Here is a 72,089-nt window from a genome sequence, read left to right on the forward strand (position 1 = left end):
TTTTAAACTATAGTCCGGCCCTCCAACGGTCTGAGGGACAGTGCACTGACCCCCTGTTTAAAAAGTTTGAGGGCCCCTGTCTATGGGTTGGCTACACTCTCATATTTTACTGAGATTACAATATTGTAAAAAGATAATATGCTATGGGGTGAGAGAGACAAGCCAAACACGAAGGATCTCAAGGTGTGGATAAGCCCCGCTCAGAGCGGTCATGACCTTTGTAAATGGGAACAGATAAAGAGCAGAGATCAACGGGAAAGGAAGGAAAAGGTACCCTTGCTAATTATATCCATTTCCACTTGTTGCTTTTATTTTGTCCTAATGATTAAACGTGTTCTGTGAAGGAAACTGAAAATATCTCTTCCTAATGGTAAAGGGCAAGCAAAATGTCAGGTTTGGGAGTTGTCATCATTGCTTTCTCTGTAACACTGGAATAATAACTTCTCCTCAGGTATCTCTTCCTAAATCCCCATTTCTGAAAACCATGTTCACTGGCACAACTATCCAACATGAAATATTCTTTCCATAGTAAGTGACAAACAAAATGCAGTGAACTGGTTATGGAAATCCAACCATCTGCATATCCCACAGATATGTATTCAGCACCAATCGTGTGCCAGGCAATGCGTTTGGCATTAGGAATGAGAAGCAGTGACCATCTTGTTAGGAATTCACCCGATAATCATTTAGAACCTAGTTCAGTTCCAGTGGGAGAACAAGGAATGGGACTCTTGACCACCTGCTCATTTTGCCTGGAAAAGAGCATCTCCTGAGCATGGAGAGAGTGATTGCATGACTCTTGTTTTCTGGAGGACCCTCCCCTCCAAGCAACACTCAATGGAAAAGCAGAATTTTGTTCAGTCGACCCACAAGTTGCATTCTGGTTGGTATTGGGCTCCAGGAAGATGGAAAGAAGGAAACATTGATTTGCCATGCACTGTGCTTGATGCTTTTACATACATAAACATATATATTGCTGTGGAGAGAATATACTCCCAATCCCATGGGGACTGCCCATTGTGGATGGTTATGTCAGCTCCTGAGTGTCTTTGATCTTCATATTATCCAGCTGGTTCAATGTTTTCATCTGGTCCAACCCTACATTCCGTCTAGAATATGGGGTATGATAAAAGGTCCCTTTTCATTGAGTCACTTGCCTCAGGGTATCACTTGTGGCTCTGGCCCCCAAGCCTGGCCTCCCCATCTTACCATCATTTATAGCCATCACACATACTCTACAAATCGCCATGTGTCTTATGAGTCATGTTAATGATTTGATCCTCTGGCCTGAGATTACTGGAACCTATTGGATTATTTGGGGAAGATGATGGAGGAGCAGTGACGTGAATAGACATATTTTTGGAAGATCACTCTGGCTACTTTGTAGAGATTAGGGTAGTCTGAGCAGAGAGTGGAGACAGAAGACTTGTTTTTCTACTTGTAGGTTGTTTTTGTTTTTCAAGCACATGATGGTGGCCTAGAATAGGGCAATAGGAGTGAGACTAGAGACATGCTCCGAATTCAAGATATATTTAGAAGAGAAAGTAATATGATCATTAAATTTCTTATTGATTACAGGAATGAATGAGTGGTAAATACTTTTCATGTCTAAAGACACTTCATGCATTCTACTTCTATGTCTCAGAGAGTGACAATTGAGCTAAGTTATCAGGGTATTTGTCATTGTCAATGCATTTTTAGAAAATGTGTGCTAAAATTCATACCAATATTAAGATTTCAATTAAAAAAGCATTTCGTGTTCACTGTAGATATTGTCCACAATGAACTGATTCTAACAAACACCTTTTTGCTTCAGTGAGGGAGTCTTGGAATTGAAGAGAAAGAAAACACCTATAATGTTTTGATGACACCATAGTGGCTTTAGGTCTAGGGAAGGACCTGCTCACCTGTCCTTCTGACATATTTGCCCTTAACTTTGAGTGTTTTCTTATCAGAGACTCTTGTGACTTACAAAATGCTATACATTAGCAGTAGTAAGTCAGGGTTTAAAACCTGGATATTTATCTCTTTTCAAAAATCTTTTGCAGACAATAGTGTTTGAGGCAGTTCATGATATAAAGCAAGCTATAAAAAGAAAGATCAATTGGAGTGAACAAGTAAATAGCTCTGTACATTTTATTGTGTGGTTCCATCATCCTATATAATAAAAGCTTAATATGCTAAGTGTCTGGTTGTCTGGTTGTCCATTCAGTCAATCAAAGTGTAATATGCTAATGATATGCTAAGGCCGCTCAACCTCTCACTATGACATGCACTGACCACCAGGTGGCAGATGCTCCATGTGGAAGGTTAGCTTGCTGATGGGGTCCAGCCCATCAGGACTGAGGGAGCCAGGCCAAACACACCCTGGAGCCCTCCTTCGTTCCTCCCCAGCCCTGATCGTGCACCAGTGGGTTCCCTCAGCCTGGCCTGTGCCCTCTCACCAACCAGGGCCCCTTGGGGGATGTTGGAGATCCAGTCTTGGCCCGATCCCACAGGCCAGGCTGAGGGACCCCACTGGTGCACGAATTCGTGCACTGGGCCTCTAGTTAGAAAATAATCCTACCTAATAAAATAGTAATATGCAAATGGACCGCACTTTTGCTACGCCCAAACCACGCCCACCAGCCAAAGCCATGCCCACCAGCCAATCAGGGCGAGTATGCAAATCACCCAACAAAGATGGCGGTTAATTTGCATACGCTGAGGGAGGGAGGAGTGAAGACTGAAGACAACTTAGAAGGAAGAGGGAGGAAAAGCGGAAAGCAAGGAGGCTGCCAGAAGGAAAGCTCAGGAGGGGCAGAGCGGGGTGGAGCAGGGGCGGGGCGGGCGGCAGCGGCGCGTGGGTGCAGGCGCAGCGGGCCGCAAAGGCAGCGGCAGCGGCAGTGCACACGGCCGTAGCGGCCGCTTGCAGGATTCTTCCTGCAAATGGGCTACTAGTAAATAATAAAGGAGCAGAGGTTATTTTGTTCCTCTGATGTCTTAGGGATTAAAGATGGTTGGTACATGGAAGTATTTTGAGTAGAGAGATAAGGCCCATGCTGACAGTTTTATTTTATCTCCTCTTAATCATTAATTTAGGGATTAATACACAGATAGTAGATAATAGACATTTTGCAAATGAATAAAATGTCACCTCTTTGTACTTGTTTTATAATTGCTTCTTCACATTTTATGGCATTCTGCTCTTTATTGAACCTATTATGTCATATAAGCTGAAGCTATAGCTACTGTTGTTTGTTTGTCTTTTGTTCTTGATAATGACCATTTTTAGTTAAGAAATTTTCCCCCAAACTAAAACATTTTAATCTTTCTATTATTAGGTGCCTACCTTTGTCCTGATTATATTTTTTTATGTGATATGTAGCATCTTACTTGTAGATGGATAAATGATGGCTATGAGTAGGGGGATGGGTTAATAATTTCTGTTCTGTTTCTGCCTCTCCACCTGAAGATATGCAGGGTGCTAGATTGAGCTACTGTCCCCAATTATTCTCTGTCCTCCCTATAACTTGCCATGTGATGTCCATTACCTCCTAGTGGGAGGAGAATTCTTCCTCACCTCATTGCCATCAAGTGCATGTGAGCAGACATGACATAAGTCATGTCTAAACCGACCCTCTAAAAGCCATTTCATTGTTTTTCTATCAATGCTTTATCCCTTTCCATAAGACAAGGATGCAGGCTACTTCTGTAGTGTAAATAATTTATTCTCAATAGGGTTCTATCCCCCTTATTGGTGTAAAACTGATTCTTGTGGGGCAAAAAAAACCCTTTATATATAGAGCACAGATATATGTACAGTACATAAACAGCTATATATAAAACAGCTGAGAAACACTGGACTTGGTCCTCAGGATGGGGAATGCATGCAGCAGAGCCACCAAGGGGCAGTCACCCCACAGCTGCTGTGTAACCTGAGTGGGAAATAAACTCAGGATTTGGGGTTGTTACCAAGGCGTAGCCCCATGAAAGCTGACCGCCACAGTCAGCAGTCCCTTGGCTATTATGGCTCTAACAGGACGCTGGGCAATTTTCACGGGCTCTCATTCCTGGAAGTTTGGTTCAGAAGGGCTTGAGGTAGCATCTGGTAGTACCTATTTTTGGAAAGCTCTCCTGGTAATTCTGAGGAACATTTTTAGGTATGGGGCCTGTGATGTTGGAAAGGTCAAAGGTCTACGATTCACTGGCAGAATCTAGGCATCTCGTAAATTTGTCTCAGATGTAACATTTGCTGTTCTGAGCTATTTTAAAATTAGCTGAGGGCTATAGCAAACACTCAGTGATGAAAAGTATTACTAGCCAATTTGCAAAGCTCCCTTGAGGCTGTTGTACCATTTCTCTAGTCAGAATTTCTGCAAGTCTATAGTTGTTTGTTGTTGTTTTGTTTTGATTTTCTGGGGCTGGGGGACTGGTTTGGGAACTGACAGCCAAGTCTTTGGTGCTTTATTTCTACTCCAGCCTTAGTTCTCCACATCTGGTTTGTATTCTGCCTGTGGAGACCTGATCTGGGAATGAGAGCCTTGCCTCAGTTCTTGGTTCCCTACTCAACTCCTGCTCCATTTCTATTTTTATTTCTATTACTAATTGGTATCCTGATTGGGTTCTGTTGCCTACGGACCCAGAATCTTCTAGGTGCAACTCAATAGCCCACGGCTGGTCTAAGCCTTTAATGGCAATCATGATTTCTATTCCCTGTCACCAGTGGCTGCTTCAAGGGCTGAGCATAGGAGCAGTTCTGGCCAATGAGATGTGAGGGGAAATATGCTGGGGATTTGTGGAGATTTTTTTCTCCTCCTTTCTCAGAAAGGCTTAGAAGAAGTTTCTGTTTTGTCCCCCTTGCTAACTTTCTGCTAGGGATGCCTGTGGGTGAGGATGTGATGGTCAGAGACAGAGCAGCCACATCGTGGTCATAGACAGGGTGGGCAAAAGTAGGTTTACAATGACTCATATGGAAAAACATATAATACAAGAATAAATAATAATATCAGAAGAAAGTCTGTGTTTTGCGTACTTACAACCATAAACCTGCTTTTGTCTGCCACTGCATATTACTTACATTTTGAAGAAGGGTAGAAAGTATTTTGAGTCTTTGATGATACCATTAAGCTGCTGTTTCAATACTTTATATGTGAGAGCTTTAAACGTCTTCACTGTGAAAGCCACTGTTAATTAATTAGGCATTCTATAATTGCTGGCAAAAACATCACTAACTTCCTCTCCATGCACTCTTTTCCAACCACTCCTGCTCACAGGTACTTTTCTTTCAAGTTCCATATTGTTGCTACCGCACATTTGGTCCTTGTGTCTTGTTAAGTATTTCACACATATACATCTTGCCTCTCTAAAGGTTTTGTCAGCTTCCTGTAGACAGGAGCCAGATTGTCTACTTGTTATTTTAAGTGTTCCATACAATGACTTCTTAGGATGGAACAATGCATTTCTTGTTAACTTCCTGAATGAGGTTTATCCTACAAAGTTAAGCATCTGAAGCCCAAAGTATTAAAGTCTACTACTTGCCCATGTTGATAGTGTCTACAGTCAGCTGAAATCAGCCTTCTTTTCTTGTCATTTTGATGAACTATGAATTAACAGAACCAGGCACTGAGATACACCACAAAGATTCTACGAAGGAAAGACTAAAACATTTTGGGTAAATGTAGCATCCGCCTCTGCCTCGTGTGTTTGTTCCTTTTAACCTCTTAGGCCTATGTTTTTAATGACTTCCTTGGTCTGTGGATATTCGAAACATTAACATAATTATCTATCTTAGCGTATTATAACTACCTCATGCTGGGGACCAAATATTGAAACTATCACTAGTAGCTCATTAACAGGAACACTAGTCACTCATTAATAGTGTTGACCCAATTACATGTTGTGTATACCAGAGACAAATAACTATAATTGCAACTAAAAGTGATTTCATAAACATGACAATTCCCTTTTTTGAAATGCAAAGTGAATGCATTATTTGGATTCGCCATATAAATACAGGTTTAAATGAAAGAGAATCACTCAACCAAATAAAATAAAAATCCAATCTAAAGAGACGCCATTTGGAATCAATTGGTCCAGCACACACTCTGCTTTGAAGGATCAGAACATTCCGCACTGGGGGCAGAAATTAAACAAGTTAGCGACAATGGAAGCCAGACATCTGGTAAGTGACATCCACCCTGGCCATCAGCAGGTAGCGATTTTCTTTTGGAGCCATTCAGAGGATTGTCAGTTGCCTGGACAATGGAAGTCTGATGAAGCATTCATATGATCAGCCTGGAGGTTTTCAAGCTCCACTGGAGAGATGGAAAGTCAGGGAGATTTGTGTGAAAAAAGATTCATTATATACACATATGCATGTAGATATAAATAACTAGGCCTCTATCTCCTGTGAAGAGACCCGTATAAATAGAAGCAAATGTAGTGTGATACCGTATTTGCAGACTGAGAGGATGCTCTTGTACGAGACAATTACCGGGATAGGAAATTAGGCAAACATAGCCCAGAGGAACCCGGAAGAGACAGCTCTGAGAAAGAAAATCTGTGCCTAACTCAAGATGTTCAAAGCGGAGACATTTCTCCAATACGAGCGGACTGCTCCATCGCCTCTTTTCTGTTCATGGAAAAATACCACCAGAGGATGGCTGAGGGGTGAAGGGGAGAGAGAAAGGGCAGAGGGGAGGATAGGATTGTGAAACTCACTGCCCAGAAAACCAACTTCCGAGATTTCTTAGAAAGTCTCCGTTGGACAAATGCTGAGTGCAGTGGTGGTGCCTTTTCTCATTCTCGAAGGTAGCAAGGCCGTGTGGTTGATAAAATGTTGTATTTCCCTTGTGTTAACGTAGGCCAAACCCATACAGAGTGTGGGACCCTCCCAGGCGCTGCGCTGTTGGGAGTGCTGGGGTGGGGGAGTGCTCTGGAGCTGAGCAATGTGTGGGCCTACCTTTCAGGGAGATATGTCCCTGGTGCATTATTATAAAAAATTGATAAGAAGATAGTCTTCCACAACTTTACTTGTCAATTACGCTTCCATAAACCACACACAAGAAGATAGTGCTGGTTAATGCTCTACCCGAGGAACAAATAAAGGTCTAGAAAAGTGGTCGGCAAACCAAGGCTCGCAAGCCACATGTGGCTCTTTGGCCCCTTGAGTGTGGCTCTTCCACAAAATACCACGGCCTGGGCGAGTCTATGTTGAAGAAGTGGCGTTAGAAGAAGTTTAAGTTTAAAAAATTTGGCTCTCAAAAGAAATTTCAGTCGTTGTACTGTTGATATTTGGCTCTGTTGACTAATGAGTTTGCCAACCACTGGTAGAACCTCCACTGTGGGAATATGAGAAAGACAGTATCTGAGTTCTGGCTCAGACCCCTATGAGCTGCAGGGTGTAGGTAAAATGCTCACTCTGGTTCCCACCCCTCGGTTCTAAGTCCTGCAGCCCACGCACAGGCAGCTGTGAGGATCACAGGGTGCAAGTTCACATGGCAGAGCACACAGGGACCCGTCACTGCCACCTCCTGGCATGTAGGCGGAGCTGGGGTTGATTCCTGAGGAGGAGGGTGCGCTCAGGGAGCCCTGGGGAACCCTGCAGCAGGCCTGGGGTGCTTGACCGCCGAGAATGTGCTGAGATTGGAAGTTCATCTGATCCAGGGAATCAATTGTAATTGACTTATGTCCCACAGATTTTGCCAATTCTGCAGGAGTCTTTGATGGAAAGTCATTGGGACTTGGGACTTGGTGTAGTTTCTTAACATGTACAGTGTGAAGGAAACATTTCTGTGCTTGCTTTCTAAAAAGAGACCCCTTCCGTCTCTTTCTTCTGTGCTGTTTAATCTGTAATGTATTCGTAGACAAGCATGGAATTTGAACTGCCTCATTTCGTAGCCCCCTGCAATTCGGAAGGAGTCATTTACTAGCTTATTTCAGTTGTACCACAACCTCAGGTACAGTGTTTTGTCCATTTCACTGAACAAGCGAAGGGAGCACGGGCATTGGCCAGTGCTTACTGGGGACAGAGTAAGCAGAGATGTGGTTTCAGCTTCCCTCTGTTTTCACAGCACTGTTCTCTCTCCTGGGAGCTCAGCGCAGGCCTGGCCATTTTCATATCCTGAGAGAAGGGCAGATTCAGAGAAGTGCCGTCTAACCAGCTCCCTCTACCATGCCATCAGTACGTTGCATTGTGCCTGCCCGCTCCTTGAAGTGAGGTTTATTTTTATTTTGTAGGACCAGAGTTGACAATTTGACTAGAAAGTCATCTATGCTTTCTACACAATTAAGGTAAATGATTAGATAAACCAAAGACAACACCTATTTTAAGGTTGGTTCCACACTCGTCCTAAGAGTATGACAATGGCAATGAGTTATTTTCTGACTGGTTAAGTTTTCTCTCTCTCTCTCTCTCTCTCTCTCTCTCTCTCTCTCTCTCTCTCTCTCTCTCTACACACACACACACACACACACACACACACACACACACACACACACCCTGAATAGGCCACTCACCTGCTGACTGTGAAGTGACTGCTGCCTTCTTGATTTAACCCTGGGGGTTAGGAGATCACACTCCAAACTTGGGATTCGAAATCATCACAGCTCCCTAGGTGTGGGATAGAAGGGGATTTTCTATTCACATTTTTGAATCTTGAATTCAGGGTCAGGATCTCTTGACTGTATTTCTTGCAATCTATTTAAAGCCATATTGTGCAGCAGGACTTTTCAATACAGAAATATGCAGTTTTATCTTTTTTGAATACATTGGAACAGCAATGGAAAAGACAGTTTGGAAAAGAGAGTAATGCCATTGTAGAGTTCTAATCATTGCTTTCTCCCCCTGATCGCTCTCAAGATCAATCCATAAGATTGTGTTTCAACTGCCAAAAAAGTCTAACGTAACAGTTTGAAATACAAAAACAAGTTTTGCAGGATAAACAGACAAGAAACTCCCACAAATTTTAACTCCATAAATGAAATTCTCTTGGTGAAGTTCCGATTACCTGCAGAAGGAGGAGAAGCTGGCTGCATATATCTCTGTATATGAAGATGTATGAAGCCAAACCCAGATACCAGAATGAAACTCACCCTTTTATACCTGGCAATGGTGATACTCAAGATAATGTGTGTCTCTGTGTGTGTTTGTGTGTGTGTCTATATGTGTGTGCATGTGTATGAAGCTGGAAGTGCCAGCAGCCTTGTGTCTGCCCACAGCTCTGTTACAAAGCACTGTTTTGCAGGATTTCTCAATTGATCTTCCCATTAACACTGTGAGGGAAACCCCGCCAGTAAAGTAGCTTGCAAATGCCAAGTAAGATGATAATGGTTTTGATGATAAATGAGAAAAGGGGAAGGTATCTGTAAGACTGTTCACCTTCCATCCCTAACCTCATCTTTGGTAACAGAGAATAAGTTTTTACTGAGCATGACCTTTCTCCAGCTCAGGCTTAGCCAATGGGAACGTACCAAGGAATTAAAAAATTGATTAACTTTAGAGAGAGAGAAAGGGAGAGAGACATCGATTTATTGTTCCACTTATTTATGCATTCGTTGGTTGATTCTTTTATGGGCTCTGACCAGGGATTGAACCCACAACCTTGGTGTATTGTATTGGGATAAGGCTCTAACCAACTGAGATACTTGGCCAGGGCAAGGGATTTTTGTTTTAAATAGAACTTTCTGGAAAAGGGTACCCACCTTTTCTGGGTGTCAGGCACCAAGGACAAAGCAAGTTTGGGGCTGGCCAGCATCATCTTGGTCACTGCATGGACAGCCTCTCTGTGAATAAAGCCATCAGAGAGGTGGCAAAATGAGACGGAGAGAGGCAGACTGAATCCTGGAAGCCTGCCTTTGCCTGCCTCCATGAAGAATTTTGGGGAAGTAGGAACAGGTGTCTCCTTTAGATGAGTGCCGAACTTGGCAAATAAACACTTTTGGAGAAGGTCATTGAGAGGGGACCACCGGTTGACCCACAGGCTGGACCTGGGCAATCAGAGGCTCCTCATCTCCCCCACTTCCTGACATGTACATTCTGCCATGGTTCCCACCGTGGGAGCTGTTTTCAAAGACGCAGCCTTGAGAGAGCAATGTGTTGCTGGGACCATCTAGATGATATACACAACTAAACCTTGTTAAGGCCTCTATATATACTTTTTAAAAAATGTATATTTCTTTATTGATTTCAGAGAGGAAGGGAGAAAGATAGAGAGATAGAAACATCAATGATGAGAGAGAATCATTGATCTGCTGCCTCCTGCATGCCCCCTACTGGGGATTAAGCCCACAGTCCGGGCATGTGCCCTTGGCGGGAATCGAACCTGGGACCCTTCAGTCTGCAGGCTGACGCTCTATCGACTGAGCCAAAACCGGCTAGGGCAGCCTCTATATACACTTTGAAGATCCTGGTGGGAGTGGGGATCTACTTGTCTGCAACCACCTAAGATGAGCCTTGGAAGTTAGCTCCTTTGCTTGTTAAAACTGCCACCTACCATTCTGGGCAGGAACCGCGTGGAGGGGGGTAATGGGGGAGGAAAGGGAACATCTGTAATACTCTCAACAATCAAGATGAAAGAAAAGTGGAATACACATATACAAGAAAACTATTAAATAATGGAATTAGGAGGAGGACACAGGGAAGAGAAGAAACGAAACCACATTACTCTGGGCGAAGGGGCACCCATCCACTGTTACAGGATCTGATGAAACTGGCTTCCGGGGACTGTGAGCATGAAAGAACCTTTCGGATTTATAATGGTGACGCTGAGCCACCAATGGTGAGCTTAGCCACCTCGGACAGGTCCTGTTTCAGAAGTGAAGCCAATAAATTGCAGTTTCTCGACCATAAACTAACAAACAAACAAACAAAAATCCTGCCACCTATTATTCTGGAGTGGTCTATTTCCTCCTTTGGTCTCTCCTTGCCCTCTGTGTATAAGACTCAGTTTTAGATGTCACCCAAGGAACTTCTAAGGTTGCAAACCCACAAAAACCTTTGTGCAAAGGGAAGGCGACCCGACCGCTTCCTCTGGGGGGATGCCGTTCTTGCTGGAGTGCATGACGTTGAGAGTGGAGTGTGGGCTGGGCACATGTATGCAGTGCACACACTGAGCGGTCATTTCTTGCATCCCTGGGTTTACTAGTAGCCATTCCTGCAGCCACCATAGCCCGGGACTTTGCCATTACATGTGTCAATAATTTCACTTCCTGCTCAAGGAAGTGCGAAGTCACTTGCAATCAAATGAGTTGCATTTGGTAAGTGGAAGTCTGGTGCTGCAAGTATCAGATCTCAGAATGCGATGTGGGCTGTGGGCTGGAAAGTTGTCTGCATGTGTCAAGCTGTACTAAGTAAATGGTTAAAATATGGCTTATTGAATCTTGGACACCCAGAGGATGGTTTCTAGGAAGACTTGAATTTTAGAGTTTAGGTAAAATTAGTCTGTGGTTTTAATTTTGTTTTACTTTCTACTGTATTTATGCAAAGGTTACGCCGTGTTTACAAAACGAATTGGGATGAATTTTAATTGAAAGAGAATCATCTCACCCTTAAATATATGATCAAATTTACCAGGACAACTGTCTGGGACTAATCTTTTGAAATAATTCATTGGAAACAATTTATTTCTTTCATAGTTCTTGCTCCACTCAATTTCTCTACATGTTATTAAATAAATTTTCTTGCTCATATTTTTCTAGAGAATTTTCACCATTCCTCATGTTATGTATTTATACGTTCATTTATTTCTGGAATAATCTCTGGCAGAAGTTTCCCTATTAGTTACATAATTTTAAAGAACCAAAAACTTGCATGTTAAAATTTTTTTATACTATTTATCCCTTTAAAATTATATATTTTTTTCTTTTAGCATTATAATTTCTCCTTTCCATTTTTGTTAGATATATTTTGTTGTATTTTTATAGTTTCTAGAGTTGATTTTATTCTTTTTTATAATAATAAAAGAATTTTAGCTGTGAATTTTTTGCTGAATACAGCTTTTGCCACATCACTTAAATTTTTGTATCTTGCATTCTCAATATTATAATTTTCTAAATAGTCTGCAACTGTAGTTTAGATTTTTTCTTTGAACCATAAGTAATTTAATTGCATGCACTAGCCCTGTCTCTCTCTCTTTCTCCTGTCTTCCTCTCTTTCTCCCCCCATCTCATTTATTTCCATGTCACTGAAAATTTTTTTGTGGACCTTTTCTTATTATCAAATAATTATGACACATAAAAGTTCCAATATGTAAAAATAAATTGGTCACAAAATATTAGTGGATTTTACTGGCTTTAAGGTGTTTTGAGAAAATATGGGGGCTGACTCTGTCTGATTTCAACACATTTAAAAACATGATTTCACCAGCTTTTATAGATGAATCCACCTGTCCAATATTTCTGCTTTTCCTTTTTAATCCCTATCCCTAACTTCCATCTTATTATCAGAAATATCTAAAATTCACAATAAGCCACTGGAGTCACTAGTGAATAAAAACCTAGGAGAGACTCTGAGGTTTGCTTTTGGAGGGTTTGCTTTCTTATTTTGCTTGCCCAGTTCTACACCACTACTAATTACATTATTTCAATCACCTCAAACATTTTTGAGCATCCCAAAAATCCAATTTCATGTGGATCCTTATGATATCTACCACCTAAACATAAAACTATCCTAAGTTATGGGTGTTTATATATTAAGTAAAAAAATGAGTTGGGCTTAGCTGGTTTGGCTCAGTGTCTGCGGACTGAAGGGTCCTGGGTTTGATTCCGGTCAAGGGCATGTACCTTGGTTGCAGGCTCATGTGGGAGGCAACCAATTGATATATCTCTCTCACATCAATGTTTCTCTCACTGTCTCTCTCCCTTCCACTCTCACTAAAAATCAATAGAAAAATATCCTCACGTGAGGATTAAAAAAAGAAAAAGAATGAGTTGGTGAAAATGATTTTGTCTGAAAGTTTTTAAAAAATGTGGTCGAATAATAACAAAACTGTGTTATCTTTTAAATCCAAAAAATATGGTCGTACTAGGAGTTGTTAAGTTTATGGTCCAAAATCATCAAGTACTCAGATTTTCCTTCTCTTTCTGTTCTTGTTACTCCGTATATGTCTGTCATCTACACCTTCCTCCCCAACTGTATTTGCAAGAGGAGTCCAGCAATATTATTCAAGGTGTAGAACACCTACTTTTACAAAGCAGACTTTCCCCAGAATGTCTCCAGAGGATTTCCCTGAGTCTCTTTGGCCCGAGTGGTGTCACTTGCTCTTCCCTAAAGCAGTCACTGACAAAGGGTCTAGGTTACATTTATTGGCTTAGAACTATCAAGATTCCTCACCATAGGTGAGGAGGAGGGGTCTGGCCTCTTCTAGGCACTGGATTGGTTGATAATTTAACAAAATCAGGGTGGGTTATGGAGGAAGAAGGAGAAGCAGTTATTATTTAAGCAGCCAATAGTGTTTATCATGAGGAACATTAATTTCCCATCTGGAAGTCTAGAGTGAACAATGTTCTTAAACTGCGATGACTCTAAGAATGAGGACTTCTCAATAGGACAAAGAAAAAGAGGGAAATGAAAGAGATTTTAAAATCCCCCGCTCTTCAATAAAGTCTATATTATTTATAATATAGACTTTATTGAAGAGCGGGGGATTTTATAGGTCTCTATAATGATAGACAACATATAGTTGGGTTTTGACTTAGCCCATTTTGAGAATTTTTGTCTTTGGTGGAGGAATTGAACAGTTTAGATATAATGGGGCTACTGGTATATTTGTTTTATTCTTTTTTTTTTAAATTTAATTTTGTTCTGTTTTAAGAACAAATTTTCTGTATTTTCCTATACTGTTATTTTTTCTTTGGCTTATATAATCTTATCTTTATGTCTTCATTTCTTCTACTGTCAAAATCAGAAAAGAAATACTAATATGTATGTGAGAAGCTTAACACAATTTCACTTCATCTACCTCCAGGTAATATGTTAGTCATTTGGGGGATTTTTTTTTCATCAAAATTCTTTTTATAACTTTGTTTTCATTTTCTTAAGTAATAGCTTTATTGAGATGTAAGTTATATAGTTCACTCTTTTAAAGTGTACACTTCAGTGATTTTTAGTATATTTATATAGTTGTATATTGATCACCCTTATCGAATTCCAGAACATTTTTATCATCTCCCAAAGAAACCCTATACCTATTAGAGTTACACCAATGCCCTATTTTGCCCAGCCCCGACAACCTCTAATCTTTCTGTCTCTATAGATTCACTTATTCTGGATATTTATATCAATGAAATCATCCAATAATAGTTATTTTGTGGCTTCTTTTACTTAGCATATGTTATAAGGTCCATCCATGTTGGAGTGTGTATCAGAACATCTTTTCTTTTCATAGTTGAGAAATATTCCATGGTATAAATATGCACATTCTGTTTATCCATGCATCAACTGATAGACATGTGGGGTATTCCCACCTTTTGGTTATAACACATAATGCTATTATGAACATCTCGGTACAAGTTTTTGTGTGTACATATGTGTTCATTTCTCTTGGCTGTATACTTAGGAGTGAAATTGCTGCATTATATGGTAACTTTATGCTTAACGTTTCGAATAAATGCCAAGCCGTTTTCAAAGCAGCTGCACCACTCTGCATCCCACCAGCAGCGTTTGAGGGCTCCAATTTCTCCTGTTGTTTCTTTTCATAATAGCCATCCTAGTGAGCATCTTATTGTGGTTTTGGTTAGCATTTCCCTAATGACTAATCGAGATGAGCGTCTTTTCATTTGCTTATTGGCCATTTGCATATCTTCTTTGAAGAAGAAATTCTTTGCCCATTTTAAAATTGGGTTATTTGTCTTTATATTGTTTAATTGTAATCATTCTTTATATGTCATTCATACTGGACCCTTTTCAGATATACGATGTGCCAATATTTTCTCCCACTTGTTGGGTTGTCTTTTTATTTTGTTGATAGTGTCCTGTGAATTTTAAGCCTAATTTATTATTTTCTTATTATGATTTTTTGTTAACCTTCATCTGAGGATAGTTTTCCATTGACTTTTGGAGCAAGTGGAAGGGAGGGGGAGAGACAGAGAGAGAAACATTAATATAATAGAGAAACATCAATTGGTTGCCTCCCACATGCACCCCTACTGGCACCAGGGATTGAGCCTGCAACCAAGGTATGTGTCCTTGATGGAATCGAACCCAAGACCCATCAGTCCTTGGGCCGACACTCTATCCACTGAGCCAAGCTGGCTAGGGCTATCTATTTTTATTACTTGTGCATATGGTGTCATATTAAGAAATTGTTGTCTGATCCAAAATTATGAAGATTTACACCCATATATATAGTTTTAATCTAAGGCTTTTACACTTTTAGTTCTTACATTTAGACAAGGGTACACATTTACTGTCTTTAGAGAACAAATCTTCCCTCTTCTGCCAGGACCGAAGAGGGAGAGGCATCAGCTGCATGGAGCAGGGGATGGGGCACAACAGCTTCTGAACAAACCTAGTGAATGCTCTTCTTTGTAGCCCCACCTCTAGCCCCACCTCTACCTCCATTTCATAGGCACCAGGTGCCACTGCTACTTTACTAAGATTATCACCTGTCAATGCCCATGGTATAAATTGGGCTGCTTCTCAGCTTTCCCTTTAACTGCTTTGGGATCCAGCACGCTGTTGTCTGGTAAGTAAGTTGGCTCTTTCCTATTTACATTTCAACTGAGAAAAAAATTGTGCTGCTGTTTTATTTTTTCATCTCCTTTTCTTCCTTTTGGTCTTAAGTCTGAAATAAAAATCTATTCTGTAGTTTCAGTAAGAAGTCAGAAGGGAGCAAAAGCAATATGTAAGGTTTTTCCCACTTAATAATTAGTGTCAATGCCTCACGCTTTATGTTTTTATGTTTTCTGACAGCCTTGGTTTCCAAAGTTGTGGCGAGTCTTTTAAAGAAATTGCCTTTGTGGGTATCTTTAGTGATAGGTTGATTGAGGTTGTATTGAATTTTCTGGTTAGAGACCATTTTGAACCAGAAACCATTGATTTTGCGTTAAAAATAATAAAATTAAAAAAAAATTGCGACTTGATTGGATTAAAAGCTAGAATTGGAGATGCTGGCTTTGGATATGATATTCCTTAAGAGAAAGAGCCTTTTACTACATTTTATAAAATGACTTTTCCCGCCACCGGAGGCCTCTTTCAGAATATCCAGGTCATCGCATATAATAGGTATTCAGTGTGTGTGCTCAGGCAGCTACTGGTTTGAGAGCTTCTTTTATAACAAAACTCCTTAAAAGAGCTGTCTATAGGTCCTCTATTATGCTCACTCCCTTGGCAATATCAGTCAATTCCATAACTTTAAAATGCTGTCAATAAGATGATGTGTCCAAAGCTTACAACTCTGTGTCTGACCTCGTCTTCAAGTTGAGATTCCTTTAATTCCCTACTACTCGGATATCTAGTGAGCATCTCAAAAAAGAAATCTGTTTTTTTACACTTCTTCCTCATGGTTTTGGGTGCTCTACAATGTTCAAAGAAACCTCTCTAGTAACAAACTCTAGAAATGATCCCTAAAGGTCTAATCTTCAAAAAGGAAATCTTAATTACACTGTCCTACTGATTCCTCCCCAGGTTATTTCTATCACAGTAAATGACCCTGTTGCTCAGGCCCAGATCCTAAGAGTAATTATTATAGGATTTGACTGAGAGTTTTCCCAAGATGTGGGGCATTCGGTGCTAAAATAGGAAAGTCTCAGGCAAACTAGGATGAGTTGAACACCAACTCCAAGGCATTAAATATGTGTCGAATAAATGAATGATAGTTTCTTGACAATCTGGTATCCTAGAGAATCACATTATAATAGAAGTGGCCCATTTAAACTAGTGGTGAACTACAATCTGCCTCCCTGTCTCTTTTGTAATCATAAAGCCAAAAGTAAAAATGTTGGAAAAATTTGAACTTTATGTTGAGAAACTGTAATCAGCTACTGTATTAGGGGGAGAGTTCTGAATTGGAATTCACTTATATAGTTTCATTTTTCCTCCAAAATTATGTAAATTCTCACTTAATATCATCAATAGGTTCTGGGACTTTAAGCAAAACAATTTATAATGAAACCAATTTTCCCAGAGGCTAATTGATGTAAGCAAGAGTTAAGTTCCTATGGCTTCTTATTAATGTTATAATGAAGTGACATTGAACAAAAAGATGTAATTTGAGGACCTACTATACTAGAAATTTTGTTCTATGCATCAATTTACAATTCAATAAAGTATTATCTGTTTGGAAGAGATACCCTAGTACGGTCCCTGTGTGTTACTGGAATTATAATTGGGTTAGGATTCTTCTTCTTCATGTGGTTAAGTAACATAAATAACAAAAACAAGTATATATTTATTTTTTGGGGTCAAATCTAGTGTTTTCTGGTAACAGAAATTTAATTCCAACTGGCTTAAGCCAAAAAGGGAAATGAATTCATTAATAAATAGTAATTTACCTCTCGGTGTCAAGTTGTCTTTTAGACATTGAGGATAAGACAATGAATAAGATAGAATCAAGATGATTCATAAACAATGTACAGTTAGGATAGGCATTCTGAGGCAAAGAACGTTGAAATAAGGGAATAGAGAGTGAAGGGGTAAGGTAAGGAGTACGAAGGGAGATGGAAGAGAGTGAAGGGAGCTGCTGTCTTAGGTGTCAGTCAGCCTCTCTGAGGAAGTGATAATTGAGCAGAGATTGAGTGAAATTGGGGGAATTATGCAAAGGTCTTGGGAAGGAACATTTGAGCACAGGGAAAAACATGAGCAAAGGCCTGCTTGGGGAGTAGAAGGTTAGTTAAAGGGAGCTGGGAGGGGTGGAGAGACAGAGGATGAAGACAGGGAGATAATTGGAGTCAAATCCCTGTAGGCTTTTAAGCGATAGAAAGGGCTTTGGATATATTTTATGTATGATGAGAAACCAGGTTGATCCCTCTGGCTTCTGTGTGGACAGAAGACAGTAGGAAGGCAAATGTGGAAGAGAGAAGGCCTGCTGGGAGACTCTTCCATTTATCCAGATGAAAGTTGTTGGTTTAGACTAAAACGGCAGAGGTGAAGAGAAGTGGTCAGAGTACACTTCTGAACAAAGGTAGAACCAAAAGGATGTGATGATGAATTAGTTCTGGGTTGAGAGAGAGAAAGGAATAAAATATGACTGTGGTTTTTTTTGGCAGGAGCAACTTAGAACGAATGGACTTGCCATTTTCCTTTGTGATGGTAGGGAGGAGGCATATCTGAGCAGGGGAACCTTTTCGTTTTGGACACAGTGTATTGTTGGATATTCCTATCAGATGTGCGAGTGGAAATGTTGAGCTGGGAGTTAAGTGAACAAATCTGGGGTCAGAGACAAGTTGGGAGATGTTAGTGAGTAGATGGTATTTAAGGCCACGAGATGGAGATAGCCTGGAAAGTTAAAAACAGACTTCAGGCATTATATCTACAAGGCACTTAGAACAAATGTTACTTAGCGAGTATTAGTGATACACGATATTTAAGTGTTTATTAAAGTAATTAACTAAGTAATAGTCCCAACACGTGGAGACCAGGCAGTGGAGATGGAGAAAGGGTAGCCAGGGAGGCAGAAGGAAAACGGAGAGAGTGTGGCATCAGTAAAGCTGAATGAAAAGTGATGTAAACAAGAGGATGTGACCAGCTTTGTTAAAAGCTGCTGAGAAGTCAAATTACCAGAGGCCAAAAAATGTAAAGTCCTCAGGAGCAATTAAACTGGAGAGCCTGGGGAAGAGAGAAAGGGAGGCGTTGTGCTTCAAGTTGAAGAAAAGGACAGCCCAGTCACCACTTATTTAAGGCTGAGCTTGTAGACTGGGGAAGAGGGGAGGACAAGTTCATGAACCCCTGGGAGGCTGTGCTTTGGAGGTGGGGCTGGCAACCAGCACGGGTGCCAGGAAGAGCCACACCTCAAGTACAGTTGCCTTGAGAGCCTGTGTGACGGTCTCTCCATGAAGACAGTCCAGCCATCTGCAAGGCTGCCCAGTTCCAAATGGACAGCAGTGGCTTTGGCAGAGAGCCGGGCACATGAGATTCTGCTTTAGATAGAACAACAGTGCTGGACAGATGGTAAAACCTGGTGCCAATGGTGCATGTTGGGGCTACAGCAACACTAGCTGCCATTGCAACTGTGGGCTGAAAGGTCTCTTTTGGAGATGGGATAACAATGCTGGAACCCGAAGATGATACCAGGCAGGCTGAGAGGTGAGCAGGATCTGATTTGATTTTACCAAATGAAGGCATGTACATTATTGACACCATAAGTATATGGTGGAGCACTTTGCACCTAGTACACTGACGTCTCTGCTCTGAGATTGTGTCCTCTTGGGAGAGCTGCAACATTGCTTCCATGGGTCTAGGTATGAGCAAAATAGTTACTCTTGTTCATGTCTGGTGACCTGCACTTCAGGGGCAGCTTTTTCTTTAAGATGATTGAGAATGATCAGGGGTGAGTGTGCAATCGATAGAACTTCAGTTATAGATGTGTGTGATGCAGATTGACCTTAATGATTGTTTCCTGCCAATACAATCTTTCCTTAACATTGTGAAAACATTCGCAAGCTGTCTCCTATGGTCTGTTCTCCCTGGCATTGCTTAAGGTCTCATGCTCACTGAACAGGCCAGTCCGCGCATGAATTTACTCAGGGTGTCTCATCACCTTAGGCAAATGTATATCAATGAAGTGTATAGTTATGTTACCTTGAGCAGCCCCTAAAGTGTGGCAGCATAGAATTTCTGAACTTCAAATTTGACAACTTTGCAAGTCAATATTTGCAAGTCAAATATGGTTATAAAACATTCTGTGGAAACAATGACATATTAAGGTTTTGACTAATGTATATTGTATGTTTATATATGTTCATGTGGTTATAATATTAATTCTAGGTGTTCTCATGCTTATTTTTTATTTTGGTACCCAGAACAGTGTTTTAACAGCAGCGAGGAAGTTCTTAATGGTGGCCTTGTTCCCATCTGTTGGCTACCAGCCTGCCATGTTGGCATGCTGCGGTGAGCTGGAATAGGATAGACACAGCTCAAACTTGAGAGAGTATCTCAATCCAGTGGCTGAGCTGCTACTGCTCAGGAAGAACATGAGGTGTCTGAAGCACGGGCGTGTCTAGATCAGTAAATCAGTAGGTGCACATCAGTCTGGCAGAGACACTTCAGGGACAAATGGAAAGTTGGAGAAATGCATAGGAGCAGATTCTGGAGCTTTGAATGAGTTCTGAATGACCTGTCGGGGTTCCAAGGCCATGGATTGACACAGCTAAGTAAGGGAGCAGGGCCAGGGGCCCAGGTAAGGAGATAAAGGAGCAGGGTCAGGTAAGGAGACCAGACATTTGTTCAGAGCACCAGCAGGAGGCAAGGTCATCTTTCTGAACCATTTGGTCTCAGCCAATGGCTTTTCTATCTTTCTTATTAGTGCAGGGAACAGTCCTCCTGTATGACCAGCCAGGATAAGATTCACTCATCTACTGATTCGTGCAGCTGATGTCTGAGATTCAATACTTGACACAATAGCTATTGGTCTAGCTCTTACTATAAGCTTCTCTGTTGGGTAAGATTGACATGAAATGTATATTTTAATAATGAGTAATGAGGGTTACAGTAAGAGCCAATTCCAGACTGGGCAGGGAAGTGAGAGAGAAAAAGGAAGGCTGTGGTTTGGGCCATTGCTGTCCCTCAGACTGACTTTAAGTTTAATTGCTGAGCTCGTCTCTCTGTCTCATAGTCCCTGAACACTCCTAGCTGAGGTCACTTTGACCTGATCAGTCAGTCCAACCCCAGTTCTGTCTATAACTTGTTTGATCCTGCCTTGCCACTCATCGTGCTGTGCTGGTGACATAGTTCCTCAGGAACAGAGCTCCAGCCTCTGTCCTGCAGGAGAGTTCTTCAGTCACTGGGCCATACCTCATTCCCAGCAAAGGCATCCTGCCTTGAGTGTCGATTTCTCCGGATTAGCATTCCTGCCCCAAGGTTAGCCTCTAGGAACAGTCACCAGAAACTGCTGCTGACTCTTCCTTGTGCTAAGCACAGACCTGCCTGAAACTTGGCCCTCGGGGCACATCTCATCTCCTGCTCCTTTCCAATTTGGATGGACACCCTCCATCATGAACTCGGTGCAACCATTCTTCGAGTCCTTTTATTCTGCCGCTTCTTTCAGATGGATTTCTAGGCCTTAGAATAACATTTTTTTTTTCATGTATCTCAAAAAATGTAATCTTTTAGCACAGGTCTACTTTTTGTCAGACTCTTTACTAGATCTATACATTTCTCTGGGTAGAGACTGTGACCACCTTCCCAGACCCTAGTTCTGGGAGTGACACCTGAAACCATTTCTGAAAGAAATGCCTATGTGTGAGTAGACTTCCAGCTTGTTGATTTCAATTGCCAAGTTCCTCAGGGCCGACTTCTCTCTCCAACTTTGGACAGGATGACTAGCATTTGTTTACTGTGTTTGATGTTAAGCATCTCCAGGGGCAATGTGTGTCAGAAAATGCACTGCAACACCCTAGTCTTCCAAAAATAAATGAGTTACTGCATTTCCATGACTGAATCTGATCCTTAATAATTTTTGTTTTAGCTTTTCTAGTTTAAAAATGTGTACATATTGGCAAAATAATAATAAAAAAAAGCACTAATACTTGTATGAGAAGGCTCATTGCTTATTTCCATCTATAATTTTTGACTTTTTGGCTTGCACTACACTGCTAAACATCACAAATTTTAATTTAGAAGGCAATTCATTGGTTCACTTGTTCATATTGATGATCATCACTAGCATAAATAAATATCCAGCACTTGTTAGAAAGAATAGATTTTCTTAGACAGCACATCTGACTATTAAAGGATAATAAGCAGGTTCTTGTCTAGAAAGTAATCAATCTTTTCTCTTTGTAACAGCCAGACTTTGAGATAATATTTAGTACTCAGAAGAAATTGTAGTGTTGTTGAATGAAATATATTTGAAATCAAATCAGGACTTATAAGTATTAAAAGTGAGCAATGAGAACTATTTCTTTGAGGACATACTCTGTATGTAGATATTATTTGTCAAGTTGTTTTAATTATTTGTCAGATTTATTTTAAAATGTTAAATATATATGTGTGATCTGAATAGGATTGTCAGACTGCTGATAGGTAGAAAGCCGTGCTTCCAGGGGCCAAGGCAGGAGGAAATGAGGAGCTATGTATGTTGTGGGAGCAGTCCACAGGAAATTGGGATTCACTGACCAAAGATGGATGCAAAGGTCAACCATGAAAGTTGTAGAAAGAGGGACTACTTATCTAGGTCACGACTCCATTTGAGGAAACTGAGACCCATTTGGAGGGGGGAGGGCACGATGAGATTTGCATATGTATTGGTATATACCACATACTATTATTTTAAATAACAATATAAGATCATAGGATATAAAATGAGTGGTAGTCACTTAAGCTCAACAAATGTTTGTTGAGACCTACTTTGTGTTACAAAGATGAATGGCATAAGAATCTGCATTGGTGTATAGAACAGAATATTTGAAGAAACAAGGTATTATGACAGCTGAAAATATTGACCATCCAAAGCAGAGCTACCTGAGTTCCATGTCAGTTTCTAGCACTTACTAGTTTATGAATCAGGATAATTTACTTAATGTTTCTGGGCCTGAGTTTTCCCATTGGAGGAATACTATCACCGACCTCATAGACTTATCATTGAAGGAATCATATGCAAGGCACTTGGATCAGTGTCCAACATGTAGTAAGCAATAAGAGTTCCTATCATTATTACTGTATGGTTTTAGATTAGTGCTATCCAAAGTGGATTCTGTGTTGAGCTTATAAAAAAACAATACTGGGGCATAGGAAGAAAATATTAAGACTTCTCTTTCAATTTTTAATGTCAAAATAAGAAATTAAGCTTCATGGATGTTAGTATAGAGGCTTGACTGGTGCCCTCATTGAGTCCTATGGCAGATATCCTGGGTCACAAGAATGCGAGGAGCTCAGAGGGTTGGAAGATATCCCTACTTATTCGTTTGCTTTCAGGATGTTGAAATATATTGCATTTGACATATGCTTACATAAGTTGATTAAGAGATTATTTAGTGTTGGAAGTTTTTTACTTTGTACATTTTTATTTCGATATTTCAAACTGAAAGAAAAGTCCAAGAATAGGACAAATACTTCCTATAACCCTTATTCAGATTCACCAATTGTGTGTGTGTGTTTGTGTTTGTGTGTGTGTGTGTGAAAACAAAACAAAACAAAACAAACAAAAAGAAAAACCAAGTTTCGTAAAAGAACCAGATTGGGTTTTAGAAATGAACAAAACAAAACAAAACAAAAACTATCATTAACATTAATCTGATTTTAAATTCATACATTGACTTTTAAAATATAGACTAGCAGGATTAGCAAACTGAAAGACCTATCTGAAGAATATACATACCATATCTCAAGGTAAGGTAAGAAGATAACAATGTGAAGGAGAGATTAAGAGCCTGTATAAAAGAAGGGCCAACAACTCTATTAATAGGAGTTCCCAAAGGAGAGAACGTGGGGGAGGCAGTTTTCAAGGAGATAATGGCAGTGAAGTTCCAGAGTTAATGAAAGTCATAAATCTATTCTATACATATCACAGGGAGGCTGCAGAACAGCAGAACAAATAGAAGATCTTGGAAGCAACCAAAGAAGAGATATTGGTTAATTATGGTATATAGCTGTAACACTTAAGAAGTAATTTGAGCATTAAATACCCAGAAAACAAAAGGCACACTTCTATAATTATGTTCAGCAAACTTTAAAGTCATATACTCCATCTGGTATTTTACAAAATTTTACCAAACTGAAGCACACACCTGGGGAAGTCCATTTGAGACTATTTACTGAGTGCCAAAGACAAAAAGCCACACTCCAGTGGGAAAACATTCTTACTGTTGTGGCAAGAATGGCTGATTTACAAAGAAAAGAATCAAACTAAACTCATTTCTCACTGACTACTTAGACGACACATTAGAAAACATTGCTGATGGTTTATGAAGAGACAAAAATTTAAATATAGTATATGCAAGGTTTTCTGTGTATTTGAAGGAGAGTACATATGTTTTTAACAAGTTTCAGTGTTTATGGTATTTGCTAGATTGGGTTTAAATATTGAAATAGATAAAGGGCTAATTTATGATTCAAAAAGATACATGAGAAGACGTTTTTCCACAGTAAAAATATGTTGAATTATTAAGCAGTATTTTAGCAGAGAACAGCTGCTTTGATTGGAATAAAATAATGAATTTTAAGTTCTAGGTTAGGTTTACAGAGGGCCCCACCTATGAAATTTATGAACTGCATAACTTATAGGCAAAACATTTCAGTAAACAAGTTGAAGTCTGAAGTGCACATCAATATACTAGTAGTTACTTTTAGATATCAAGTCCTTTTTTTAAAAAATATTTTTATTGATTTCAGAGAGAAAGAGAGAAGGAGAGATAGAAACATCAATGATGAGATAGACTCATTGATTGGCTGCCTCCTGCACACCCCCTACTGGGGATCGAGCCTGCAACCTGAGCATGTACCCTTGACCAGAATTGAAACCGGGACCTTTCAGTCTGCAGGCCAACGTTCTATTCACTGAGCCAAACCAGTTAGGGCTAGATATCAAGTCCTTTTAAAATACAGTTGTTTGTAATATTATGTAAGGAGGTGTGTGGTTACCATGTTGTGGTTACCATGAAAATCTTTTGTATCACAGTGATTTATGGGTTACCTTATGGCAAAGTACTTACTCTTATCCCACTTATTCTTAGAAAGATGTGTGTTCCAGGTTGTCTGATGAATAGCTGTTTCCATGGTGCTGAATGATGTGCTAGCAAGCAGACAAATAAAAATTAAAATGAAAAACTTTTTTTCCAGGTAAGGTAATCCTAATATATAAAAAGCCAGGGTGCGTCACGACCGAAACAACTGGATGGATGACCAAACAGCAGGCTGCATGGGGCAACCAGGCCAGCAGGGGGGTTAGTGAGGGACAACCAAATGACTGAACAGCAGGCTGCATGGGGCAACCAGGCCGGTGGGGGAGGGGCAGTGGGGGCGACCAGGCCGGCAGGGGGGCAGTTGGGAGTGACCAGGCCGGCACAGGAGGCAGTAAAAGGCAACCAGGCCATCGGGGGCGGGGGGGGGGAGGGACAGTTAGGGGTGACCAGGCCAGCAGAGAGGGGCAGTTGGGGACGACCAGGCCAGCAGGGGGGTAGTTAAGGGTGATCAGGCAGTCAGGCAGGTGAGCAGTTAGGAGCCAGCAGTCCCGGATTGTGAGAGGGCTGTTTAACTGCCAGTTTAGAGGGTGCAGGCTGGGCTGAGGGGACACCCCCCCCCCATGCACAAGTTTCATGCACCAGGCCTCTAGTTTAAAAATAAAAAACAATGAACAAGAAAGTAATAGACCCCCCCACCCCAAATAAACCAAAATAGAAAAACTAGAGAAATCACCACCAGTATCACCAATCCACCAATCTATATGCATGAGGAGTTTTTAAAAAAAGGCTGTTTCAAAGTGTGTTTATTACAAATTTTGGGGTAGAATTTACTGATTAGGTTGTAAGAGCAACTTATATAATTTGAGGTATCATTTTAAGCTATAGAGCCATTAAAACTGGTATTGAAATAAAATGAACTTAGACCCAGACTTTAAGTCACTGTATTACAAAGTATTTAACTGAGATCTTAAAAATATAATGAAGCATATTTAATCACATTGCTTTCTCACTGGAGTAAGATGGCTTGGCTATACCATTAAAATGGTAAATATTATAATTCTTTCCATGTATTTTTTAATGTTTTCTAGGTAAATGAACTGTATTCAGACAGCTATGTAGATACATGATTTAGGATTATTAAACATTTTTTACTGACATGGCCTCACCTTCAGGCCAGAGGCCAGGTGACTGGAGAGGGGAGAAATCGGCTTAGACGTGGTGGCCAGTGGAGACTTCTCAGAGGGATGTGATGGTACAGAAGGAAGTTAAGGCTCTTCAGAAGGAGTTCTTCTCATCGGGGGTAGAAGGACTGCAAATAGATCAGTTTTCCCAAAGTAAAGGGTGGAATCAATTAATTAGCAGACTTTTATATCTACCGTGTGCTCGACTCTGTCCTGTGATACTGAACCACAGAAAGCCTTGCCCTTAAGGAACTGGAGTCTTCCACTCAATTATTTGTTGAGCACCTTTCCTCGGATTTCATTGCTGGTGAGCACTGGGATACAAGGCAGCCACGATACTTGCTCTTATGGAACTTCCTATGTAAGGAAGTAAGATAAAAAACAATAGACAAATATAGGTAGTTAGCCAAAGGTTCTAATGGATGGCACAGATGGTAAGAGAGAAGTTCAGAAAAAAGGCAGATTTTGCCAATTAGAAAGCTTGTGGAATTTTCAACCCCTCTTTCTGCCACTGGCCTCCTGTTCCAGGTGTTTCACCATCCAGAGGTTGTTATCCTGACCTGGAACACTCTTAGGGCATTTAGTTCTTTGCCATATCTTCAGTCCTATCTCAAGTGGCTACTCTTCAAAGGGGTCTCTGACCAGCTCTGTAAAGAGCCATCATGCCATTGAACTTGATTGTTTTCTATTGTAGATGATCTCCTTCATGGCAAGTTTTGTAGTTGGCTATTGTATATTAATTTATTTTCCTGTTCCTCCTTTCTCTTTCTCCCACCTTCAACTAGGATGTGAGCTTAAAGCACCACTAATATAGGACTTGGTGTCCAAGTAGCAATTGTTTATTAAACAAATGAAACAAATAAGAATCAGAACTGAGTCTTGAAGGGTGGGTAGAATCTGGATAAATGATGAAAGAGTAATCTGAGGATGGGGAAACAATAGCCTCAGCAAAAATATAAAAATATGGAGGTGGAATAGTATATGATTTTCTTCTTAATCCCTTTAGGATATGTTTGGAAGACAGATAAGGCTGATCTAGCTTGAGTAGAAGGCTTGGAAATTGTAATGACTGGGCAGACCATGAAATAGGAAATTCAAGCCAAGATGTGGGAGATTTTGAATACCAGCCTAAGTATATCACAAGGCAATATGCATTTTATCCTGTATATACTCAATAGGGACTCACCAAACTTTGATGGAAATTATAAATTAGAAAGCTCAACCTGACATGTCCCTTGGCATTGATTAACTGAACATGTTAAAACTCTTGATTGGTTAAGAATTTCTGGAGAGATGTTTTTCTAGACAATGCTAGGAAGAGGGTTGGCCAAATGTGTATAGTAGTGGGGAAGAGACATAACTACTTACAGGTAGAACCCTTAATTTCAGTGAGTCTTCTGGGGAGAGAGGAGGTGAATGGTGTACTTTGAAATCCAGGATATAAGTCTCCATTTCCATTTCTTCCAAATGTATTCTACTTTAAAAGGCTTTATAGGAGGCTTGACTCTAGACCACTAAGTTATTGATAAACCATTAACATCTGTGGAAATTCAGGCTTTACCACTTATTTGGGATGAGGAGCAAGTTAGAGTAAATTTCTCAGCTTCAACTTCTAAAACTACAGAATGGACATAATAATACCCTCCTTGTGAGGATGAAAGCTAATTTATCTTCACCACTGGCATGTTCTTACACAATAAACTTATTCCCATCCCTTTGGCTCTCTCTCACCCTAATGCAGTTAAATAGATATAAGAATATTTGATATTTGGCACTTATACAGCCTATCTAGGAAACCTATTGCATATTTTTTGTCTATAATTACAATAGGATTATCAACACACTCAAGGCTTTTTGTTTGACTTTGCCTATCATTTATATACTAGTATCTCTGAACTTGTCAAAAGACAGAAATATTTTTCTAGGACTGGTATATCTGGTTACCAAACTGTTTATATGCAATTTTAGGTTGGAATTCCATATTTGTTTTCTTATAACCTCCCTTTTCAAATTACTTGTGAGAAATGGATGATAGAAGAGTCATCTGTAAATTGCTGGTTTTACATTAAAATTTCTGTTTTGGTAATCCTCACCTGAGGATATTTTCCCATTGAATTTTAGAGAGAGTGGAAGAGAGGGGGAGAGACAGAGAAAAACATGGCTGTGAGAGAGGCATCGATTCATTGTCTCTTGTATGCACCCAATCAGAGCCAGGGATTGAGCCTGCAACAGAAGTATATGCCCTTGACTGGAATTGAACCCAGAACCCTTCAGTCCTCAGGGCTGATGCTCTATCCACTGAACAAAACTGGCTAGAACTGGTTTTACCTTTAAGACCTTAAGTTGAGGCAATATGGTTTGAATCTGAATACTCTGCTTCTGGGTCTTGCCATGGGGACAAGTGGTTGGTTGCCCTAGATGCATCACTTGTTCACTTTGGGCCTTAGATTCCTCATCTGTCACTTAAGGGGTTGGATTAGGTGACTTCGAGGATGCCTTCCCCTGGTGAGATAGTAGGGCTTTTGGAAGAACTGTATCCTCCTAAATTCTTTGACAGTTGCTGCAAAAGAAGAGTCTGTGCAGTGTAGGAGGTGAAGCCACATGACCTCTAAGGTCCTTTCAATTTCCAAATTCTGACTAAATGGATTCCGTAGATTCTCACAGATAATAGCTACTTAAGACATTGACATCATCCACTTATCCATGTTACTAAAACTGTTCATTTCAAAGCTTATAAATATTTCAGAAAACTTGCCAGAATTCCATCTCTCCATCTCTGCTTAGATCATCCTTAGGTAATTGTTCTGTTAAGGTCTCCATGACCTCTGTGTAAAAAAAGTTATCCAAGGTACATTGAATTCTGTCCTGCAGACTCAAGATATAGAATCTTCAAATCTCTAGTAGTTTTGGAAAAATTGACTTAACCGCTTTAATATCTTCTGTGTTACCAAATATAGCATAAAATATGAAATGTTACTTGCTTGTTAAATGGTAGGAAGACACACATGGACTTGGGTGATGACTACAGTCTGAATACTATCACTCTCTCCACATGGATGACAGCACCCAAAGGACCAAACTTGCTCCCCAGATGGCATGCGAGTTAGAAAAAGTGGGGTCATGTGTAAGCTTCACAGAAGTACTAAGCTGGGATGTGAGCATTATTTAGTTCCTGGTGGGATATTTGTAGTTGTCATGTTATTTGTCTATCACAAAGTTTGTCTTGTCCTGCCCCCTCCTTAGTTTCCCCCAAACAGTGACCACCTTTAGTAGGTGAGCAAGCTCTTTGAGGGGTATTTGTATAAGTTTATTTTTGTATCACTATCCATTGCCTAAATCGGTATCAGCACATAGCAGCATCTAAATATATGTATATTTGTTGAATTAGACATTTTTATTGCTTTTTTTTTTTTTTAGAGAGAGAGAGGAAGGGGGAGGGAAAGAGAGATAAACATTGATGTGAGAGCCAAACATTGATAGGCTACTTCCTGTATGCCCCTCACCAGAGATTGAGCCCAGAACCTGGGCATGTGCCCTGACTATGGATCAAACCAGCAATCTTTCTGGGGAGGGGCTGATGCCCAATCAACTGAGCCACACTGGCCAGGGCATGTTGAATTAAACTTTTAATGACAAGTGGGTAATTATAAAAAAAACTATCATTTAAAGAGCATTTACTATGTGGTGGTTATAGTGCTAAGTATTAACATACTATACCTCATTTAGTACCACAGTATAGGAACTATTGTCGCTAACCTCTTAAAAATGAGAAAACTGGGACAGAGAGAAGTTAAGTAGCCTTTTCAAAGTCCAAAGCTTTTAAATGTAGATTGGACTTAATAATTTACTAGAGCTGTCCTCTTAACTACCACAATATAACTACTTCTGTGCAATTTGGTCCAAGCTAGATGATCTGAGTGCAGTAATAAATCATGAATCAGTGTCACTTTGACTCATACCCACAGCTGCCATTGATAACTGTTCATTAATTTCTTTCTCACTAAGCTCACAAGTGGCTGCAAAATCAGACTTAATACAGTGTCACAGCATTAACTGTGTATCTGTTGGAACAGTCACATAAGTCAAAGCCTGTTGCCATCTTTGGATTGGGTATAACTTGGGGAGTACTTGACCCTCAGCCTTCACAGCCATGACTTCTCCCCTGAGGACCATAGCTAGGCGGCCAATTGGATGTCTCTGCTTGGATATCTGACAGATACAAAAATAAAATTACTTGTTCTCTAACCCTGCTGTACCTAAACCTCTTCTTTAACGTCTATTCTCTAAGTTGATGACAATGCCATCTGTCCAGTTGCTTTAAAAAAACATAATTTGTGCCATTTTTCCATTCTTTGAACCTTTTACCACCACTCATCACTGAGTCCCATGGACTTTCTAAAATGTTCTTATTGGACCCTTTCTCTACACTTTTTAAAAAATCTGCCTATTAGTTTAAGTCTAATCCACCACCTGTAGGGTCTACTCCTTCCTTCCTTCCTTCCTTCCTTTCTTCCTTCCTTCCTTCCTTCCTTCCTTCCTTCCTTCCTTCCCTCCCTCCCTCCTTCCTTCCTTCCTTCCTTCCTTCCTTCCTTCCTTCCTTCCTTCCTTCCTTCCTTCCTTCCTTCCTTCCTTCCTTCCTTCCTTCCTTTCCCCCCTCTGTCTTCTGGATAATTCTACTCCCTGGTTAACCCTCAGCAAGTCCCCCTCACCCACAGCATAAAGTCCAAACCTCCTGGTATTTCTTGCTGCTTCTCACCACTTTGCTCAAGCCTAATCCTGCACCCACATCTCAAGTCACCCTACTCCTCTCCATGTGAGTGACGGCAGGGGCCTGACGTTCTGAATGTTTCACAAGCTTTCCTCGGGCCACTTCTTCTGCTCCAATACTCTTCATTATTTCCTTTCCTAATAAACTACTGCACTTGCTTTCAAGACCCAACTCAAAAAGCTGTTTCTGTAAATGCCTCCGACCACTTTCATTAGGAATCTCATTTTGCTATCCCATTTTCATTTGTTATTGACTTATTAACCCAGCCAACACATAGTTTAATGCTCAGTAGATGTCAAGCACTATGCTAGTCTGGCCAGACATAGCTGTTAATCAAATTGTCACATAAACAGATATAAAATTTCTCCTGCTATGAGGCAGAGATTTTTTTTCTTCTTTTTAAGTCACATTTGATCAGGCTCTCAATGATGAGTAAGACTTAGCAAGATGAAGAGCAGTGGGTGAGGATAGGCCTGGCATGTTTAATTTATTTTATTATTATTTAAAAAATATATTTTATTTATTTATTTATTTTTTAAATATATTTTATTGATTTTTTACAGAGAGGAAGGGAGAGGGACAGAGAGCTAGAAACATCAATGAGAGAGAAACATCGATCAGCCGCCTCCTGCACACCCCCCACAAGGGATGTGCCCGCAACCAAGGTACATGCCCTTGACCAGAATCAAATCTGGGACCCTTGAGTCCGCAGGCCGACGCTCTATCCACTGAGCCAAACCGGTTTTGGCTGGCATGTTTATTTTAAAAACCCTGTGGTAGGGAGCATGGCCCTTCAGGGATTGCACAGTGAAGGGGGTGGAGGGTCTTGGCCTATTCTGAGGCCAGAGGAGGGAAATGATACAACCAGATATGTATTTTGGAAAGATCACTCTGACTCCAGTTCATAGGTGGACGAGAGGTGTGTCAGAGTACATATGGGCAGAGCAGTTGGAAGCTATCCTAGTCACCTAGGCAGTGATGTACGTTAGAGACTGGGGGAGGTGCTGATGATGGCTGCTCCAGGAAGTGCCCTTAGTTAAGGTGGTCACATCAAGTGACACAGTCAGTGATTGGATTTAGGGTGAGGGTTTAATAGCCATTAGGTCTCTGGTGTGCATAACTCGGTAGAGAGTGACATGGAGAACACTGGAAGGAGGGTCCTTTTATTATTTTTTAGAGGTGGTGGTGATATGCAAAGGAGAAGAATCTCCTTAGTTTCCCCACTGCATTCATTAGGGTAGGTAATGTGGCGCAATTGGCTTGTGAGTCATCTTGGGTCCAGGAAATACTTTTTAGTTTTACTTAAAATCTCAGTGCTTAGCTAGTAGATTTGTTTTGTCCAATAGCATGATTTTCCTTCAATTTAAAAATACCCCACAAAGTTGAGCACAATAATATTAAAAGAACTTTCAATACCAATAAGACACAGTACAAGATTCAAAGAGGCATAAGGTGTCTTTTCTTGCTAATTTGGACCATCAAATTAACCTAAGCAACCTTGAGCATATTATTCAACTTCAAGATACAACTTAAAAAAAAAATTCAGAATCCTTATTCTAGAGTCAGAACAAATTCCTTGGGTTAGAGTTTTTCCTCAACTACCTTCCTCCTTCCCTTTCAGCTTCTGGCTTTTGACCTCGGGTCCTCTGGGAGCCAAGGCATCTAGAGACTGCGTTTTCTAGTCCTGCAACTTCTCGCTCAGTGAAACTCTCATATTTAGAACCCTTTCCGTACTCAGACTCTGCCATATCAGTCTTTCTCTACCAGCTACGAGTGCACTGAAGACTGCATTCCTTTCTAAGAACTCCCCTCTCTGAGTTAATCCTTCTCATCCTTCCACGGGAAAGAAGGAGAAAGAAAGATATGGTGATAGTTACACCAAAGACGTCTGGGGTAACCTTTCCCAATGGGTGTCTCTCAGTTACTTGACTCCTCTTCCTTTTATGAAGATCTACTTTTGCCTCCTCCCATCAGAAGTTACTTTAGGTTCCCCCATCTTAGGTCCTTTCTTCCTAACATGTGCATCTTTTCGTAAGGTTTTATATAAACGTGGTCAGTATCCCATTCTTTACAACCTTTGTTATCCATTTATTAATTCATCTTGGCCAGGGAAAAAGTCATAGCGAGCTCTTCCTCCAGGGCTTGTGTTCAGTTCTGAGCACCCATCCATACTGATGGAGAGAGAGAGCTTCTTTCAAAAGAATGGAACCGATTTCGAAAACCATTGAGGGTAATCAGTGGGACAGAGCCATAGTTAGAAATGGCTTTTTATGCCTGAAGGAGATGAGAAAATCTCCCTGAGAGCTGTCAGATGATGGATAATTTGAAACCCCTTGAAATTATTTATTGGAAACAGCCCCTAAAAATTCAGCCACAGTTTTCAGCTTGACAAGATGGGGTTGTTTCATATTTTAAACATTCAAAGGAAACAGCAGGAAAGCTGTCATTAAGAGATCAGTGAATCAAGCCAATGAGTGAGATAATTGTTCACTAAGAAGAGGCAGTTGAATTTTTAATGCCTCCTCATGGTAGAGCATGAGAAGGGGGAGATATTGTTGGCTTGTTCCAAAGTAAGCTGCCTGATGAAAGCAGGGCTTGGACGCTAGAAAGCAGAAGAAAAATATCTTCGGGAATCAGGACAAATTAAAACAAAACAACCCTGGATCACTTTTCGGTTGGTAGAGCCAGCTAACAGCTGTGATAATCTGTTGGTGTTTATTTTCCTGTTCCAATCAAAATGAAGGGCTATTTGGGAGAGTTTTCGTACAAGTGGCTGCCTCTCCAAGGCACTGGGAATTGAAGGAGCTATGGTCTTTTCAGTGGAACGGGAGGCAACTCGAAGTGGTAAAGTAATTATAAAATGTAGCATCGGCAGCATAAACCACAAGAGAGAAGTAAGGGGAGGAGACCGGAGGTGATTCAGAGGCTGCTGATCCGGTGCTGCTAAATAGACCACAGAAAAAGCTCCCATCCTTGTAGCTCCCCAGGCTTTCAGGGCAGTGGAGAGCTGCTGGAGTTCAGGGTAGCAACCCTGTTTTCCTCCTTGGAGTTCAGCACTAACTGAGCAAAGGAACAGGAGTCAGCAGAGACACGTTTTATCTTGAATCCAGGTAAAGCTCTTTGAAGAACGTGCCTCACCCACATGCCAGAGGGCTGGCTTACATTGTGTCTCAGAAGGAAACTTCTCTATCTGGAGTCAGAAAGAGTGGGACATTTACAGGCCTGGCTTCCAGGGCCTGAACCGTAATGCTAAGTTTACTGCAGGCCAGTGTAGACCAAAGTCCCCAAAGGAAGGCAGGTTTCGGTAAGAGACAAGGTTTAGCTTGTCCCTTCGGTAAGGGGCCCAGGTTTAGCTGAGTTGTGTCATTCCTGCAAAGCAATCGGCTTAGTCACTGCATGAAGGGCCACGGAGAGGCCGGAAGTGTTCCACGAAGGGAGGTCACCATATGCAGAAATACCAGGTGGAATCAGAGTTACCAATGCAGGTATGCTCCAGAGTCCATTAGGAAGACCCATGTTGTTGAAGAAATGAGACAAATTTCATCCAGGAATCGGACACTTTCAACGAACCCAAATGCTTGGAAGATGTGTTTTAAATGCACCTGCATTGGGCTGCGTGTGAAAAATGACTTACTGACGCAGATGCTTTAAACAATCTCACGTGTTAATAGGAATGTTAGGACGTTTGGCTTTTTCTTAGGAGAGTTCAATCTGTGGAATATTGATCACGTTGTCCTACAATGGAAACACTTAGTTGCTGTTTTCAGATCTGCCAAAATTAGGGAAGCCTTCTTCCTTGGGTTAGTTTTAATTATTTGAACTTCTGTGAGGGTAAAGTTCAGGAAACCAAGACAAAGGCTGGTGGGACAGGTTCCCGATTCCCTTATGTTGTATCAAATGTGATGTGAAACGGGGGCAAGATGCCATCTGCCCTGCTTCTGTCCTTCCACAGCGGGTGTCAACCTTCAGTTGTTCAGTTGTTCCCGAGATCCTAAGCTCTTGCCCCTTCTTTTCTCCCCTGCCAGGAATATATGCTAATTAGAAATATTAATCATGCTCTGTTCACCGTGATTGTTCTGTTCTGATTAAAGAAGGCACATTCTAACCTGGCTGGGACCTGGAAACTTACGTGGAAATGTGGCCCATCCTCTCCATCCTCCCCACCGGAGCTGCCTATTATCATGGAAAGATTAACAGCCTTGTTGCAGAAACCAGAGCTTCCAGCCCTTTGAAGACCCTCAGCCCTTTGCATATTGCCAGCCCTTTGAGACCCCCAGCCTTTGCATACCCACAGGCCTTTGCAAATCTACAGCCAGCCTTACCTGTAAACTGCCCATTTGGCATACCCTTTTCCTGCTTCCCCATGTAATCTTTGTCCTGCTACCCAATATAAGCAGCTGGCATATGGCGGGGGGCAGAGCAGATTTGTTTACTGGAGTTCTGGATGTAATGCTTGAATGCTTGAGGAGGTGGCATCATTTATGTTTTAACATGTTAATGCAAGAGCTGAAAGATGGATTACGTGTGGACATCAATTGGTGGGCGCTGTTATTAGGTCTTTGAATAGCCTTAGGATTTAGGACCCGAATCCTTGGAAAAATGAATAATAACCTGTGTAATTTAATATGACCAGCATCTCTCCTTTCTTCCTAATGTAGAGGTGCATGCCAGGCTTTTGAGAGGGAAAAGCCAGGGAGAAAACAGCAGCAGTAATAATTCCCCCGTGCCTGCCAAGGCTGTTTAATGTTGTTGTTTACTTAAATTTCATTTCCTGAAGTCAATGACTTTAACTTATTGAAATGTCCCATAGGACCCAGAGTGTGCCATATTGGACAGGGAATCTCATAAATTTGGGGTCTCCTGTGAGAATGGCTTTCTTGCAGAGCCTTATGCCTCTGACATTTCAATCTCAGTGTGAAAAGGGAAGAAAGTTTAGTTTTTCATCCAAAATGGAATGCTCCAGTGCTGCTTGTTGTTAAAGGTGAGAAGGTAAAATTATGAGAGACCCATTTTTGAATATCTAGCTTTTTACATTGTTGTCATCCCTTAATTTAAAATCCAGAGTGAACTGTTTGAAACACATTGTCCAGCCATTAGGGAGAAATTATTTATATCTTGATATGATTTCTTATGGCATTTTAAAATTAGTCATTTTAACAGTACCTTTAAATTTTTATTGGCTGAGAGGCAGTTTTCCTTAACTACTTCTCAGAGGATCTTAAACTCAACAAGCCATTATTTATGACTTTAATTTGAATATGATCTCCATCAAGATTCTGGTACTTTAAACCTAGAATTTGACAGTTCTTGCATGGATATGGTAAAAAGGATAGCTGAGCAATGTATTGGGGGTATTTTTAAAGAGAAATTGATTGCTTAGTAAGTATTCTATAAGATGTTTGGAGATCATGATTCACTGGAGGCTTGATCTTCCCCTCACTCTTTACTGCCTTGAAAACTTCTCCAATTCTGATTAAATGTGTTAAAACAAGCATTTATCTCTATGTCTTCTGAGAACCTTAATAAAAACAAATCTACAATAATAAAAGCATAATATGCTAATTAGACTAGACGTCTTTCCGGACGTCCTCCTGGATGACGTTCTGGATGAATTCAGGGCTGCGAGGGAAGCCCGAGTCCCGGGTGCCAGAGGGAAGCTGGTGCTGGCAGCTGGGGGAAGGAAGGCCTACTCTTGCATGAATTTCATGCACCAGGCCTCTAGTTAAAGGATAAAAAACTAAAAATATTGAAACCCTAAAAGACAAAGAGAAGATGAAAAAAGATAAGAATCAAAATACTGGAAGCAGAGTAGTGTATGGACACATGGTAAATGACTTGGGAGGTCTTGGAGGAATGCAAGCCAGTGGTGGGAGAAGCTGAGAAGAGTTTGATTTGTATTGCAAACTCTAAAAGAGAGAGTAATTGGGACCATCAGGTATATCTTACAGTAAGGTTGCAAATAGAGTCTTGGCTAAAAGTCTGATGAAGGAGAAGTTTAGATCTCCAACCGCATCACCACTCTTCTCATCTGAAAGACTTCCCTCCTAACCCTCCTGACCCTGGGGAACAGGGGAAGGTTGATCCTCAGGAGAGTGGACACCTACCCCTTCTGGGAACACCGCACATCTGAAGGGAGGGTTAACATGTTGATAAGTAGACGGTGATGTGGAAGTATTGTTAGGAACCTGGAAATTCCCCAATCCCTTTCCTCGATAGGTGCCCTCACTGCAGGTAGGCTAATAGTCCTCTTCATGCAGAGATACAAATATTTTATTTGGGGATCTGACTGATAGAATAGAAAACAAGTAATAAAAGGTCTGCCCTGGCCGGTGTTCTCAATGGTTAGAATGTTGGCCCTTGCACTGGAGGGTTGTGAGTTCAATTCCTAGTCAAGGGCATGTGCCTGGGTTGCAGGTTTGATCCCTGGCTCTGGTCAGGGCGAATGTGGGAGGCGAATGTGGGAGGCTCCCTTCCATTCTCTCTAAAAAAGAAAATCAATGGAAAAAATATCTTCAAGTGAGGATTAACAAAAACTAAAAAGTAAAATAGAAAATACCATTATTTAATTTCTGAGTGACCCACTCTTTTATCTGAAAGGATAGCCAATATTACATATGGCTGTAGGCAGACACAGGCACACACACAAAAAGCAAACACGCACAAAAATACAATTTTATTAGCATTTTTAAAGGGCTAGAAGATACATTATGACGCTGAACAAGATACCATTAGGAAGATTCTTTAAAAAAATGCTTTGAAAATTAAAAATAGTAGGAATAAAAAAACATCAATACTAGAAGCATAAGAAGGTAAAGTTGAATATCTCTTAGGAAGCAGAACATTAACAATGACACTAACCAAGGTATTTAAAAAGGAGAGAAATGGTGAGAAAAGGAGGCTCATTCTAATAGGTCCCTAACCTGACTAATAGGACTCAGACAGGGAGAGGGGGAAACTGATGGGAGCAAATTATTTCCCAGGACCAAGGACCATGAGTGTCTGTATTTTAAAAGCTCACCAAGTGCCCAGCAAAATTATGTGAAAATAGATAACAGGGCACATTATAGTATAATTTCATAACACAGAGGTTTATGATAAAATTCTAAAGTTTTCAAGATATTAAAAAACAACTACAAAATACAACCCAACATAAGCAATTGGCTACTAGAGGTCAGAAATCAAAATCCAATTGAACTTATTCATCACAGCTGAGGCCAGAAGACCTAGACTTCTATATCCCAAATCTTCAAGTAAGAAGGTTAAAAACATTTTTCAAACATGCAATGTCTTAAAAGATTGTCTATCACTAGGAAGATACTAGCATGATTAATCCCGATGATATACATAGTAAGCACAAAATAAAGTAACGGATGAAATAGAATAAATGCACATCAAATGAATGAAAGCCAAGCTAGATCTTGTTAATTTTAGGCCAATGAATTTGGGTTGTTTACCCAGATACCACTAAAGTCTTGTGGAGGTGGCTTTTGAATTGATTGCAATAGGTTTTTGGACTCTCTTCCTAAAATTAGCTTTTGAGGCTTCAAGAGAGGCTAGGTTGTATGTGGTAGAGCATCCTATATAATAAAAGCCTAATATGCTAAGTGTCCGGTCATCTGGTTGTCCATTCAACCAATCAAAGCGTAATATGCTAATGTATGCTAAGGCTGCTCAACCACTCGCTATGATGTGCACTGACCACCAGGGGGCAGACGCTCCAACTGGTAGGTGAGCTTGTTGCTGGGGTCCAGCCGATAGGGACTGTGTGAGATGGGCTGAACACACCTTGAAGCCCTCTAGCAGTCCAACCTCTCACATCCCTCCCCAGCTCCAATTGTGCACTGGTGGGGGTCTCTTGGCCTGTGCCCTCTCACAATCTGGAACCCCTTGGGGGATATCGGAGAGCCACAGGGGAGCACTGCTCAGCCAGAAGCTGGGGCGAGCGCAGCGGCAGTGGTGGGAACCTTTCCTGCCTCTGCAGCAGCACTAAGGATATCCGACTGTGGGCTTAGACCAGCTCCCTAAATTGGACATCCCCCGAGGGCTCCCGGACTGTGAGAGGGTACAGGCTAGGCTGAGGGGACCACCCCCCTAACCCTGAGTGCATGAATTTCATGCATGGGCCTAGAGTCTCTTCATAACCTTCTCAGAGGGACATTAACAACTGAAGGCTGAAGACTGTAGCCTGTTCAAATTTGGGAAGCAGCAGATCAATGATTCTCATCGTTGACGTTCCTATCTCTATCTTCCTCTCCCTTCCTCTCTGAAATAAATGAAAATATATTCTTTTTTAGAAAAGAAACCTTCCCCTCATCAAAACTACAGAATTTCAATCTAGGTTTTGTTATATTTTTATTGTTACTTTTTGTATGCTTGCATCTCTGATTTTTTTTTTTTTAATTTAGTTGTTTTCATCTAGGGAATGAGGTTGGAATCCAACTGCAGTTCTTTGAATCCCATCTCTCCCTTTGATGTTAGTGTTCTAACATCATGCATTTAAGTGTGTTTTTCTCTCTGATTTCAAAGTCCCCTTTGTAACAAATTTCTGCGTATGTTTTATGGATTATTCAATTTTAAATGTTCATTGAAATTTTATTCAATTTATCTGTCTTTCTGAGCCTACACTAAATTTTTAAAATTTAACTTTTAAGTTTTTATTTTTAGATAAAATTAGTCCAACTCCTTCATATTTTTTTCTCTCACTATTTTCTGGCTTAAAGCACATTTACTTTACGAAATGAGTGTAGACATAGTGTGTTATATTTCTGATGTGGCATAGAATTACTATATTTAATTTTTTCTTTATACATGTATTCATATGTGAAAGTAGGTAAGAGTTTGTTTGCTTGTTTTTTGAAAGTATGGGACAGTTGTATTTACCTGGTTTGAGTATCAATCTTATGCTACCTTCACAAAAAGAATTTCAACCTTTTCTAAGGCAGGACTGACTAATTCCCATTTTAAAGATGATGAAACTGAGGCTCCAAGAAGTTAAGTAATTTATCCCGGGTGATATATCTCTTAAAGAACAGAGCTGTGATCCCCTCTCCCCCCTGAATATAAAAATATTTATCTGGATTGGATAAGTAGAGACTGGACCATTTGCTCCAGAATAAGACACTAGGTATTAATAATCATCCTTTAAATTTATGGAATTTACATCATGTATAATTCTATAATTTTTATGAATAATGGCAGAGCATATATAAAATCACATCCTGTTTCTCAACTGCTTATGCCCATGAAGACTTTTTTTTTTTCCTTCACAAGACTCCTTCTAATACAGGGAGTAAACTAAAGCTCACAGAGGTTTCAGGACTTGACCAAGGTCATATAATGTCCTTGTCATCAGACGGGACTAGAAACCAAGAATGATAATGATCTGGCAAGTCCTCTCTCTGTGACTCTACAGTATTCCCTTAAGAATTAGCTATAGTCTTTCCTCACTCAGAGGAATATGAGGAATATGACAAGTTTTTCCACAAAGAGAGTCAACATATTTTGGTTGAAACTTCACCCTGTCAGAGAGGCTGCTTTGCTACCATTAGAGCTTTTAAGCAAGGATGAGATAATCACAATAATTATCTTCCATTAGCAAAATGATCTGGCACCAGATTCTTCCTCTGGTTCTCACAGCCTCCCTTCTGGAGCAGAGAGCATCTAAAATGGGCTTCGAGAACATCCCAGTAGAAAATAATTCTAAGTATAAAAATGAGCTGAAAGAGGCTGAATTAATCAAAGAAGCATGAGTGCTAAAGAGCCCAAGATCAGAAAAAATTGATAATTTGAGCAAGTACAATTAGTTTTCATCTTTCCCATAGTTTCATTGTTGAACAACCTTCCAATTAGTATGCTTGTATCATGGTGTCAATAAGGCACAAAACATTTCAACATGTCACTGCAGCATTTATTCATCTAATTCATTCCCCCTTGAGTGCAGTAAATAAAGCTTATGAAATTATACTGATTGCTTTAATTTAAGGTTTAACATAAAACCAGAGGATCTCTATTTTCAAGGAGACTTCAAAAGGAATTCACAACATTTTGGCCAGGTCTTCTCCCCTTTTTACTCAGATCTGAAATTTAAGAATTTTTTCTATTTGGTGGCTTTCATTTTTTTTTTTTTTAAATCACTATGTCTACCACCACAATCATAATCAGTGTCATCATCATCTTTATTATCATCATCATTTTCTACTATGTGTATATGTCATGCTGTTCTGTGTTTGAGGCTGTTGCTAAGCAAACCAGAGCCCATGCTTGCCCAGAGAGTGTTTATAACAAAAGGGGGAAGTGCAATGCTAAGACCTTCAGTCAATGCAAATATGCGCATTCTAAAGTAGTTTACACACTAAAGGAGTGCTCCTGAAAGACAGGGCTGTAGATTTATTCAACGCACCCGATTGTGTGTCCCATGAATGCAGGGGCCATGTCTGCTTTGTTTACCACTATGTGCCCTCCACCTAATGCCATGTCTAGCACTTTGTTGGGGGCTCCATAACTATTTGTTGAAATGAAAGTTGGGGCACAGTGAAATGGAAGGTCTAGTTCTAGTCATTGGAATTAATATTCTTGGTCCCAAACTTTATTGCACATTTTAATCTTTTGGGATCTTTAAAAAATACTTATGACATTCAGATTTAATTAGTATTGGTTGCAACCTTCTCAACGGAATTTTTAAAAGTTCCTCAAGTGATTTCAATGTTCAATGACTTTGGGGAATCACTGTGTTAATACAATTAAAAGAAGCCCAACTTCGCATACAAGGCATTCATAGCTTATGATCTCATGAAGCAATTGATCAAGTTCACCTCTTATGTATGAGGCATTCTATCTGGCTGTAGGGAATATAGAGGACAATAAGACATGGCTCTAGGAGTTCCTTATTGATCTGGGAGACAAACAAAACACTAAAACCAAATGCAAGTTAAATAATATAGGAGAGATTGACCAATATTGGTATATGACTTACAAGTGAGCCAACAATTATTTAGGGGCTTATAGCAAGGTGAGAGCTTTCCTTCTGAAGTTGTCAGGTAACCCTCACCAGCAGAAGTGATTGTAAGCTGGGGTCTTAAGCAAAGTGTATGAGAAGGAAAGATATTTTGGGATAGAGGACGACTCAAAGTAAGGGCACCCCAAGAACCCAAGAAAAGATATAATCTCAGAAATGATAGTTTCGAAACATTGTTAGATAATTGAAGGGTCTCATTCTTTACTCAGGTTTTCTAAGGGTCATTGGAAGGTTTCTAGAGCTCTGTCAGTGTCAACAACAATGAGATATACCACATTGGTATATCTCAGAGAGTCATAATACCTAATTGGGAACTATCATTCAGACCCAAAAGTCTCAGTTGAGCCTGAATAAGGCAGTGAAGAAAGGAAAGGTTCAACAGAATAAAAGAAAGGTTATTTCTAGCAGAGATAAGGGTGTGAACAAGGAGGGATAAAGTCAGGAGTCCTGGAATCAGATTTTCTTGATGGAAAGGAAATGGGGGTGGGGTGGCTCCAACTGGGGTAGCTTAATAATTTAGGCTTTGTCTTGAATCCTCTGTCTTTCCAGAGGGCCATTAGCTGTCAGGCACAATTTAACCCAAGGGTCAAAGTGGCTTAATTATTGCCTTTGTTAAAGTCTCACGCCTTGCTATTTATTTTTTATAAGGTTGTCATTCATGATGTTTCTTATTTAAATGTCAAGATGGTGAGGAAAGAAGGAAAGCTTGCCTTAGTTCTCCCCCCTGTCATTATTGTCAGCCAGACGTTATTGGAACCCTGTTCCTTGTCCACTGCATTTGACAGTCTGTTTCTGGGGAAGGAAAGGAAATGCATTACTGAGGGGGGAAAAAAAAGACACTAATTCCAGTAGTTTAAACCTCCAGCTACGAAAACAAATTAAAAAGAATTAGAAAAATGGAGGTAGGGCTGTCCCTAGGGTCTGCTAATTAGGTACTTGCCTTCAGGGGACCCCATGTTTATAAAGGAATGGGAAGAAAAAGGTGGGTTAGCTAATTAGCACTAAAAATAATCCATTCTTCATACATAAAAAGTTCAGTAATAATTTGTTATTCTTCCTATAAAAAAGGAGATGTGACTATTATCTTCTGCTTTACTCTTTGCTTAGGCAGAGCTTTAGAAAGTTTTTTTCATATTTGTGGATTTCTATCATGGTAGATTGACAAAAAGAGAAGATGATTGAGAAGTAGGGAAGGTGATAAAGAGTCTCAACCTCTCTCTCAGTTCCTCAGGGTGAGCCTCAGTCCCGCTCTGTGTTTTGGTTGCTTTTTTAAACCACCCTTTAGAAACATAAAAATGTGTGTTTTTTTTTGTTTGTGGGCTGTACAAAAGCAGGCCACATACCTCCATTAGGGGTTACATTGTCTACATCCTTCTTTGGTGACAAAGGCTCTTCATACGTGATACTCCACAGGTTTGAGGAAGGAGAGAAGGAGCAGTTGTCCAGAGGCGACGTATACCTTCCTTTTGCTCTTTGAACCGCTCATTCCATTTCCTTTTCCTACACAGATACAAAGAGTTCCTTTGTGATTTCTGTTGGATGACAGACATATGAGAATTTTTTTCTTTAGACTGTTTTTGGTTGACCTTCTATGCGTACTGTAATTAAAGTCAATTTAGTATGGACTAAAAATATTAACAGCTGATATTCATTGAGTACTCCATATGCCTTGTTCTAAATGCTAAACATTTGTTAACTCATTTAGCTCCCCCAAAGTCCTGATGAAGCAATATTCCCATTTGACAGAAGAGGAACCTGACACAGAGATTAAATTACTTGCCAAGGTCATAAAGTTTAGGAATGGCAGGACTTGGATTGGAATCCATGTAGTCTAGCTCCATATTCCACACTCGTAATTACAAGTCTCTCTAATCTCACTCACCACATATTGAATGTTGACATGTATCAACAATTTTCCATACATTTATGGCATTTATGTCAGTTAGGATAAGCCAGATGAATGCTGCAGTAATAAATCACTCCCAAATCTTAGTGGCTTAACACATCAAAGGTTGACTCTGCACCCATGCCATATTACACATGATAGAAGATTCTACTCCACATAATGGCTCAGGATCCAGGCTGATGGAGGGTTTATCGTCTTGTATATGCACCTTCTGGGACACACGGCCTCCTCAGTCTCTGCAACAGGGTAAGAGAGAGTGAGAATCTCATGTGAACTTGTCACTGCTTCTGCATGGAAGTCATGTATCTCACTTCTCACATTATTGTTTACACTACTTCCCCTTTCCACCTAACTGAATAGGGGCTGGGAAGTGTAGAGAAGCAAAGGAGTTCTTGGATATGCATTAATTTCTCTAGCACACTTTATAATACTCAATGTATCTTCACATATAATAGCTTGTTCAACATTTATTACCCTTTCAAAGAGACAAAGTGGGCCTTTTTATCTCTATCTTTGAGTGAGGAGGCTAAAGTTGAAAGAGATCCAGTGATCTGCCCTAGAGAAATGAACAATAGAAGGAACAGAACTTTGGGTTTTAAACAAATTTTGGGTTAAAACTGGCTTCCGTTACTAACTTGCAGCAAATTACTTAACCTCTTTGGACCTCACTTTACTAATTTCTATAGAAGGAAGACTTATCCCTACCTTATAGATTTGTCAAAAAGATTAAATAAGAGGTACAAGAGTGCCTTAAGCCTGATCCATAGACTACGCTCAATTAAATGATAGCCTGCTTTGATATTTTTCTCAAGGTTGCATTTTTTGTTGGGCAGAATTGGAAGAGGCATTAAGGGCTCTAGGCTTTGAGTGCTTCCCTGCACTGTCACTCACTGTGCTATGTATAAAAGGCCATCTAAAGGAAGCATGAGGCAGAGTGTCTACATAGGGCAGAGGTGAGGTTTTCATGCATGAAACAATGGTAGAATAATATAGTTGTCCTTATGAAATAATATAAAGATAGCCACTACCATAGCTTTAAATAATAAAAGAATTACAGAGGAATTCATTTGGCCTCATGTAGCATACATCCTGCTATTTGTCCCTTAGTGTGGTATTGTCCAGGGCAACCATCCTCCATCCTCGTCTTCTTCTTCTTTTTTTTTAAAATATATTTTTATTGATTTTTTTTACAGAGAGAAAGAGAGAGGGATAGAGAGTTAGAAACATCGATCAGCTGCCTCTTGCACACCCCCTACTGGGGATGTGCCTGCAACCAAGGTACATGCCCTTTACCTGGAATCGAACCTGGGACCCTTGAGTCTGCAGGCCGATGCTCTATCCACTGAGCCAAACCGGTTTCGGCTATCCTCGTCGTCTTTATTCTGTATGCAATCTCATGATCGTTATACCTAAATGCCTAGCATTGATGATCTATATAACGGTTCCACAGCCTACCGCTTTTTGATGAAATCCATCCCAGATATGTCTACTTGACATTTCTGCTTGATTGTCCCACAGCTGTGTCAAAGTGATTATCTCTAAACCTGAGCTTCTCCTCTTCCTCATCTACACATACCCTTTCTGTTTGTATTAGTCTCAATGATTTGTACAACCATCCTTGCAGAGGTCAAGCTGGAGATACTGGATTCATTCTCCTCACATCTACCTCCTCTTTAATATATTTCCCCTATTTACCTGCTCCTCTTTATTCTAAGCCACTCACTGGTTTCAACCTGGGGGACAGCATTTATCTTCTCTGCTTCCATTCTGGCCTCACTTCAGTCCATTTTCACAATCCAGCCAGAAGAAACTTTCTGAAATGTAAATCTAATTGTGTTCTTCATTTAAAGTCCTTCAATAGTTCCCAATAGGTTTGGGGATTAAAGAAACAAACAAACAAAACCCAAACACCTTATCTTAGCTACCAGACTGTTTATTAGGCCCTGACTTCACCTGACTTCATCTCTAGACTTGCCCACAAGTTCAGCATTCACTCCAACCAGATAAAAAAAAATTTTTTTTTTCAGTTTCCTGATCCCAACAGACTATTATGTGCTATAGCGCCTTCACACCCAACAAGTTTTGCCTCAAATGTCCTTTCTCCATGCCTTCAGCTCTTATTTGACCTTCAAGACTCAAGCCAAGAAAGAATTCATCTCTGGTTTATTTTAAAGTCCTCTGTGCTCATGTAACACCCCTTACGACTTGTACTATAATTTTTAGTATATTTGTTTCCCCCCCACCATTGGCTGCTAGATAAGTTTTATCTCCTGGTTAAGAAAAGAGGCATGCTTAGAGTTCCTTCGGATGATAAGAACACCAAGGGAATATTGGAGGACAAAAATACTTCAGTAGTTGTGTACACACTCCTACTGGAGAACTGAAGTGCCATTTATCATCACTTAGGTTATAGTAATTCTGGATGTTCTGTAGTTGCTCTTGTGAATTAATGATAAGTTTCTAGCCTGCCTTGCTGTGATTCAGCAGCAGCCCTGTTTTTGCTTCTCTATCTTGCCGAATTTTTTTTTTTTTTTAAATATTTTTATTGATTTCAGAGAGGAAGGAAGAGGGAGAGAGAGAGAGAGAGATAGAAACATCAATGATGATAGAGAATCATTGATGGGCTGCCTCCTGCAGGCCCCCCCACTGGGGATTGAGCCCACAACCTGGCATGTGCCCTTGACCAGAATCAAATCCAGGACCCTTCAGTCCACAGGCTGATGCTCTATCCACTGAGCCAATCTGGCTAGGCAGTGGTTCTCAACCTTTCTAATGCTGCGACCCTTTAATCCAGTTCCTCATGTTGTGGTGACCCCCAACCATAAAATTATTTTCGTTGCTACTTCATAACTGTAATTTTGCTACTGTTAATGAATCATAATGTAAATATCTGTGTTTTCCGATGGTCTTAGGCTCTACAGCAGCGACCCACAGGTTGAGAACCACTAGCAGGGTCACCTAAGATCATCAAAAAACACAGATATTTACATTATGATTCATTAACAGTAGCAAAATTACAGTTATGAAGTAGCAACGAAAATAATTTTATGGTTGGGGGTCACCACAACATGAGGAACTGTATTAAAGGGTCGCAGCATTAGAAAGGTTGAGAACCCCACTGGGCTAGGGCTTGCCAGCCTCTTTACTCAGCTAGCAACTCCATATCACGATGTCTACTTAGACAAAGCTTCTGTTAGGCTGTGGCTTCTAATGTCTCATGGCTTCTGATGAATGTCTTCTCTTGGTTTGTCTCTCCAATTTGGCATTTATTTTTTGCATACGTATCTGTGTCTCTTACATTAAAAGTCCCTTTAATTTATTTACACATTGCTTTCCAATATTGGATATACCATGTCTCATAACATACAATTGCAGAGTTCTCTCTGGTTCACTTGGCTGAAGATAGGGTGATGAGGTTCTGTGGTATAAACCACAACCACCCATACAGAAGAGATCCTTCAACATGGGGCTGAAGGCATGGCCAGGACCCTAGGACACGTCATAAGGAGGTGTTTTGAGATAATTAAGAGTTCCATGTCTCAACAAATTAGAAATATGCCTGGTATCTGATAGATATTCAATAAATATTAGATGAATAACTGAATTAGTTAATGCTGAACAATAATAGGACTTGGCTGAAGGGGATGGGAAGGAAAAGGCATTACTATTTGGTGGTGAGAGGGGATAAGCCAAACCACACATCTAAGATCATTGTTCAGAAAGACTTCAAAGTTATCAATTTTACATGGCCTTGTGCTAGGAAGCATCTTTGAAATAATTTTGATTAATTGATAATGCATTTTGATAGCTTCTGGACAGAAGTGCCTGTATAAGACTTAATTTTGTCCTTCCTCATACCATTAAGTTAGAAAACTTGTCTCAATACCTATATGGCCTAATATATTTATACATATACACACTTTGTTAGATAAACTCTATATCTGAGGATGATGGTTTTAGCAGCAATAATACAGGGTGGAGCAAAAGTAGGTTTACAGTTCATATGGAAAATAGTGCAATCTATAATAATAAAAGTGTAATATGCTAATTAGACTGGATGTCCTTCCCGACAACCTTCCAGACGAAACCAGGGCTGCGAGGGAAGCCCGGGTCCCAGGTGCCAGAGGGAAGCCAGTGCTGGCTGCCGGGAGAAGGAAGGCCTACTCTTGCATGAATTTTGTGCATTGGGCCTCTAGTAATTAATAAATAATAATACAAGAATAAACTGTGTTTTGCATACTCACAACTGTAAACCTACTTTTACTCCATCCTGTATCAATGTAACCATTTTATTGTCATTTTCCCGGTCTTCCATTTCTTGGCTGACCTAGCTTGAATGCTTGGTTGTTCTCTACATAGTGTCAATCTGAGGAAAGACGAGGGGAGCCGATTGACAGGTGTGTGAGCTGCTGCTGCAGACATGAAAAGGCTTGTGACTCCACCATTGCTAACGGGCTGCCTGTTTGAGGATGTCTAGGTCTTTAAGACATGAAAAGTCTTAGACAAGACTTTTCATGTCTTGTGACTTTTCATGTCTGTCTCTTAAAACAGATTGACATGAGTGGACAACTTAAGGCAGTTATCTGAGGCTTTGGTTTAAGAAACAACTTCCTTGCATACAATTTCTAGACATTTCAGATAAAAACATGACTTTTACCCCTGATTGGATAAAGCTAATTAATAGGCAAAGGCTGTTGTCCACAGGTGAAGAATGAACTAAGTTCTAAGAATGAACTAAGTTCTTTGATCCACTGATTTTGTTTTAGGATGTACTCCACAATTCTTGTCCATATTATCCAGATACCTGGAACTTCTGGGTGTATAGGTAGGGGTTCCTTTCATTTCCTTGAAACCCCAGCCTTGTTGAGGTATTTTGTAGGAGGAACATGGGAAGTTTGTGTTGATAGGAGGTGTCCTAGAAACACTAAACCTTGAGTTCTACCTGAGGTGGATCTGAGGACTACAAGTAGAGCAGATGGGATCCTGGTGCTCTCTCCTGAACAAGGAAAATAAATGTCTGTTGATTAAGCCACCCAGTCTATGGCATTTTGTTATGGAAGCCCCAGCACAATAATATGTAATTAATCAAGAGAGCTGCTATGATGCTCTCAGCTCATTAAAGTAGGTGCAGAATGGGGCACAGAGTGAAGAAGAAAGTCCTGATTTCTGATGCCCACAGCACCTGGAGCCCCACAGGCTGAGATTTGGGGGCTTCCAGAGGCAGCATTATTTATCTGAACATTAGTGTTCTTCTTATTATGGTCAGTGGCCATACGTCATCATCTCAAGGAGCTTTGGAGGAAGCAGCCAACATGGACAGTGGAGGCCACAGGTGGAATGGGAAAAGAAAGCAAGAGATTGGTAGAGGGGTCATACCTTTGGGGACTCCCAAAACGTCTGGCAGTTCTTTATGTGGAGTGATAGTCTACTCTCACTGAACTCTTAAACCGGTGGACATTTGTATCACTCAGCTATTACAAAGAACCCATGTTGGATCATTGCTTTGATATATTTCCTGAACAAGTGAGCCCATATTAGGAAAAGTTTGCCTTAGGATGTGTCACCTCTTCTTTTGGTTAAGATTTTCCCCAAAATAATCCAAATAAAAAAATTTCCAAATGAGTATTCTTCAAGCTCTCATAATCTTGTCACATAGCAATTGTTCTGTACTTAAACCACATCTTGTGTGCTTTAATGATTAGCTCTTTTCACCTCCTTTAACTTATAAGCAAAATTGATCTTTCAGATCAATATACCCAGGGGCGCAAGAATCTGGGCTGATGGTGGAGTCTGAGGGGTCCTGTCTGAATGTTAATTGTTGCTTCTCATGTCTCCAGGAGCAGGGATGCTGCTCTCATTTTCAGAGCCAAACTCTGGCTATGTGTCAAAATCTATAACAAAACACCAGAGTCATTTTTCTCCAGACCCCCAAATAAAAGGAGATTAATCACATTTTTCTCTCTTACTACCTTTATGTAAGAGTTTCTTTTATTTTAAAAAGCTGCTCGTTGACTTAACTTTGAAGGCCACAGAGCATGGTAAATGATGATGGAAAGGTTTGAGAAGGCCTATGAAAATGCTTTATGCTTAGGACTCTCTCTACTCAGTAACAATTCTCTCCTACACAGTTATTCATCAATGGAGCAAATTGGGAAACTGAGGCAGATATCGAGAGCAGTGGTTCTCCAAGTGTGATCACTAGGCCAACAGCAGCAGCAATACCCAAGAACTTGTTAGAAATTCAAGTCCTTGGGCCCCATCTCAGACCTACTGACCTTGAAACTCAGAGAGGGGCCGGATAATCTGTGCTTTAATGAGCCACCTAGGTGATTCTGATTTAGTTTGAGAACCACTGCTCTAGACAATTCAGCTGTGAAAACTATTTTCTTGAAATTTCTGAGAAAAAATAGTTTCCATGGTTCTCTTTTCACCTTCCCTAAATCCGACCCACACATAAAAGATTCTGATAATCATAGTGCACCTCTTCCTCATAGGATCTCTCCAATAAACTGAGAATTTATAACATTCATCTGTATCATTTTTGTTTTTCATCTACCTCCCTATCTTTGAATGTTCTAAAGAACTCAGAATGCGCATTGCATAAGTTCCACAATTACGTCCACTTTCATGTGTAATTTTTATTTGAACTCCACAATGCTCACACAACATAAAGATTTTTTCATATAAATAATAGTTATTTTAAAGTGCTTGTATGTGCTAGGCACTAAGCTAACCTCTTTACGAACTTTGTTTTCATAGAGCTCCAAACAACCTATTTTATAGATGAGGAAACGAGGTCATAGAGAAGTTATATAACTTTGCTGAGATCGTACAAAGGCAGAGTTTAGTACTCACATAGACCCTATCTAGTATCCTACTCGGAATAATGAGTTAACACCTGGTAATGCAATTAGAGGGAATTGCTCAGCTTGGATGATCTGTATGTTAGCCATATGTCTTTACTATATCACTAAAAAGAGAAACACAATGTTTTTGGCAATCATTTTACCTTCCACAAATTTGTTTCTCTAAGAGAGGTACTGGATTGACAAAAAGAGAGGCATAAATTTTTTTGGTAAAGAATACACATAGTCAGTTGACCAAACTAGAAATTCTAGTCTCTTATAGGACAAAAAATATTATTTGATCTTTCCTTAAATGGCTTGAATGTGTGGCAGGGCTTCAATAATAATATTCATTCTGTAAAGTAGCTAAGTTGTGTCAACTGGGTCTGTTTATTTATTTATTTTTTATCAAGGGGTAAGAGTATGACTTTAAATATTTTGATTTCAGCTTTAAATTATTTATGTAGGAGTACTCAACAGTTGCTGGATGCGTGAAAAATACTGATTCTGAGTTAGGCAATGAATTGCCTTTGGGATTAGGGCATGAGCATTTACACAGAAGTTTATGTGTAAGGATACCAGGTAAGGATGTAAAGATTTAGCTGGGGCATGACTCACATAGGTCGGTGGGCAGAGCTATGGGAGACCCTATGATCCACCATCTGCTGCAAAAATTCTTAGTAAGATGACACAATTCTCTCTCCAACAAGTAGGAAGGGCAAGGCCTTTCTACTCCTTTGGTGCCATTTCTTCCCTCCATGCTAATATGGTCTTAAAAGAACTCTTTTGAATCCTGGAATTGTAGGATAATAGGGAACAAGGCTGAGTGTTGGAGGAAACCCTGGAGAAGGGAGTAGCTTCTAGGTCCATTTCTGCTTTTCTGAGTCCTGTAACTAGGGCATGCTACTTAAAACCTCCTTGGCCCTTAAGTTTCTCATCCACCGAATGAGAAGATTGAACCAAATATTGTCTCAGACTAGGTTATCTGTTATGAGGAATAGACCTGATTCTTCAGATTGTATTTGAAAAAGTCTATAAAAGACTTTTTTTTTTAAATTACTTTATTGATTAAGGTATCACATATTTGTCATCAACCCCCTCCCCCCGTTCCCTTCCCAATCCCCCCCACACGCAAGCCCCCCTCCCCCTGTTGTCCGTGATCATTGGTTAGGCTCGTATGCAAGCACACAAGTCCTTTGGTTGATCTATCTCCCTTGTCCCCACCCTCCCCTACTTTCCCTCTGAGGTCTGACAGTCTGATCATTGCTGTTCTTGTTCTTCAGTCTATGTTGTTCATCATTTCCCCTAGATGAGTGAGCTCATGTGATACTAGGAATACACTTATAGGGACTGAAAATGAGACAAGCAATAATGGTTATGCTGAGAGGCAAATGAATCAGTCTGTAGTGAGTTTCCTTCTGGGCCAACAGTTCTTTTGAGTCCCGGTTTCTATGTCCAGCAGTTGTTAATGTGTTCATAACAGCAATGATATTTCAGTTCTGGATGGTGGACAAATGGTGGTATTGCAGGTCCGACCCTATCAAAGACTTTGATGTCACTATAAGGTTCATCATGACAAAATGGATTTTTGTCTGATCATCATTGGTTAAGTAGAACCATTCTCTCTGTAATTAATGTGACACCTATGTTGTCTTAGTGGGGAAAGGTAGCAGGGGTTCACTTTTTTTTTTTTTTTACTTTCAGTTGTTTAAATTTAGTTTTAATTTAATTTATGCACATATATAGAGTAAATTTTGAAATGTAATCAATTTGTAAATGTAATCATATTTATGTTTTTTATTTTCACCTTTATTTTTAAACTAGAGGCCCGGTGCACGAAATTCATGCACGGAGGGGGCGGGTGTGTCCCTCAGCCCAGCCTGCACCCTCTCCAATCTGGGACCCCTCGAGGGATGTCCGACTGCCCGTTTAGGCGGACATCCCTCTCACAATCCAGGACTGCTGGCTCCCAACTGATCACCTGCCTGCCTTCCTGATTGCCCCTAACCGCTTCTGCCTGCCAGCCTGATCACCCCCTAACCACTCCGCTGCCAGCCTGATTGATGCCTAACTGCTCCCCAGCCAGCCTGTTTGCCCCCAACTTCCCTCCTCTGCCGGCCTGGTCACCCCTAACTGCCCTCCCCTGCAGGGTTGATCGCCTCCAACTGCCCTCCCTTGCAGGCCTGGTGCCTCCCAACTGCCCTCCCCTGCTGGCCATCTTGTGGTGGCCATCTTGTGTCCACATGGGGGCAGGATCTTTGACCACATGGGGGCAACTATATTGTGTGTTGGAGTGATGGTCAATCTGCATATTACTCTTTTATTAGATAGGATAAAGGCCTGGTACAGGGGTGGGGGCCAGCTGGTTTGCCCTGAAGGGCATCCTGGATCAGGTGGGGGTTCCCTTGGAGTATGGGGCGGCCTGAGCGAGGAGCCTGTGGTGGTTTTCAGGCCAGCCATGCCCCCTGGCGACCCAAGAGGAGGCCCTGGTATCTGGAATTTATTTACCTTCTACAATTGAAACTTTGTAGCCTGGAGCAAAGCCAAGCCTGCTGCTCACTCCGTGGCCAGCAGCGATTTCTGTTGGAGTTAATTCACCTTCTATAATTGAAACTTTGTAGCCTTGAGTGGAGGCTTAGGCCGGCAACAGGATGGCTTCTTTTGTTACCACTGAAACCCAAGCCTCCCTCCCGCTCTCAGTGGCTGTAGCCATCTTGGTTGGGTTTATTTGCATATTTCCTCCTGATTGGCTGGTGGGCGTGGCTTGGGCATAGCGAAGGTGTGGTCAATTTGCACATTACTCTATTATTAGGTAGGATTTTGTTTCTTTCTCTAATCCACTAATATCCCTTTCATTTTTCAGTAACCTCCACCCTCACCACCCAGGTATTTTACTTAGATAGGGTATTTGGGTAAAATACTTCCTGAGTTTTTGCTTACCCTTGAACATATTACTCTTTTATATTATCTCTTTACTGCTGCTACCAAAGACTAAATCTTGTTATGGTGGAAAGACAGAGTATTAGGGGAAGGGAAGAACAGACTCTCCCCTCCCCTCCTTTAGCCTAAGTACAAGTATACATTTATCAATAAATATTTTGTCTGGCTTTAAGAAATTCTCTATTTGTTCATTTGTGCTTTAAGTTTTTAAATTGATTTTAGAGAGAGACAAGAGAGAGAAGAGAGAGAGAGAGAAGCATTGATTTGTTGTTCCATTTATCTATGCATTCATTCATTGGTTGATTCTTGTATGTGCCCTGACTGGAGTTTGAACCCTGCAGTGTTGATGTATCAAGATGACACTTTAACCAGCAGAGTTACCCAGACAGGGCTTATCTGTTCCTTTATAAAAATTAATTTAGCATTTTTCTGGGGGCTTTCAGCTGTTCTGGAGTCCCTTCCCAGAGGAAAAGGGTGTGAGTGGGGTGTAGGAGGTAGGTGTCTTCCTGTCGCCCATATTCTGACAGTTCTGAAGAGTGTGAGCAGCTCTGCTTGTGGTCGTGAGTCTCTTCTGGGTCAGAATGCCACCTGAATAGTGTTTTCACGAGAATGTGACACCTGGAGGAATTATTCAGAAATTTCAGATTCTGGCTCTAGTGTCTGAACACACACAGAAGGGATCCCTTTCTACCAAAGCGCTTTTTTAAAGCACATTTTATAATAAACTCACCTGCTGAAAAAACTAGAGTGGGTGGGAAAAAAATCAGGTAAAAACCCTCTGAAACCTATGTGACCTCCCAGCTGGAAATGGAAGAGAAACAAGTCAATTATGACACTTTCAGAGTATTAGGAGCCATCAAGAATGCATAGAGGGCTTTTATTTCATGCCCTGGGGGCCCCTATTTTTGGATGAGTGGCTTTGAAAGTAAACTCATCCTGTAAGGTCCCATTTCTGTGCTACATTTACCATGAAGTTCTTAACAGGAAAAGGTTTCTCCTTGCTCCCAGGAACACCTTAGGTCACTTATGACACTCGCGCTGTCTTGGGTCTTGAGTTATTTTTGTTCCTATCTTTTTCCTTCCAGGGCATAGTTGTTATAGGCAGGGGGCTGTCTGATCCATGGCTGCATTCTCCTTGGCCTTTAGTTCAGTGTCTGAAGCACAATATGCGTTCAATACTGGCAGAGAAGTGGGTGGATGGATGGATGGATGGATGGATGGATGACTAAAAGAAAGAAACTTGAATCCAATTTGGTTTTCTTTTTTTCACTTGGGATCAACTCCCTTCATCTATTTGGTTAATGTTAGTTTCTTAGTCTATTTTCTATCCCATTGCTACATGCCTTCAAGCCATTCATACTTCTTCTTCTGCTAATTTAGTTTGGTGCTTATTTGAATCCAGATAAGAAAGATCTTGCATTAAATAAGCCTTCAGGGTGTCAATAAACATCAGGTAGCTATAAAGTATCTATAACCATTAATTTTCATTCCGAAAGTTTTCCAATTTCTCTTTCTCCTTTCTCCCTGTCTTATCCTTCCTATCCTTGTGTCTTCTTTACCTCCCGTTGGCCATCCCTTCTTGCTTACCCCCCTCTATTAATACATACTCTGTTATTTTATTTGCAGACAAATACTGATACTGTGTTTTGTTTCTGTTGAGAATTTCCTTAGGTTTCGTTTTTCTGTTAAGATTAAAGATACTCTTCCCCCTAGTAAGGAAAACATCTTAATAGGATATAGATTTTAACGTGGGCTAGAGACTAGGAGAGAATTGAGATTTTATAAGGTTTCACAGGGCTTTGACTGTACATCTGAATTACAACAGAAACCATTGACTAGCGTATTAGTCTTTAACCCCTTCTTATTTTCAAACTATTTTTAAAATCCTTTATTCGGATCTAAATTTAAATACAAATATAAAGTGTTTTTCAAGTTTTAATGATTTCTATCAAGACTATTCCCTTAGCCACAGGACTTAGTTTCTGAGCTTACATTATGATTGAATTCACATATTGACTGCATTCTCGTCAACTTTCAAAAACGGACAACCGAATGCACAGGGGGGTTGGGGGAATTATGGGTCTGTGTACAGCAGGACTTCAGTTCCTAGATATTTTATATTCGCTGTTGGTTAGTAATTCCTTTTGGTTGAAAGAAAGAAATATCAGCTCAAACCAGGACACAGAAAGGAAGCTGGATTGTCTGTACCTAACCACAGTGTTAGAAGGGCAAATGCATCATCACATCTCAGTGCAACTGCGTCCAGGACGCGGACACCACCAGCCCCTCTTTCTCCTCCACTTCTTTCTGCACGTTGGCTTCTTTGATGTAAACTCCCTTCTTCCACAGGCCTGGGAGCATGGCCACCAGCAGCTCTGATGCCCTTTATCTCTCACCTTTGCCTCCACTGAGAGACTGAAAGTCAGTCTCTTGATGAAAACTTAAAAACAGTGTGGTGATGGCTAGAAGGGAAGGAGGAGGTAGGGGTGGAGAGAGTTGGGCAAAGGAGGCAAAAGATCCATCCGTATTGTCCCAAATGGCATTATATCATCCTTTCTGATGGCTGAGGTGTACTCCATTGTGTACAAGTACCACATCTTCCTTATCTAATTATCTATTGAAGGACACTTCTGTTGTTTCTGGGCCACTGTGACTGATGTTGCAGTGAACATAAGGGTGCACATGTGTTTGTGAATACATGTTTTCACGTTTTTCAGGTAGATACCCAGAAGAGGGGTCGTGAGTCATATGGTACCTCTATTCTTAATGTTTTGAGGAGCCTCTATACTGTTTTCCATAATGTTTATACCAGTTTACATTCCTACCTGCAGTGAATAAGGGTTTCTTTTACTTCACAATCTCTCCATCACTTATTATTACTTGTCTTTTTAAGTTAGTAGGTTTATGTAACATATATGGAAGTTATACCAATATATTCCTCTATTTGTATCTATATAAATTGTATATCCTATATGTAGCTTATATATGTAATGTATAACATATATGTATCTATCGGTATCTTTCTATTTATCTCTATTTCTATCTCATCTCTTTTTCATACATCTGCATCTAATGTACAGGTTTGTATACATAAGAATTTGACTTATGTCAATTAAACTTGTGTTAGTTTAACAGTGACAAAAATGACCTCAAAACTTTGAGCTGTTCTTAGAACGAGATGATTCATTCTAAATTAAACATCTAGAACTGCCTAACAGATTTAAGGTCCTCTACAGTGAGGGTCCTCCTGAGATATGAGTGTTTGTAACCAAGTATCTTTTCCTCAAACTCACCATCCAGGTCTCTGAAATTCTCTGCCTAAGAGACTTCCCCCCTTCCCCCCAAACCCCTATTTAGAATGCCATAGTTCAAATACTAGTATGCACTTTTTCATTCTAAGAATATAAACAGCAGGGTGTCAAGAATTCATTTTTGGTTTTGGATTAATATCCAGCTAAGTATTTTGGCAGGGACAGGGCATTTTGACAATACAAATGCCTTTTCAAATTCTCACAGCACCATTCTGAACTTTTTGTAATCAAGAAAGGAGAAAATATGTTCTCTTTGCCGTTAAATATTCAGTGGGCAAATACTAATCCAAGAGGAAATTGAAATTCGTTTTGTGGCACACTCAATAAATGATACTTCAGATTATATTAGAAATATTAGAATTCTGTTCAGGTCAGTTAACCGGGTAAAAAAATGGAAATTTAAAATGCTGTGATTCCAGGGATGTCAGTGTTTCTCACATCCAAGAATAAGTACCAGAACACGCCTCAAAATTAATTTTGTAATTATTTACCTTTTAAAAGTTTTGTATGTCACAGCTCCCTTTCATTATTATGGATAATTGAGAGCTGACTGCATTAGGAAAGGGCCATTTTCTATTAGCATGTTGAGTTCCTTTTTCTGTTAAGATTGAGACAGTGCTCTCTCAATATTCCAAACAAGTCTGAAAGCGAATCGTCACTAGAGGTTTTAATATTGAGCTTCCATATCATTGTGCTCATATAGACTTTTTTCAGGCTGTCCAGACCTTACAGTACTCACTTACTGTGCTATTTTTAAAAAATCTGTCTGTTTTAAAGTTTTGAGCACAATGTTGACCATCTGTAATTTCCTAAAATTTTATTGTTTTCCTATAGACAGTTCAACTTTCCTTTATGCATCAGACTTTAGGAAAATAACTACCTTGTAAAGTAAATGATTTTTTTCTTTTGTGCCAGCACACACACACAAACAAAATGAAACGAAGCTGAAACATTGTAGTGTGCCTCCGTCCCTAGATAACATGGGGGCTGAAGGCTTTGGAGCAAGGCAGGCCCCAGTGAGAATTTAGCCTCCCACACACTGAGCTGAGTGGCTCTATTTGATGATATTCTTTGTGAGTCATGTGTGTGTGTGTGTGTGTGTGTGTGTGTGTGTGTCTTTTTCCCCCCACCTGAAATCTATCAGGTTTCTGGACCCTCAACCAAGTGAAGGCTCTAATGAGACATTTGCAAGTTCAATTGAAATCGAATGGACTGTGGACCAGCCTGGGTTTCTTTGGGTGCAGTAGACTTCCCCATTGAAAGCGAAGCCCCGCCCCTCAGTGGCCCATGGGCTCTGCCACTGTGTACCATGGTAGGGGCTAAAATATGTTCTCTAAAAAAAGTTGAGGTGATGCCTTGCAGGCGTGGCTGAGCTGATCAACTTATGAATGAGGAAGTCACAGTTTGATTCCCTGTCAGGGCACATGCCTAGGTTGCGGGTTCCATTCCTAGTGTGGGTGTGCAGGAGGCAGCTGATCAACGATTCTCTCTCATCATTGATGTTTCTCTCTCTCCCTTCCCTTCCTCTCTGAAATGTGTATGTTGAGGTGATTTCTCTGAGCAGTGTTCTAGTTTCAATTCTTTTCTCTTCTTCATTTTGTTATCTATTCAAGTGAGACACCTTGTAGGGCTCTTTAGCATTTCAAAGAGGCATTTGTTCTGCTTATTTTCTTATCTGTTGTTTGCTTGTAAACCTCTGTGTTGGAGTGGAGAGATACCAGAGTACTGCTAATCGTTTTGTTTCAGGCTAATCTTTCTTTTGCTGTCCTGGTGGCCACAGGATTGAGTGATAGAATCCTCTTATCCACAGGAACCTCTCCTCCTCATCAACTGGAGCCACATACTACACCTGGATTTAGAACTCCTCCCCCTTCTTTTATTTTTTTATCCTCAACCCAGGATATGTTTTAAACTGATTTTAGAGAGGTAGGGAGAGAGATACATATAGAGAGAAACATCCATGTGAGAGAGAAACATCCATCGGTTGCCTCCTGTACCCACCCCGACCTGGGTATTGAACTCACAACTTAAGTATGTGTCCTAACCAGGAATTCAACCCACAACCTTTTGATATACGGGATGGTGCTCCAACCACTGAGCCACTTGGCCAGGGCACTTCCTTTCCCTTTTGACATGTATCTTATCAGACCTGAGGCAGAACTTCCCAGTTTCCTATTGACGATATGAACTTGAGGGTCACTGGGATTAAAGTTGGTCAGAGAAGGATGCTTCCTTTCAGACCCACTCACCCTCCTGCACAAGTGCCTCCCCAAGGGACTCCGTTCTCATGTTTAAAGTTTATTGGTGGTCCAAGGACCACCTCCAGGGACCCCTTTAGATTGCTCTTGTCTACAAAAGGATTCCGGCCCTCCTTGCTGTGTCTTCCTTAAGGCCCCTGAGTGTGACGGAGTTCATCCAGAGGCTGGCAAACTGAGAATGCATCACATCCAGTCCTTTGCCCAATGCTTATGGCTGTTTTCATTATGCAAAGGTAGAGTGGAGGAGTTGCAGCAACCAGAAACTGTATGTCCCATAGATCCCCAAATACTTACTATCTGGATCTTCATAAAAAGTTTGCTGATCCCTGAGCTAATCTAAAGGAAAACATCTGAGGTAAAATGACAATGGTGAACTATGGCTACTGTCACAATAGAGAGCCTGTTTCCACTTTAGAAGGAAAGATTCTCGCTGTTCAAGCCCAAAGGAGTGACTTCAGCCAAAGAGCACAAACCATATATGGGGAGCAGTAGTGGTACCCTGCAATTACTGGTAGGTCGTTGTCTGCTTCCTTAATATAGTCCTGAGATGATATATGTCAGGGTTCTCAACGTGTGGTCTCCAGACCACCAGCATCTCCTAGGCTCCTGTTAGAAATGCAAATTCGCAGGTCCCACCCAAGACCAATTAAATCAGAAACTTGGGGGGCGAAGCCAAAATCTTTGTTTTAGCAAGTCCTCTAGGTCAGTGGTCGGCAAACCGCAGCTCGCAAGCCACATGCGGCTCTTTGACCCCTTGAGTGTGGCTCTTCCACAAAATACCACGTGCGGGCGCGCATGCACAATGCGATCGAAACTTCGTGGCCCATGCGCAGAAGTCGGTTTTCAGCCTGGACGAGTCTATTTTGAAGAAGTGGCATTAGAACACTCAAGGGGCCAAAGAGCTGTATGTGGCTCGTGAGCTGCGGTTTGCCGACCACTGCTCTAGGTGATTCCAAAGAATGCTAACATTTGAGAATCAGAGGTGTATGTGAAAGTCTTTGTAAACTGTAAGGAGTTAGACAAATAAAAGGTTGCAATTTTGTTCTTGTTGAACCAGCCTTGGTGATATTGAAGGAAGAAGGAAATTATTGGGATAGAATTCTCATTTTCTGGTATCCAAGCAAATAAAGGGATGTCCAACATGCTGTAGGTGTAAGCACACAGAACTAGGGTCTTGGAGAGAGAGAAAGACAGAGGGAGGGAGAGAGGAAGAGAGGGAGAGGGGGAGAGGGGAGGGAGGGAGGGAGAGGAGAGAGAGAGAGAGAGAGCGAGAGAGAGAGAGAGAGAGAGAGAGAGAGAGAGAGAGAGAGAGAGAATAAAAAAGGTAGTGAAGTGAACCACCGGGGAAGTGGTTTGAGCCCAGAGGGATTTTTGTACATAAATCTTCAAGTATATTTCAGACTTTGTACTTTACTGCAAATGGCTATTGACCAGTGGGATCAACTAGATGTAATGATGATAATTACCATTGTGTGAAGTAATCAAAAAATAAAAATGAAGCTCAGACATTAACTTATCCTAGCAAACCCAGCCAGTCAAGGGACGGAACGGGACAGGACCCAGTTTGTTGAACCCGTTCGGCTCTCCCACATGCTTCTCCAGGGTGGAGGAATGGAAGGTTCCCCAAGACCTTTCTGATGGCTCCTGGTACACCGGCCTGTGCCGGGCTGTTCTGCATCCGGCTGCCTGGTTTGGACTTCCTGGATCTCTGACTGAACACAGTGGTGGAAAGCCCCGTGTTCGGCAATACACAGGATGGGTCCACAGAAACACAATGTGTTTGTCATAACCCCGTGGAGGGAGTGCCCTGCTGGGTTCTCTGTGTGAGAGACAGTGGGCATGGCGGCCTGGGAAATGGCTTCCCTGCACCATAGCTCGGATGTGCTCATTTTGACCACGGATTCTCCGGGAGCTGGCCCAGCTCACCCAGAAACTGTTCGACAGAACCGTGGCAGGAGTCAACAGGTGGAGCTTGGCAGAACATTTTTTTTTTTTAAATTGAGTATTTTTCTCACTTTTCTAAGCCAAGTCACTGAAACTATCCCGTGACAAAATGTTCTTGGGGATATGCAAGTGTCTATGACAAAAGCAAGAAGTGAGCATGAATTGGAAAATAAAACTTGAGGGAGCCCTGCAGTGGGTTGTGACCTCCTAGGATTCTCCGGGCCCTGCCTGAGACTCTCCCTGTCCCAGTGCCTGTCCCAGACCTGAGCACAGAGAACGTGCTCAGAATATTTTCAGAGAATGACTGAATGATATCTCTGTCGAGAGACATTAATGATCATAGTGATGCTAGAAAGAGCTGCCTAGGCACAGGGGTCCATTTTCAAGACTATATTTTAACCCACGTCAAGGTCCTAAACTATTATGATGGACTTCAATAAATGCATTTGCTACAGATGTTGACAGGGTCTCAGTCTCTTGCCTATAATCTATCACCTTGTAAACAATTATTGCTTCACTAGGAGCCCAGCGCGTGATTCGAAATTGCGTGGTGCCGCCCACCCTCGAGTCGCTGGTCTGGCCCTGCCTTGCTCCCCGGGCCCCGCAGCAGCCTCGGATGCTGCCAGTCTGGCCCTCCCTCTCTGGCCCTTGAAGCAGCTGCAGCCACTGCTGATCAGGCCCTCCCCCAGCGCAGGCGAGCGGAGGCCCCTGATGCTCTGCCCCCGACACTGTGTGCACAACCTCCTCCTGTCAGGTTGACCCGTTATGGTGTCCCAGTTAATTAGCATATTTCTCTATTATATATAGACTAGAGGCCCAGTGTACAAAATTTGTGCAAGGGGAGGTGTCCCTCAACCCATCCTGTAACCTCTCCAATCTGGGACCCCTCAGGGATGTCCAACTGCAGGTTTAGGCCCGATCCCTCAGGACATCCCTCTCACAATCTGGGACTGCTGGCTCCTAACTGCTCACCTGCCTGCCTGCCTGATTGCCCCTAATTGCTTCTGCTTGCCAGCCTGATCGCTCCCTAACCGCTCCCCTGCCGGCCTGATTGACACCTAACTGCTCCCTTGCCAGCCTGATCACCCCCAACTGCCCTTCCTTGCTGGCCTGATCTCCCACAACTGCCCTCCCCTGCTTGCCTAATCACCCACACCTGCCCTCCCCTGCCAACCTGATCTCTCACAACTGCCCTCCCCTGCTGCGACCTGCCACCTCCTCCGGGACCGGCCTCCTCTGTGCTGCGCAGAGCCACAGGACCCGCAGGCCTCACTGTGCAGAGCAGCCACCAGGCTCTGCCTCTGCTGTGCACATGGCCATCTTGTGGCGGCCATCTTGTGGTGACATCACGCTAGGGCGTGACACCACCTAGGTTTTTATTATATATAGATAAATATAGATAGTGGCCAAATCATGATAACCTTAGAAATATAGGTCATTTTTGCAATTTGATGGATATCATACCTTGGAGAGTACTGTCTTATGGCAGTGCCCTCCAGCCCAGATGCCCTCACCATGCAGCAGGGGAAGACAGGATGGGGAAGGAAGGGCATGGTTCCACTGCACCAACGCTAGGCTAGACCTGGCTGCCTCCAGTGGAGGACTGAAGCTGAGAACAGAGGACATTACATTGGGCTTTTATGAATGCTGTGCCATTGCTGTGGGTGAGAGTTTGAAGGAGAATGCTGAAGAGGCTGAAAGGGTAGAGAGAGATGCAATCTCAAATTCTGTGGCACACAAGGAACTTTGGAAAGAGTCCAAGTCGGTTTGGTTTGGATTGGGCCGCTGCTGTTGCTAAAATAATTTCAGTGAAAATCCAGATCTATAGAAAAAAGCAAAGGTGAATCCAAATATGGTATTGATCACATTTCCCACTCACCCCTCTTCTGGTGAGAAATCTCACTCATCTCAAATCACAGCTAACCTCATGATGAGGAGAATGTTATTTCTTTTTAAAATTAAAGTCTAGTTGACATATTATTCATTTCAAGTGTACAACGTACTTCTTGACTATTAAGTCTAACACTGGTGTCTTTGTGTGAAAGGGTCAATGTTTTGGGTGGTTGGGATGGAGATGTTGAGGGCAGAGCAGTGGCAGCTCATAGGGCCCCATAAGGTGGCTTCGGTGGGGGGCCCCTCTGTGACAACTGGGCTTCTATGAGCAGTCAAGGTCCCAGCATGGCCACAGTAGGATGAAGAGGTTGGGGCAGGTACTAAGACCAAGAGGACAGATCTGTCGGCTGTCAGACCCTCTCTCTTGTTCACAGTCTTCCTGTAACCAGATAACAGTACACGCAGAGAACACTGGCCCTCTTTGGGTTCCAGAGGATGTACCTTGATTGATCTAAGCCAAGCATGGTTATCTTGTTTTCTTTTTGTGACCAACTTAGCTGTAGGCATGTGACACAATTCTGGCCATGGAGACCTACGGGGAAATTTGCTGGAGGTTCCTGGGAAAGAGTTTTTGCTCTCTTTAAGAAAGGGGGTTTCTAAGGTGTGAAAAGAGGTATTCTCTCTTCTTTCAGAAGCAGTTATAGGAGGAGGTGATACCTGGATCTGAGGCAGCCACTTTAAACTGTATTAACTTCCGGTGGCTGTTGTAACAGATTACCACAGACTCATGGGCGTAAAACAATAGGTTTATTCTCTCACAGGCCTGGTAACTAGAAGGCCAAGTTTAACATCCTTGGACTAAAATCAAGCCCCTGGAGATTCCAGAGGCGAATCCTTGCCTCTTCCTGTTTCTGGTGGCTGCAGGCACGCCTGAGCTCACCTCTGTGTAACTCCAGTCTTCAAGTCCAGAGTCTTAAAGTTGTTCTCTGCTCCATTTTCCTGTCTCCTCCTCTGTGTGTTGTAAAGTCTTCCTTTGCCTTCCGTTTATAAGGATACATGGGATTCCATTTTGGGCCCACCTGGAACCTGGATACTACACTGATAATACCCCCAACGTGTGTGAACTTGATTATCTACTTGTGTCTGCCAAACTCCATCAGTGCATGTCTGTTCAGTATCCCCCTCTCTGCACATTGTCCTGTTTCCTTTTAACTGTCCTTCTGTGTAACTGAATCCCACGCATGCTTGAGGAGCTGGCTGTGGTCCATGTTCACTGTGTGTCCTGGTATCTGCAGTCAGTACTATACTCACCATATTTATTGCTTGGCATTTGTGCTACTTCTTGACATTTGCTTGGAGATTTGATCCTGATATGTACCTTGTGTTTTTATGTAATTATTTCATATGTCCAAGCCTTCTTTCATCAGCCAAAGCATCCACTGCTTGAGGGAAGGACTCCTTGTCTTTACCATAATAATCCACAAGCCTCGCTCCCAGGCAACTCTGATTCAAAGGTTGCTGGGCACAAGGAAGGTACTCTCTAGGCAAAGTACTTGTTGAACTGATCTGAACGATGAATGTCTTATAGGGCAGCAGCCTGGGTTTTCATTTCACCTGAAAAATAACAGCTTCCACAGGGATGTCCAACGTGGCTCTTCACAGGAGTCCTGTTGGAACTAAGCTGGGATGGAGTGGTTTAATGCTCACCTGGAGCAAGCTCAGTTTGTTCTGTGGAAAATGTTTGGCACATTATTTTATGGCAGATACCAAATAAGTCTGATGCCTTTAAAATGCCTGGCTTCCTGAGCTCTCTGTTTCCAAAGTAGCTGATTAAGGTCGTGTGTGGCAGTGACTGTTGCAGAGGCAGCAATTGATAAGAGTAATTTAGGATTTCAGGAAATCAAAAGGAGAGTTTCCTTCAAAAGGAGACTGTCATGGGGGCTTTGTTACACCGAGAAAGGGTACCCTTCCATAAACTCAAGGGCATTGCTTCTCTGTGAGCTCTCAGCAATATTAAATGGAATTTCCATATTTTGTCAACCCCAAGACACATTTAAGAAATATTTTTACATCTATGAATTCAGGGTACATCTTGCAATCATAATAGAGCCCTGGCACTGTGCTATAATGGCATTTTGGGGCATGAACATCAAAATTTACAAAATGATTGAACGGGGGCTAGAAGAAAATCCTAAAGATAATAGTTCATCAGTGTTGTGTTGTTTTTTTTTTGTTGTTTTTTTTTTAAAGTTGTGTCATTAGTGATGAACTAAGGCATGGCACGGATTGGAAAAGGACATGCATTATGGAGGAGCCAGGAAGTAATAAATGTCAGACACGGAATATGAAGTAGTGATGGGATTAGCTTATTTTTCCTCCTGATGGATGAACAGAGTAATACATGGCAACTGGCTAAGTCTAAGTGAGTTTAAAAGAGAAATTTAAAATTCTGCTTTAAGATGATGATAAAGCATTGGCCATATTTTTTACTGGCAGAATTACTTCTTACTAACCCATCCTGTAATGGTTCATCTAGCATGTAGTGTTTTCTTAGATTCAGTGAAGTCAGCATCAAGGAGGTTTTAACGACATGAAAAAATGAGTCACATAAAATTATTCTCATACAATATAAAAGTACCTTAAGATTCAGGCAGAGAATTTAAGAACTGGGAAGAAATTTGAGTTTATTAGTTATGATTTGGCAAAAATGTTCACCCTTTGAATGACTTATTTTTCTTTTGTCCTTGTTTGTGATTTCTGTATTTTAATGACTGCGTTCGATGATTGGGATACCATTGCTATTACTGATAAGAAGGGAACTGGTAACATTGGTAGGCCTTCTATGTTTAACGTTTCTAAGCTTAATGCTGAAGCTCAGGTGCCCTGCTTGCTGTGGCTCTCTAACAGCACTTCCCAGCCATGCCATGAATCAATTCAGATAGAAGAAAATACCTGTCCCTTTAAGCCACAGAGTCCGGGTGTCCAGAACACCTTGATAAGCTTATTTGGCCATGTGACGCCTATATTTTCACCCCAGTGTTGTACAGACACTGTGTCCTGACACGGAAAGGGTTGGGAGGCACTGCTCTGACAGGTTGCTGGTTGCTGCTCTGCAAGTATATGGAATAGACGATATTAAGGACCCCATCATCTCTAAGGTCCTTCTGGGTATGTCCAAAAGTCTTCCAGCAACAGTCATGCCATTACTGCCCTGGCCCAGAAATATTTCTTTCCACATTTTTGATCCCAAGGAAATTTGATCGTAATTTACACACTTCTCTCCAACCAAGTAGAAAAAGGAACTTCGTATTAAAGAGTCAAAGCACTTAAATCAGCATTAATTCTACAAAAGGGGTCTTTAAAATGTGGTCTCTGGACCAGCAGAATCAGAGATCATGGAAACGCGTTAGGAAGGCACAGCCTTGGGCCCCAATCCATATCTATGCGTCAGACACTCTGGGATGGGGGCTATTCTTCTTTCCTTTAAGAAGCCCTCCACGCCCCAGCTGGTTTGGCTCAGTGGATAGAGCGTTGGCCTGTGGACTGAAGGGTCCCAGGTTTGATTCTGGTCAAGGGCACATGCCTGGATTTCAGGTGTGATCCCCAGTGTGTGGAGGGGGTAGGCGGGGGTGCAGGAGGCAGCCAATCAATGATTCTCTCTCATCATTGATGTTTCTATCTCTCTCTCCCTCCTTCATCTCTTAAATAAATATATATATATATATATATATTAAAAAGCCCTCCACATGATTCTGAGTTCTGAGGCTTGCTTGGGTTTGAAAACCACCAGTTTTCAGAACAAATAAAACAAAAATAGAGCTCTTGGTCTCTTAACAAAAGACAATGGGATATGGGCCTCAGAATGGGGTCACGTTTTTCCTACTGTCTTTTTGTGTGATTTTGGGCAATATTACTTAGCTTTGCTCAAAGTCTCAGCTTCTTCCAGTATAAAATGAAGGCAAAGGGTTCGATCTCTTGGCTTCTCATGTTCTTTTTTTTCATTGCCCACTGTGTTTTTAAACTGCATTTGGTCCTGCGTAGTGTCTTTTACAGAACCATGGAGGTGGGAGATATGTGTGGGAGTTACCAGTTCTTGGGATTCTTTCATGATGTTGAGGAGGGGGCACCCACCTCTCTATAAGGGAGCAGCAGGGGTTTTCCTGACCAGGGCTTGCCTGGCTTGCTGAGTGCATCACTGTGAAAAGGATGAGGGTACAAGACTTCATTACTAGCCCCTGGGTCCTAATCCTGGTCCGGATATTAACTCCTATGGTGATATCAGGCAAGTCTTAAAAATTGTCTGTATCCAATTCTGCCTGTGATACAAGGAATCAACTAAGGAAATAGAGTTCTATGTATCTAGTACAATGATTACCAAAGAGCAAGTATCCAATAAATGCTCCATTTTCTTTCCTTTTCAATTCGAATATTTGATTCTTTGGAATTCTTTACAGACATTGAACCTTGATTTCCACGTTATGATGCAGGTTCCTAAGGTTATCTCTAGCATGAAGCCTTTGTTACCAGCATTTAGTGTTCTTGCCAGCTTGTGGGATTGTCCTGGTCCAATGAAACCTGACTTCCTGTCCTCAATCCAATATTTATTGAGAACTCTGTGCATTTTGGATGGCCTGTTGCTCATAGGTACCAGCAATTTAGGCTCTCCCATAACTCTAGATTTCCTCTCTAAAGTGCTGGCCAAATTACATAGCATCTCCTTGTTTAAAGGGGGCAGCATAAATATATAATGTGTGGGTATCAATAAAATGTCTTACTTTAATTAAAATGGTCCTACTGTTAACAGCATTGCCCTGACAAGAGAATTAACACCCTTCTCTTCCCCGCCTCCTTCCCCCATGTAGGGTACCTATGGTCAGGGGGAGCAGGGGGAGTTAAGCACATGCACAATAGGAGGCAAGATAGTGACCATAGAGGCCTGCCAGTCTAGCTTGGGAAAATGATCAGATTGGTTAAGGGACACAGAACCCTGGAGGATCTAGGAAATAGATTGGTTAGGGGGTGGACCCAGCTTAACAAAGAGTCTCTGTCTCCCTGTCACTGCTCCTCCCCACCCCCAAAGTACTCACCCCATTCACTCTCCCATTTTCTCTCCATATTGATCATGTGGCCCTAGCAGCCCCCAGGCCATTAGCCACACAGCCTCCAAGCAGGCTCCAAACCGAGCCTGGGTACTGAATACAGCAGCTGCCAGCCAGCCAGCCAGAGCACAGCTGAAACTGGACTAAGCTTTTGATACGGACTAAACTTTGGCAGGCACAGAATCTCTGGACCTGGGCCTTATTTCTGGGCCTGATTATGACAAGACTGGACTTTTCCCACAGAGGGTGAATGGAGAGGAGACATTGCAAATCTGGGGACGGTCTTCTATTTCCACCCAAATAAATCTTACCACGCCACAACCTCCCACACAGGGTCCCTCAGAATGCTTTCCTAGCAATCCCGTGAAAGAACAGGATTTCCACAAGCAAGACTACCAATGAGAGATTAGCAGGCATTTATCTTAGTATTTACATGTTTTATTATGCATATTATCTTTTTTTTTCTTCATAGAACCTTACCATTCTTAACATCAGTGATGTACAGACTCTTTCCAATAGGTCATTGTACTTAATTCTTACCACAGTTTTGTGAGATAGATGTCGCCTCCATTTAGGATGAGGAAACGAAGGCTCAATTTGAGTAACTCTCCAAAGGTCACTTAGTGTGTGACAAAACCAGAGTATGAGCTCAACTGTTTTACTTTCCAGGGTCAATGCTCTTTCTGCAGAAGCCAAGATCTCCTAAAAATGTGTATTTGCTGGGTAAATGGCTTTAGTGTTTGCATAAGTGTTTCTCTGATTCAAGAAGGTGCTGAGATGGTGTTAAAATTCAAGTTTAATCAATCAACCAATTAGTATCTATCAAATGCCTGCTGGGTGCAAAGACTGCATTTAATGCTGTGGGAAACGCCACAACAAAAAAGATAACACTGTTTGCAGTGTAGCAAAGGAAGAGAAATATGCACACATGAGGTGAAGGCTCACTCCATGAGGCATCAGTGAGTATTTCCAGTGAGGCAAAGGGTGCCATGAAACCAGGGCTAGTCAACTCCTTGCAACCAAGCTGGTTAGGAAATGTTTTATGACTTGACATATCTATCATTCTTTATTATGTTTCTGACATTATCTTATTTAATTCTCATAGCAGCCCTGTCCCCATTTTACAGTTGGGTAAATCAAGTCCCAGAGAGGTGAAATGAGCCTTTTCGATACACATATTTGGCAATTGTAAGGATGGGGGTTAAACCTGGGTCTTTCAGATCCAAGTGTCATGCTCCTTCTGCGACATCATTTATTAGAACTAAGTCTAGAAAAGGCTTAGGATGTATGCTTCACCCAGAGTAGGCCTGTAAGAATTTAATGCTAAGAACCAGGGACTTAAAGACTACAAGGTTTTATGAATGAGTGTTCCAAGGAGCTGCATAGGGAAAGAGTAGTGTCCCTTCGAAGGAAAGGCATTTGTTTGCTTGTTTGTTTGTTTGATTGTTTTTAAAAGCAGTTACACAGCTTTTTGTTCAGGTATGTGCCACGGATTCAAACATTCAAAAGAGCAGTTGAAAATTCTGTATGCCTCTTTAGAGAGACTCCCATCTCCCACCCCCCAAATACTCCTCCAAACACCAACAGGCCATCTGGTGGGAGGGAGGTGCCGCCTGGGGTGTGGTGGAGGCTGCTGAAAGCTGTGGGCTGCCTTACTCTGATGCCGGGCCCACAGGGGGCCAAGTCTGGTTGGGGTGAGCTGGAGGCCTCCCAGGGACGAAGGTCACCACGAAGCTCAAAGCACTGTCTTTGAAGTGAAAGGAAGTCCCCAGCAAGGCCCTGCAGAGGAGCAGTGTTCAAACATTTCAGGAAGTTCAGGCAGCTGCTAAGTAGCCTGTTCCTGGGCTGGAACCACAGCCTAGAAGTGGATCTGTCTGGTTCCTGAACTGCAGTTGTACCTTTCATGGGCATCAGCCTGCAGGGCTTTGATGGGAGGCGGCAAAGCCAGACAGAGAGTGAGGGAGGCTTTTCCACTGAGAGAGGCGAATGCTGCGCAGCCCTGAGGAATGAAATTGACCCACAGCCCTGAGGAATGATGCGACCCACGGGGAAGCGCGTTACCAACTGTTTGCTTCAGGAGAAGGTATCCAAGGGGAAATTTGGTTGTTTTTATAAAGAAAATTTTAAAAAATGAAGGCTTCTTTGGAAGCAGGGACTTGCTATCTTGGATAAAAATGTCTAATATGTTAGTAAAGAGTAACCCAAATATAAGGGATGTTTTCTGCTCATGGTACGTCCTGATAATGGAGCAAAATTTAATTTTTATTAGTAGGCACAGGGATGGTCCAATTAAAAAAGTCCAACTATGTTAAGCAAATTAAAAAGTTGAAGTCTGTGATACCCGCCACAGAAATGTGTGTACACTAAGCACTCAAATATCTATTGGTAAATCATCATAATTTTTCCATTTTTGAAGGCTTTTTATCAGAATTCAAATCTTCTGGATTCTCAACATTTAGTCTAGTGTTAATTTTATTCTAATTCATAGAGAGCTGTTAATACATAATAAATCAATTAATAGAAAGCACAGAGTGCACCATACCTGCAACATTATGGGTAAGTGGATGTGATAGAATATGTACAATTAACAAGAATACCCCAAAGTGGGCCTGGCTGGCTCAAAAGCAGTTTTCCCCAATAAGTCATTGATAATGCAACGTTCTGTTATCTGTTCTCATTGTGAAATTTGTATGGATTACTTAGATTTCCTCTGTTTCAACCATCTTAAGGATGGAGATATTAAAGCCCGAAGAAGGTAGGCAACTAAAAAATAACTTAAGCGATTATATTTTAGATTCAGGAAAAAACAACAATCTAGTAATTAATCAAAATCAGCCAAGTGTCTTCTTTATAGAGGTGGATTCCGAGGCCAGAGAAGGGCAGTTGCTTGTTCAAGCTCATCGAGCCAGGAACAGACTCATGGTGAATACCTAGGGTTTCTCAAGGTCATTGGATCAGTGCTTGACCCACCAGGCAACATTTGGCATCCAGTCCTTCAGACCACTGACTGTGTTGCTCATGCCTTTGTGGCAGTGTTGTTTTCCCTAGGAGACAAAGGATGAAGTAAATGGTTGATCAAGTCCCTTTCCAGGTCAGTGTGCTGAAACCAGCTGGAAAATTGGAGGAACCTGTCGTTTTCCTTGCCAGTGAATGGTCAGAGTCCCCACTTGCAAGCAAACACCACTGAGTTAAAAGAGAAATAGAACCAACAATAAACTTTAATTGACATAGAGATACTTAGATTACTTCCAGATTTTTTAAAATACATTTTTATTGATTTCAGAGAGGAAGGGAGAGGGGGAGAGAGGTAGAAACATCAATGACGAGAAAGAATCATTGACTGGCTGCCTCCTGCATGTACCCCACTGGAGTAGGAGCCCAGATTGAACCATGATCTCCTGGTTCATAGTTTGATGCTCAACCACTGAGCCACCGAGGCTGGGCCCAGGTTTTAATTACTTGATTATTACCTTAGTCTCCGTACATCTATCAGACAAGAGCGTGGTTAACACCATCCTCTCCATCCTGTGCTGTGACTCTCCTTTGACTGAGGACCTTTTGTCCTCTTTGCTTATTGGAGTGTTTTTCTGCCTTCTCCCAGTTGGAGTAATTTCCATCTTCACTTGGAGATGAGCAGCATTTTCTTATCATATGTTCTTCATTTTTCCTCAGTGCTTCTGTGTTTTCTTGAAGTGGAAAAAATATTTTTAAATATGCCAACATTTGAAACTCATGTAAAATAAGCAATTCTCCTATTAAAAATTTAAAATAGTACTAATATAAAATTTATAGTAGCCTTACTGAAATTCCACCAGGTCTGCCCACTAGGACATGCCCTGGGAACCAGATCAAAGGAACTTTTCCTATTTGCTGCCAACTTTTCTGTCACTGTGTCCCTTTATTTTAAAAGTCAGGTTTATTGAGGTATAATTTACATGCGGTGAAATCTACCACTTAAGTATACAGCCCATGAGTTTTGAAAAATGCAAACATTTGTGTAACTACCCACCTTAATCAAGATAGAGAACATTTCCGTTACTAGAAAATTTCCCTCATGCTTCTTTGAGATCAAACCCCTCCCCACACCCTGAGCCCTTGGCAACAACAAGCTTTTTTGTCTATCCTTATAGTATTCAAATTTCTTTAGAATCATATAAATGGGACAATTCAGCCTGTAACCTTTTCACTTTAGCTGTTTTTATTCAGTGTGGTGCATTTGAGAACTTTTCGTGTT

The 72,089-nt window shown here is 41.2% G+C and overlaps 1 pseudogene; it reads right to left on the bottom strand.

Moving 5' to 3' along the window:
• Window positions 1-16,420: 16,420 nt before the first annotated feature.
• Window positions 16,421-16,561, bottom strand: LOC114229802 (small nucleolar RNA U3; annotated as a pseudogene).
• Between the last annotated feature and the right edge of the window lie 55,528 nt (window positions 16,562-72,089).

The sequence above is a fragment of the Eptesicus fuscus genome, chromosome 12, assembly GCF_027574615.1.
Source record: "Eptesicus fuscus isolate TK198812 chromosome 12, DD_ASM_mEF_20220401, whole genome shotgun sequence".
In the NCBI taxonomy this organism is placed as follows: Eukaryota; Metazoa; Chordata; class Mammalia; order Chiroptera; family Vespertilionidae; genus Eptesicus; species Eptesicus fuscus.